Source organism: Malania oleifera, chromosome 6 (genome assembly GCF_029873635.1).
Source record: "Malania oleifera isolate guangnan ecotype guangnan chromosome 6, ASM2987363v1, whole genome shotgun sequence".
Classification (NCBI taxonomy): domain Eukaryota; kingdom Viridiplantae; phylum Streptophyta; class Magnoliopsida; order Santalales; family Ximeniaceae; genus Malania; species Malania oleifera.
This window is the reverse complement of record NC_080422.1, coordinates 35673833-35745921: the sequence shown is the minus strand read 5'-3', so window position 1 is coordinate 35745921 and position 72089 is coordinate 35673833. Positions and strand designations below refer to the sequence as shown.

The window sequence follows — 72089 nt, the reverse complement described above, 5'->3', positions numbered from 1 at the left end:
GTTTTTGTTTCTCACAAGAAAATTATCAGACGTCTGAGCTTATTCTTCAGACGTCTGAAGTAATTCTTTAGTCATCTGAACCTGAAGTGTAGTCATCTGAAGTTGTTACTTCAAGCATCTGATCAGAACTTCAGTCATCTGAACATATTGCTTTTTGAATTTTCTTTTTCAATAATAAAAAAATGGTTTGCTCTCTTTCTTTTATTCTATATAAAACTTATTCCAGGGTTTTTAAGTAGGTCTCTAAGTCCATATGATCTCTTAAAGAGCTTCCAAATATATTTCAATAGATATTTAAACTTTGAAGTACTCACATTTGGATTTCCTAAAACTTTATAAGCTAAGCTTGAGGTCATCTTCATTCTTTTTGCTTTTGAAGTCCCTTGGATGTTTTCTTGAGTTAGCTTTTTCTTCCAATGCTTTGATCAATAATGAACTATTTTAAGCTTCTCTTTGGATCACTTGATAGTTTATTTATCTTGATGGTCCACACTTGATCCTTGTTTTCTTGAAACATCAAAACTTAAACATTCTAAGTTAAAATTTCCTTTGTTTGTTATCATCAAAACTGATTGACAAGCCTAGTCAGGCCAACACTTTCTATTTTCCCAACTACACCTTCTTGTATGGTATTGAGTATTTCAATTGACGATTTATAAATTCTTTCAAAGTAGCGATTGAAGTAGACACATCTCCCCTAATCATGTTTATATATCTTTAGATATTAGGGATGAGGTAATTTAGCATTGATCTGCCATAAAATTTGATTCAAGAATGTGTGTAGTTTAGTGACTCACTCGAAAAATGAGCAGTTCGAAAGCTATCCCAAGTATGGGAGTTCTGTCATGTAATATTAAGCCCAAGGGCTAGATCGTCTCCTTAGGAAATGCATTTAATTTCATATTTTACGTTCTTCCAATCGAAATTAAAAAGGTACTAAACTTAGTTCAGATTCAGGGTTTTGAAGATTGTTCAATTTTACTTCTGATGAATTAAATGGCACATAATTTAAAAACCCTAAAACTAATATTCACTAAATTAAAAAAAAAAAAAGTATGGAAATCCTAGTCTACTTAAGGAAATACTTAAACACGCATTATTAAAGATGACAACTACAAATAAGGAATTAAAACATGCAATGGAAACTCAATCAAACACACACACACACACTAAAAATCAAAACTTTAATATGGATCAATAATTCAAACCAAGAACTCGAACAAAAATGCAAACGCATCAAAAATCTAAACTTTGAATGATACCAAAAAATAAAAATACGAACTTTAACAAAACTGAAAAATACGAACTTTGACGAAACTGACCCTAACTAAATTAATTAAATAACTTGGAACATTAAACTAATCTACGGAAAAAATTTAAACCGAAAGAGAATAAAAAAAATAATTAAACTTCAATAATAATGAAACACCCCAAATAATATTCAAAATCTAAAAATAACAATAAACTCAAATAAAAAGTTAACAATATTCAACTGATTAATTAGTAATAATAAAAGAAAGAGAAAAGATAAGAGAGAGAGAGAGAGAAATTTGCAGGGGATGATGGTGGCTCTTGGGTGTTCTCAGCAGAGGCCACGACTGCTGGTTTGCTATCCTGTGATGGCCCTCAGCTGGTGGCCGTGACTGGAGAGGGTGGAAGCTACTGTTGCTGCGACAAGGGCTGCTTGCGTTAGTGTGCTCAGCCATGGTTGCTACAGAGGGTGTTGTTCTGTGATGGCTCGGTGCTGGTGCGGGGATGGAGGCTTGGGCTGGTTCATGGGACAGCAGCTTGGGGTTTGGTGTGCCACAGGAGAGTTAACCGAGGATATTGCATAGGAAACAGAAGCTGTTGCTGGAGGAGCTGGAGTTGCAGCAAAGGGGTTGAGCAAGATGACAAACCAAAAGAGAAAAAAAAAAAAAAACAGGGGAAGAGAAGGAGAGATTGAGGGAAGAAAAGAGGGATCGAGAGGCTGGTGTCGTGCTGCAAGAAAACAAAGGAGAGTTCAAGGGAGAGAGGGGAAGGTAACTGGGATAGAGAGGAAGAGAGAGTGATAAGAGAAAAACAAAAACCAGAGAAGGAGAAAGTGAGAAAGGAGAGAAGCTAAGGGAAGAGAGATAGCAAAAAGAAGAAGAAGAAGAAGAAGAAGAAGAAAAAGAGGAAGAGAAGGAGAGAATAGGGAGCCCTCGGGCTACCTACGCAGGGGGAGGAAGAGAAGGGAATTTAAAGGATAGGGGGGGAAGCCCTAGACCCGGATCCAGCCAAGATGAATCTGACCCAGCCAGTTTGAAAGGACTTGAATTATTATATTTTTTCATTTTTTTTTGGTTCTCTGTTCATCACAAATCTGACTCTTCTGGACCTCGTTTCTCACAAAACTTAAAAGACAAAAGTTGTATATAATCCTTTCTTCTTTCTCCAAAAATTTGAATCGTCTCGATCGGAGCTCGGACGGAAAAGTTATGTATGAAATACGAACAGGTGTCGGTTTTGGTTTCCAAGATTTTTCCTGCAACAAAAAATTACGAAAACTTCATAAATAGGGCAATAAAGTTCAAGAATGATGATTTTAGCACTTTATTAAAATATTGGACAATTTTAGATATTTAATTAAAAATATAAACCATAAAGCCCTGGTTAAGATACCCAGTTACGCAGTTTTGACGCGTAATCATTTAGCATATTGAGTGATTTTAAAATTTTTTTTTTTTTTTTTACACAAGATGACACACAACTTCTATTTGTAATCAAATTCCTCCTTATACTTAGCAACCCATAATTGTGAGTTAGACTGCACCGTATAGAAGTCTGGGTGTGTTTGAGTATGATAAATTCGTACTGCGACTATCAACTGATCCTTTTAGTCAAAATTCATCCGCTTGCATAACTTTGGTGATTCATCACAACGAATAGGCTGAACAAGGAGCTCAAATTGACATATAAAATCTATGATCTCCATATCAACACTGGAGGTTGATCTATAAACCATCTGTCATCCACATCCTCGCTCATTTGATAAAGGGAGGGTTGTGATTCCAGTTTGCATAATTGCCAAAATCATTCAATCCTTCTACAGTTTCTTGATCCATGTCATCCTCGTCTAGTAAGTCATTATTGTCCATGATGTTCATCCCCTTTATCAATTTGTAATGCTTTAGATTAAATACAAATTAGTAGGAACATCTGTTCCCCGATATTGGCCATCCATGTCATACTCTATCATTCCATAAGATGGCAGTTCAAACGATGTTCCCCTAACTTAGTTCAAATCCATAATAGTTGTTTCAGATACTCACCATATGCTTGTGGAAGAAGAGGTTCCAATTGATTGTCCCTATGTGCTTTTACAAATGGCTACATTGGCACCAATGTCCCTATCATCGAGGTTAGCAACTTTAGGAATAGTACTTTGAGGAATGATTTTCACATAAAGTTCTACAGTGTATATATTAGGGCATAAATTCTGTGGGTCCAAGACAATGTGAAGACCACAATCATCTTTGATGGTAATAGGCTTAAAAACAACCATGTCATTTTGCCCCCTCATAGGATATCTCACAATATAATTTGCTTAACTTCTTCCTCCTTTCAATTTGAATTGCTCTTAACGCCTTAGTACTGTAGTTGAATCCATGCACTCTTGTGATCATACCCTATATATAATAATACAATAATAAGAATACTTCTTGAGCTTCTTGCCATTGGAAAGTAGGCTCTCCAAATGAAAAAAAAAAAAAAAAATTTACAAAAACACATAACCCTAAATTTTAGAAGTTGTAAAATGCAATGATTATTTTATCTAAATATTTATAAGTTGCAACACATGATAATCAATTCTTTTACATATTAAGATAATCATATATACACTATATACATACATGATACTCTAGTTTATCCCTTAAAAGCTTATGAATCCCACCTTAAGCACTATTTTTATCCTCTAGATTGTGCAACTATCCTCAACTACAATGTTCATGACAAGATAATTTTTTGTCTATATAGGCTAAAATTTCTAATTTTTACCTCTTACTAGTGTCACAATCATCACCTGTTGTGGTAGTGTAGCTTAAGTTCATACAAAGTTTAACACCTCAAACTCAACCATTAAGTTCCTAGTTATCATATTACAAATCGTCATTACCTTTTTAGTGGTAACATTTATGTTTATTAACTTCAAATCCTCTAACTCAACTATTATTTTGAGCTTCTAATAAGCATCTCAGGAATCATTTCTACCTTTTTGGAGAATATAGTCATCTAGTCTACATCTAGAAATCATCAAACTTCATCACTTGAACTTCTAATTATTATGTACCTTAGAGAGTGTTGGTGCCCATATAGTAGCTATATTCAACTTAAATGACTTAGTATGGTCCAATTAAACTCCCAATTACTATGTATCTTAGACAATGTTGAAGCTGAAAATTTAAGCTCCTAAATTGAGGGTCAGAGTTTGAAACTTGGATTTATATTGGCATGGATTAAAAATGCAAGAGAAAGGGTTGAGGTTTAGATTTGGTTAGTGGATTGATGGTTTGATTTGACTTCTATGCTAAAAATGGGAATCTATTGTAGTCAAAGACATTTAGTTGGGCATTTTAAGATTTGTTAGACTCAAAATATTGTCAACAAAATGCACTGCTCTAGTGAATGGAAGGAGGTTGGGGTTTGATAATATAAAGATTGGTATTGGCTATTGGTTCAACTAAGTTATGTTGCATTATTATGTATCCCATTTAAAATCTAGAAAGGAAAATTTTAAGGAGATTTTCTTAATTTTTAGGTATTTTTGGAGTTTCCTAATTAAAAAAAATGGAACACCGCAACATAAATTCAATTTTGACAAAGTTCTATTAAGATTTGAAAGCTTGTGCGCATAGGGTTGATATATATACATGTTTATGTAACCCTAATTGTAAGCTTGAATAATCTTATAGTGAAAATCAGCCATTGCTCCCATGGACGTTGGCACATTGCCGAACCACGTAAATCTTGTGTCTTTTGTCTATTATTTTTCAATTACTGTGTGCGTGATTGTGATTCATGCTTGCTTGATCAGTATATTCATCACTGATTGTTTTGCATCAATTGTTCTGAATTGGTTTGAGTTGTGTGTTATTTTGATTCGTGTTCAACTCTAACAATTGGTGTCACAACACTAATTGTCCCAACAATTGGTATCAGAGCTGTTGGTTCACAATGGCTGGGATCTCTTTGGAAAAGTTCGATGTTGGTAAGTTTGATGGAACAAGGAATTTTGGGCTTTGGCAGAGAAGGGTGAAGGACGTGTTGGTGCAACAAGGTATGTAAAGGCACTTTACGAAAAGAAGCCAGACGATATGGATGACGCAAGTTGGAAGGAGTTGGATGCCAAAGTTGTGGCTACTATTAGATTGTGTTTGGCTAATGATGTGATGTATCACATCATGGACGAGGAATCGCCAGTGACAGTTTGGCTGAAACTGGAGAGTCGGTACATGTCCAAGTCTTTATCAAACAAGTTGTATCTTAAGCAATGACTTTATGGGCTTAAGATGGCAGAGGATTCATATTTGAATCAACACATCAACGTTTTCAATCAGATCATCGGCGATCTGAAACAAGTTGATGTGAAATTCGAGGATGAAGACAAAGCGTTGATACTGTTGAATTCCCTGCCTATGTCTCTAATGTATAAGAACCTAGTTACAACTCTGACTTAGGGAAAAGAAACCCTATAGTTGGAGGATATCACAAGTGGCCTGTTGAGTTTCCATCAAAGGAAGAAGGTCAACAGCGATAATAATTAAGGTGAAGGGATCATGGTGAAGGGTAATCAGGATCGTGGGAGAGGCAAATCCTAGGTTGGATCAAACAACCATAGGGCTCTGTCCAAATCCAGGAAGAGGAAGGATGTGCTGTGTTTTAAGTGCGGTAAAAAAGGGCACATAAAACCCGAGTGCCTAGAAAGGATGAAGGGGAATGCTAAAAACAAATAAGGGTAATCAAACACTGCGAATGTAGTAAAAGAAGGAGAGGAGCAGTGTCAAAGTGGAATAGTAATCCCAAGAGGGGGGTGAATTGGGTTATTGAAAAATTTATGGCTCCTTTTAATGATTCTTAGGTTTCTTGTTTTATTAAACATACAACTTTATCAATTCACAAACCAAATCCTAAAACACACCACAAGTTAACAAAAAACTTAACCAAACAATTTAACTTAAAATAAACAATCAATCAACCACAATGTTACAACACTTTGTGCAATTTCAATAGCCCTATAAATGATATGCAAGCCTTGTTTTTGGAATGAATTTATTGTGCTCTCTTAATCAAGATTTCCGTATATTAACCAACATACTCCCTTGTGGGTTTCCTCAAATGGTTAATTGAAACGTACTTTCTTTGTTTTAAGTGTCTTCCATTTAATTTAGCAATGATCCCTGCAGCTTGCATTTAGCATACACACACACAATATAAAAAGTGCTGAAATTTAAAAGAGTAGGGAAAGAAGAACACCATGAATTTATGAGGTTCGGCTTATCCCCAACCTACGTCCTCGCCTTTGGCCAATACTACCAAACAATTCCACTATGGACGCTCCTTTCCTAGCGGAGAAAACCTTTTACAAAAACCTTTTTTTTTTCAAGAAGAGAAACCTCTCCAAGAGATCAACCCACGCTTGGTTCAATGACCCAAATCAGCCTTGAACCGTCAAAGTACAACAAGAAGAGAACAAGAATCTGTGTACAAGAACACTCTCAAAATATAGCAAGTTTGTACAAGTTAGAGCACTAAATATACTTCAATCAAATATTAATATAGAAAGTATGAAGCTCAAGATTAGATATCACCAGAGGTTCTTTAGAAATTGAGCAAACTCAATTGTAGATTAGAACCATAGGCTTATGAATCAGCAACAATTCAGTAGAGTTCTCCCAGCAAGAGTATTTGAAAGAGTGAGCTTTGTGAGAGATTGAAAGTAGGATGCTTGATTGCTTGTTTGTATGCTCGGTGATTTTCTTGGGTTAAAGGAGTATTTATATACTTTTTAGGATGAATTTCCTTGTTTTCCAAGTTACTTGGAGTGTCCACCAAGTTTTTATAATGTTCACTTTTGAAAAACTAATTTTTAGAATTTTCCCGTTAAGGTTCAAAATTTAAATTCCCATAGGGTCAATCGGTTGGACAGGCGACTGGGTAAGTATTTTTACAGGGACAGTCAGCTGGACAGGAAGCTGAGACCTTTCTGTCTGCTAGAAATTAATTCCATTAAATTGTTAGTTAGCAGATTGAACACAGTTCAAAAGTGTTAGTCGGTTGGGTAGTTATTCAACTTGTTATATTTGTCAGTCGGCTAAAAAATTTCAGAGTATTCTGACCTGTCATTTTTTTTCAAAACTTTTTTTTTTTTAAAGATTTTAAACCTTTTTTTATTTGAAAAACTCAAATGTGACTTTTCAAAAACATTTTTCAGGGTTTTAAAAAACTAATCTCTAAGTCTTTGTTGCATCCTAATGAGCTTCATATTTCTAAATAATATTTGTATTGAAATACTTACAAATGACTTTCTAAACATGAACTCATTAAGCACTAAGTCTGCAAGCTCTTTTGTCTATCTTTTGAGGTTCAGCTTGACTTCAAGTCCCAATAACCTTTAAGCTTTGACATGTACTGCTTCTATACTCCCGGAAGCTTTCATTTGTTTGGCTTTAATTGCAAGCTTTCTTTTGTGATAACCATGAGAGCATTTTGATTATTCAATCCTAAAATAAAGTCACTTAACAACTTATGTTAATATATCCTTCATTTGTTATCATCAAAACAAGATTGAAAAGTCTAGTTAGGCCAACAGTCTCCCATTTTTTGATGATAACAAACAAGGAGCAAAGATGAGGTTCCTTTAAGAAGGCTCCCCCTTACTATAAGCATTCTTTCAATATTTTAAGTTTATCAAGCTTATGAACACACATAATCCATTATAATTCAATATAGCATGTAGAGTGCTTCATATGCTCTAATATGTTCAATATGGTCATAGAGTGCTTTAACATGATGAATATACTTCAAAAATATGCAATATATTAAATAAAAAAAAACAGTCACACAAAATCAAAGTATTCAATATACTCAAAATATTGTGCTTAAAAAATATGCAATATATTGTAAAAAAAACAGTCATACAAAGTCAAAGTATTCAATATACTCAAAATATCATCTTTGCTTTCCATAATCTCTCCCCCTTTGGACATCAATCAAAATAAGGGAAAAGTATCACGCTTTAAGAAGTCCTACAAGTACAAGAAAAGCAAGAGAAACACCCAAACTAAGTTATACAAAATATTGAATACATTCAAAAAGTTCCATAGTTTGGATTTGGAGAGTACAAAAGCAGTCTAGCTGGCATCATCATCATCATCTTCTTCTTCTTCTTCTTCTTCTTCTTCTTCATGGTCCTCTTCTTCTTCTTCAACATTTTCTTCTTCTTCTTCTTCTTCTTTCTTCTTCTTCTTCCAAACCATCCTCTTCTTCCATATTTTCCTCGACTTTAGCATCACTATTTTCCTTAGAGTCCTCCTCATCATTGTAATAACTCAGAAAAAAATATTTAAAAAATTAATTAATTTTAAAAATTAAAATTAAGAGTAATTATTGATTAGTTAATTAATTAAACATTATTAAATCAATTAATTAAATAAACAAATAAAAGGAATAAAAAAAAGATTAAATTAAATTAAAATTATTTATCATAAATCAATTAATTAATTAAGTATTGTTAAATTTGATTAATTGAATAAATAATATGATATATATATATATATATATATAATATTATTAGATAAAGTAAGTAAAATAAAAAACAAAGAAAAGAAAAAAAGAAAAGAGATAAGGAAGCCCGAGCTTCCTTATCTCCCTACGCCTCTCTCTGCGTTTCTTAGGCTTCTTCTCTCTCTCCGTCAACTCCTCCGTCTTCGTCTCTCTCTCTCCTCAATTTCATCGGCCTAACGGGGGCTGATCGGGAAACGGAAGGTGTCGTTGGATTTCTAACTCCGCCACCGACATTTCTACTCGGGCGGATTTGTCGTGGGAGTGGCGTAGACATTATTCTTGAGGTAAGGCAACTTTTCTCTAATTTCTCAATTTCTCATTAAATCTGCTGTTAAATCGACGATCAAGCACCACCACTTTGTCCTAGTCACAATCGTTGATGTTTTGGCTGGAGTAAATTTCAAATTAGGGTTTTTTAGGCTCCACTCCAAAGCGAGAGTGAGATTTGGGAAATTTGGCAAAATGGTTATATTTGAAAGTATAACTGTTTATTTAATATTTAAGGACTTAGGAAATATTAAAATAGTAATTTATTTAGGATTAATTTAATGGAATTAGGATTTCTGATTTAGGGTCCAGGTGAGCGCCGCATGTACTTTTCGAGGTCCCTATTGGCGTAGTTCAAGAAATCAGGTAAAGGAAAAAATATATATTAAACCAGAATTTTAAGGAATTTAATTGAAAATAAATTGTGTTATATATATGTGTGTGTGTGTGTGTGTTTCGGTATTAATTTAAAATGCCAACCATTTAAATTATATTTTTTTGAGTTTAGGGCTGTTTATTAGATACGTATATGCAAAAATGAACTGATGAAAGTGGAAAATATTTTTAGGATAATTATGTAAGAAATGAAAGGTATTTTCAGTTTATAAACAGTAAATGTTGGTTGACTTATTTTACAACCAGTGTATGAATTTTATTACTAAATTATGTGGCATGAGTAAATGTAAGTTATGTACAAATATATACTAAATGTATGAGATGCTAATTAAGTGAGTAATACATTGAGAATGAAATATGATATGAACTATGCTGCTTGTGTGTGTTAATACAATCATGTAAACACCTGAAATATGCTTGGTAAAACAGTTGAAAAATGCTGGGTAAAATAGCTGAAAGATGCTAAGTAAAACAGCTGAAAGATGCTGGGTAAAATAGCTTAAGAATGTTGGGTAAATGTGTAATAGTTGAAAAATGTTGGGTAAAATAGTTGAAAGATGTTGGGTAAATGTATGACAGCTGAAAAATGTTCGATAAAACAGCTGAAAGATTTTGGGTAAAATAACTAAAAGATGTTGGGTATGTAATGAAATGAAATGAGAATAGAAAAGAATGAAATGTAAATGAAATGTGAAATGTGAACAATGTAAAATGGGAAAGAGTCATGTAAAGTGAAATGAAATGGAATGTTAAAGTTATGAACATGAACATATATGAATGGTTGAATAATGACAGAAAGAACAATATATTATGATACTAGAAGTATTTATGCTTATAGAACATGTTACGATTGGGTGGGGCGAACTCTTCGCCCGAGGGCTTGCTGAGGAAGGCGAGTGCCCTGATTGTATCAAGTGTAGTAGTAGGCTGCATAACATGTTAGGACAGAGGGAAACTACTTGTATAGGCGGGTAGATTTCCCTATTCTTGAGAGCCTTTGCCGATAAAATTTTGTATGACCTGTGTGAGTACAAGATTAATTTATTACTTGAGAGCTTACTGAGTAAGGTGAGTGCCCTGGTATGCTTTAGCTGTGACCTTTGGGTTGCCTAAGCATCATAACAGAGGGGTGCTACTTGCATGGGCGGGTAATCACCCCTATCCTTAGGTAATCTCGTGGGTTAAATCTTTTGCATGTGTTTGAATAGGATCAGAAAATGATTTCAGAAATTATGTCAACGATTTTCAAATGTAAAATATTATGTTGTTATATAAACTCATGTTGGCTACACACTATTTTAGTATATTGTTTCTTCCTCTACTAAGATGTGTCTCACCCAAATATGAATTTATCTTTTTCAGGATTTCCTTGAGATCGAACTTAGAGAGCTTGAGTTTTTTTTTAGCATTTTTGGGAAATAGAAAGAGAAAAGGATATATTTTTATGACAATTTTGAGATGTATATTTTACGTTTTATGTTTTATGTATTAAAGTCTTCAGATAGATGAATAGTTGTGAATACTGGTATTTGTGGATAATGTTTTGGATATATGTATATATTTGAATATAGGTGGATGATTAATTTATTATGGTTGGTATATAGATTTAGTAAACTCTGGTATTATATAATTGGAGATTATATTTATGTTTTTCGCTGCGTACATGATATTAGAATGCGGATTATCAAGTAAATGAATGGATTAGTAGCACTCCGGCCCACATAGAGGGTCGGGGCATTACAGATGGTATCAGAGCAATGTCCAGCCGGAAGTGTGATTGATTTCACATCGCCTGGATATGGAAATATTAGAGTATTAGGTTGGAGACGATTTATATCAGAATATAGGATTGTGTTGCGATAAGGGTAGGAATGGGTGGATTAAGATATTGTTAGGAATTCTGAGTGTGTTTCGTAAGCTTGGGGGTAGAAATCCCTTGATGATCTTCTGTGTTTTTCTTAAGAAGTAGCTACCTTTAGAAAATCATGGTAAATCCATCGATGGTGATGTTTCCGAGCAGAGAAATAGGAATTTGGAATTTAAACAAAGGTTAGGTTGGTTGATTTAGGGAGAAAAATCTTTGAAAGAAAATGATTTAGGTGTTGTGGTTTAAAAGGTTTGTGGTCAATTATTTGTTTGATATTTAAATTGGAGTATATGAAAATGTGTGGTATGAGGTTGGCTAGTTGATTTCAAAGGTTATGGTATCGAAAGAAAACAGTAAGTACCTCTAGGTAGAGGTGGATTAGGACGAGTGTACTTGTTGATCTTGACTGAGGCAAATATTATCAAGGGGGCAGGTATGAGTTTATAAGTAAGGTAATAATGATTTAATTTGGCTATGAATGATTGATTAGTAAAGAAATTTCAAGGACAAAATTTTTTTAAAGGAGGGAAGAATGTAATAACCCGAAAAAGAAATATTTAAAAATTAATTAAATAAAAAATTTTAAAATTAAGAGTAATTATTGATTAGTTAATTAATTAAACATTATTAAATTAATTAATTAAATAAACAAATAAATGGAATAAAAAAATTAAATTAAATTAAAATTATATATCATAAATCACTTAATTAATTAAGTATTATTAAATTTGATTAATTGAATAAATAATATGATATATATATATATATATAATATTATTAGATAAAGTAAGTAAAAAAAAAAAAACAAAACAAAACAAAGAAAAGAAAAAAAAAGAAAAGAGATAAGGAAGCCTGAGCTTCCTGCGCCTCTCTCTACGTTTCTCAGGCTTCTTCTCTCTCTCCGTCATCTCCTCTGTCTCTGTCTCACTCTCTCCTCAATTTCGTCGGCCTAACGAGTGCCGATCAAGAAACAGAAGGTGTCGCTGGATTCCTAACTCCGCCACCGACATTTCTATTGGGGCAGATTTGTCATGGGAGCAGCGTAAGCACTATTCCTAGGGTAAGGCAACCTTCCCCTAATTTCTCAATTTCTCGTTAAATCTACTGTTAAATTGACGACCAGGCACTACCACATGGTCCTAGTCACGATCGTTGATGTTTTGGCCAGAACAAATTTCCAATTGTGGTTTTCTAGGCCCCACTCCAAAGCGAGAGTGAGATTTGGAAAATTTGACAAATTGGTTATATTTAAGGGTATAATTGTTTATTTGGTATTTAAGGGCCTAGAAAATATTAAAATAGTATTTTATTTAGGATTAATTTAATAAAATTATGATTTTTGATTCAGGGTCCGAGTGAGCACCGCAGGTATTTTCAGGGTCCCTATTGGCGTAGTTCAAGAAACCAGGTAAGGGGAAAAATATATATTAAACTAGAATTTTTATTAATTTAATGGAAAATAAATTGTGTTATATATATGTGTATATGTTTCGGTATTAGTTTAAAATGCCAACCATTTAAATTATGTTTTTCCGAGTTTAGAGTTGTTTATTAGATACGTATATGCAAAAATGAACCGATGAAAGAGGAAAATATTTTCAGAATAATTATGTAAGAAATGAAAGGTATTTTCAGTATATGAACATTAAATGTTGGTTGACTTATTTTACAGGCAGTGTATGAATTTTATTGCTAAATTGTGTGGCATGAGTAAATATAAGTTCTGTGCAAATATATGTTAAATGTATGAGATACATGTTAAGTAATACATTGAGAATCAAATATGATATGAACTATGCTGCTTGTGTGTGTTAATGCAACCACGTAAACAACTAAATTATGCTGGGTAAAATAGCTGAAAATGCTGGGTAAATGTGTAATAGTTGAAAAATGCTAGATAAAACAGCTGAAAGAACCTGGGTAAATGTATGACAGTTGAAAAATGTTAGGTAAAACAACTGAAAGATGTTGGGTAAAACAGTTGAAAGATGCCGGGTATGTAATGAAATGAAATGAGAATGGAAAAGAATAAAATGTGAAATGTGAATAATGTAAAATGGGAAAGAGTCACGTAAAATGAAATGAAATGGAATGTTAAAGTTACGAACATGAACATATGTGAATGGTTGAATAATAACAGAAAGAACAATGTATTATGACACTAGAAGTATTTATGCTTGTAGAACATGTTACGATTGAGCGGGGCGAACTCTTCGCCCGGGGGCTTGTTGAGGAAGGCGAGCACCCTGGTTGTATCAGGTATAGCAGTAGGCTACATAATGTGCTAGGGCAAAGGGAAACTACTTGTATGAGTGTGTAGATTTCCCTATTCTTGAGAGCCTTTGCCAGTAAAATTTTGTATGAACTATGTGTGTATGAGATTAATTTATCACTTGAGGGATTACTGAGTAAGGTGAGTGCCCTGGTATGCTTTACTTATGACCTTTGGGTTGCTTAAGTATATGAACAGAGGGGTGCTACTTGTATGGGCGGGTAATCACCCATATCCTTAGGTAATCTTATGGGTTAAATTTTTTGCATGTGTTTAACAAGGATCAGAAAATGATTTCAGAAATTATGTGAACGATTTTCAAATGTTAAGTATTATGTTGTTATATAAACTCATGTTGGCCACACACTGTTTTATTATATTATTTTTTCCCTTACTGAGATGTGTCTCACCCGAATATGAATTTATCTTTTTCAGGATTTCCTTAAAATCGAGCTTAGAGAGCTCGAGTTTTTTATAGCATTTTTGGGAAATAGAAAGAGAAAAGGGTATATTTTTATGTTAATTTTGAGATGTATATTTTATGTTTTATATTTTATATTTTATGTATTGAAGTCTTCAGATAGATGAATAGTTGTGAATACTAGTATTTGTGGATAATGTTTTGGATATATGTATATATTTGAATACAGGTGGATGATTAATTTATTATGGTTGGTAGATAGATTTAGTAAACTCTGGTATTATATAATTGGAGATTATATTTATGTTTTCTGCTACATACATGATATTAGAATGTGGATTATCAGGTAAATGAATGGATTAGTAGCACTCTGGCCCACGTAGTGGGTTGGGGCGTTACAATCACTCCCATTATTACTTTCTGGAGCAAAACTGATGTCCATGGGATTAGTAGTACGTGAGGAGCTTGCTAAGTGTTTTTGAATATGACTTAGGCATTCATCAAGTGAAGAGTAATTTGCTTGAAGGGAAGATAAGTTGGTTTGAAGGGATTGGCGCCATGTTTGCATGGTGTTACTAAAGGTGGTAAACTACTAATAAAAAGGATTAAACCATGTTGGAGTAGTTGTAATAGGAGGTTGGTGCGCTCGGTCTCCACTTCCCTTTAAAATCCATTCATCCTTATATTTTTCATAACCCATTAGTTTTAGAGTAGTTGAATTGAAAATGTCGTAATGGGTTCGTTTCATAAAGAAATCAGTAGGAGAGGATACTTGCATCTTAGCAAAGAGTTGATTCAGGATTCCTTCATAGGGAAGAGTAACTCGTCTTGCTTCCATACGAGATATAATCCATTTAAGAATTAGACTAGGTAGGTCAAGTTTCTTACCCGTGAGCAAGCACCATAGTATGAAGCAGTCTAAATAGGAGATATACGCATGTGAACCAGCTTGAGGAAGGATGTTATAAGTGATAATTTTCTAAAGAATTTGAGCTTGAAGGTTCATATGTTTATATAAGGGTGGATTGTCAAATGAAGCAGGCTCGGTGTCCAAGATTAAGGGAAGAAATTCTTCTGGAGTAAAGCCTTGTTCTAGGATCCATGAAGTTCCAAAAGGAGGGTATTCGAAATATCCTTTGGTGATTTTGAAAATTTTGGTTAGGGAATCAGAAGTGAGAGAAATAGATTTTCCCATTACCTCAGTAGTAAGCCAGGTTTCTTCCTTAACCAAATTTGCATAGAAAATTTTTACGAGTTTTGAGAAGTGTCCCTTGGCTTGATACAAAATAAAATTTTTCTACCTTAGGGCCTCAAACAATGAAAGGATGTGAGGGAAATCAGATGTGAAAAATGAATTTCAAGAATGTTACTGAGTATTGGATCCCTCGTGCATAAGTGACTTCGGTAGAAACTCTTAGCATGCGAAGCTACTAGCCATTGCTCGATAGAAGAATCCTCAGTAGATTGAGAAGAAGTGGAGGGTTCTTGATTCCAACACTCTTGGGTCGTAGCATTTTTGGACTTTCTTTGAAATCCAAGGAATAAAGGAGAGGGAGAGTACAAGTGAAGCTCAAACCCTAGGTCAGTTGACTGACCGCTCGAAGGACTAGGGTTTTTATAAATGGATTTGGAGATTTTCATCAGTTAGTTGGCTAACCTCGTGGTCAGTTGGCTGACTAGTTGTTGTATCAGAGGACATGGTTCCTTCAGTCAGTCGGCTAGGTCTTTGGTCAGTTGGTTGACTGTAACCTTCTTTGCACACAGTTGTTCAATCAATCGGCTGGGCCTTTAGTCAGTCGGCTAACTGTTGATCTTTCTCAAAATTTGATTCTTTACACAAATTCATTACTATGTAATAGACAAAGTTCTCTTCTAATGGTTATGAATCTATCTTCTGAGAGAGGTTTAGTAAAAATATCAGGCCATTGATCATTTGTATTGATAAATTCAAGTGTTATATCTTCTTTTTGAATATGATCTCTCAAAAAATGATGTCTAATATCAATACAATTTGTTTTAGAGTGTGATATAGGATTTTTAGATATATTTATTGCACTTGTATTATCACACTTGATTGGAATTGTTTGATATTCTAGAACTAAATCTTTTAACTGTTGTTTTATATATAGACTTTGTGCACAACAACTCCCGGCTGCAATATAGTCAGCTTCAGCAGTTGATAAAACTACTGAGTTTTGTTTTTTTGAAAACCATGATACTAAGGAACGTCCTACGAAGTGACATGTGCCACTTGTGCTTTTTCTATCATTCTTGCATCCAGCATAGTCGGCATCCGAATAACTAGTTATTTCAAATTTGATGTCTTTTTGGATACCATAGTCCTAGATTGATTGTTCCTAATAAGTATCTTAGAATTCTTTTTACATCTATTTGATGTGATTCTTTAGGAGCTAATTGAAAACGAGCACATAAGCACACACTAAACATTATATCCGGTCTACTAGCTGTTAAGTATAATAAACTTTCTATCATACCTCAATAGCATTTTATATCTACTGGTTTTCCTTTTTCATCTTTGTCAAGACTTGTTAAGGTACTCATAGGAGTTCCTATTGGTTTACATCCTTCCATATTGAATTTTTTAAGCATTTCTTTTATGTATTTTGATTGATTAATGAATGTTCCATTCTTAGCTTACTTTATTTGTAAACCTAAGAAGTAATTCAATTCTCCTATCTTACTCATTTCAAACTCATTTTACATGCATTTTGCAAATTCTTTACATAATTCTTCATTTGTAGAACCAAATATAATATCATTAATGTAGATTTGAATTATAAGCATATTTTTGTTTTTGGATTTTATGAATAGGGTACTATCTACCTTTCCTCTTAAGAAACCATTATCTAGTAAGAATTTACTTAACCTTTCATACAAAGCTCTAGGAGCTTGTTTTAATCCATACAAAGCTTTGGTTAATCTAAATACATGATTAGGTTGTTTTATGTCTTCAAATATTGGGGGTTGTTCTACGTATACCTCTTCATTTATATATCTATTTAAGAAAACACTTTTAACATCTATTTGGTATAATTTGAATTCTTTGTGGGATGCGTAGGCTAATAGCATTCTTATTGCTTCCATTCTAGCTACGGGGGCAAAAGTTTCGTCATAATCTATTCCTTTTTCTAGATTATACCCTTTTGCTACAAGCCTAACTTTGTTTCTAGCAACTATACCATTTTCATATTTTTTATTTCTAAATACCCATTTAGTTCCAATAATTGAATGATTTTTAGGTTTAGGTACTAATTGTCATACTTTACTTCTTTCAAATTGATTTAATTCTTCTTGCATAGCAATTATTCAAGACTCATCTTTAAAGGCTTCTTCAACATTTTTAGGTTCCTCTTGAGATAGGAATGCATAGTAATTACATAGGTTTTTCAAAGATGATCTTGTAGTTACTCCTTTAGAAGGTTCTCCTATCATTTGGTCTTTGGGATGATTTCTTATGTATTTCCATTCCTTTGGTAATTCAGAATTTTCTATAGGATTATCATGTGGAGTCTCTTCAATGATTTATTCTTTTTCTTCTTTTACTTCTTCAATATTTAAATTCTCTAGTTTTTGTAAGGAGTCATTTTTCCCTTCAATTTCAAATGTTTTAGTATAAGGATTAGCTTCATCAAAAGTTATATGGATTGATTCAATAATAGTGAGTGTTCTCTTATTGTCGATTCTATAAGCTTTGCTATTTGCTGCATATCCTAGGAAGATACCCTCATCTGACTTAGCATCAAATTTCCCTAAATTTTCTTTGTCATTAAGCACAAAACACTTACATCCAAATACATGAAAGTAAGCTATATTTGGTCTTCTTCCTTTCCATAATTCATATAAGGTTTTATTTAAGCTTAATCTTATAGAGACTCTATTTATCACATAACATGCGGTGTTAACCGCTTTAGCCCAAAAGTATTTAGGTAATTTGTTTTCATTTAACATAGTCCTATCCATTTCTTGAAGTGTTCTATTATTTTTTTCTACAACTCCATTTTGTTGTGGAGTTCTTGGTGCTGAAAATTTGTGTCTAATTCCATGTTCATTGCAGAATTTTTCTACATCTTTATTCTTGAATTCTCTTCCTTGATCACTTCTAATGTTTGTAATGCCATAACCTTTTTCATTTTGAAGTCTTTTACATAGGTTTATTAAAATATTGCATGCTTCATCCTTTGAGGTTAAGAAAAGTACCTATATAAACCTGGAGTAGTCATCAACGATGAAAAAAGCATATTGCTTTCCTCCTAGAATTTGTGTCCTAGTTGGTCCAAACAAATCTAGGTGAATAAGCTCTAAGGGCCTGCTAGTGGAGATATGTTTCTTTTTCTTAAAGATGGACTTTGTTTGTTCTCCTAATTGACAAGCATCACATATTTTATCTTTAACAAACTTTGTACTAGGAAGTCCTCTAACTAAATTCTTTTTAGCTAATCTTGACAATAAGTCCATACTAGTGTGTCCTAGTCTTCTATGTCATAACCAACTAGCTTCATTCATAGACACTAAGCATGTAATATTTTGAGAGTTTATCTTTTCAAAGTTTATGAAATATACATTGTTAATTCTTTGAGCAGTGAAGAAAACATTGTATTTTTCCCTATTTTCAACAACACATTTATCTTGTTTAAAGGTTACATCAAATCCTTTGTCACTTAATTGGCCAATGCTTAATAGATTATGTTTTAACCCTTCTACTAATAACACACCATCAATAGTAAGGGAGGGTTCTTTACCTATCTTACCAATCCCAATGATTTTACCCTTAGCTTTGTCTCCAAAAGTGACGTATCCACCATCTTTTTGCTTAAGTGGGGTTAATTTGGATCTATCTCCAGTCATGTGCCTAGTACACCTGCTGTCCAAGTACCATTTGTCTTTTGATGTGATTGTCCTAAGGCAAACCTACAAGAAGGATTCAGTGTGTTACTCTTAGGAATCCAAACTTTCTTAGACTTCTTAGGTTCATTTTTGTTTTCTTTAATTTTTCATACTTTCTTTGCTCTTACACCCTTTCTTTTAAATGGACAATCAAATTTAATGTGTCCCTTTTTCTTACATAGGAAACATGTAGTGTGTTGATAGATATTGTTTGAGGAAGTACTTGCATACTATTTTGACTCTTTGACAAAATATCCCATATAAAGACCCTTTTTCCTTTTGTTCTTTATTCCATTATATCCAATTCCTTCCTTGTCTAATGACATATTTTTTTACCAAGCAACTTTTCAAATTTTTCTCTTCCTTTAGTAAAATTGTATATGATTTTCTCTGTCTTCAATCTTGTCTCTTAGTTCTTTTATTTCTAAGTCTTTCTTACTTTGACCATTCACTTGAAATTTAACTATCTCTTAAGATAAGTCATTTATGTTTTTCATAAGTTCATCAATATGTGAATCTTTTTCTTTTTCAACTGATTTTAGTGTGTCTAGTTGTTTTTTTAATGATTCATTTTGTTCTTTTAAGGCAATATTCCTTTTTTGTGACTTTTACAAATCTATTGTGCAAAGCAAAGAGTTAAGCTTACATTTCTTTGTATGATGGATACTATCACTAGAGTCACTACATGAACTATCACTAGATTCATTGGATGAATAGTAGGAATTTACCTCATCATCATGTGCCAAGAAGCATATGTTGGCCACTTCTTGATCACTTGTTTCGCTTTCCAATTCACTTGAGCTAGTGTCATCCCAAGTAGCTTTCATTGTCTTCTTTTTCTTCTTTTTGGCATCCTTTTTGAGCTGTGGACAATCAAGTTTAATATGTTCTACCTTTTTGCAATTGTAACAAGTGGTTAGTTCTTTCTCGTTTTCCTTTTTACTACCTTCTCCTTTTTCAGTTTTTGATCCTTTAAACTTTCTAGCAAACCTTTTATTCTTCTTAATAATTTTCCAAACTTCTTAGTAATGAATGCTAGTTCTTCATCATCTAGGTCACCTGACTCTTCCTCTTCTTCACTAGAGTTTTCTTTAGCTACCTTAAGGGCTATTGATTTTTTTTATTCTTGTTAGTATTTCTTTCATTCATAGTCATCTCATAGGTGAGAAGAGATCCTATAAGTTCATCTAGAGAAGTATTCTTGAGGTTTCTTCCTTTCGTAATGGCTATGGCTTTAGGTTCCAAATGGGCGGCAACCCTCTAAGAATTTTTCGGATCATTTCATAGGTTGAATAATTCTTTACTAAAACATTTAGGGAGTTTATTATATGTGTGAACCTAGTGAACATATTAGTTATTGTTTCATCCGGATTCATCCTAAAGGCTTCATTTTCACTAGTCAACATATCAATCCTATTGTCTCTAACGTCTACGGTGCCTCTGTATGTTACTTCTAATTTATCCCAATTTTCCTTTGTAGATTTACATGCCATGATTCTATTGAATTCATTAATATCAAGGGCACAATATTATGCATTCATAGCACTTGAATTTACTTGTAGCATCTTATGGTCAGTGTCAGTCATATCTTTTTCTTCTTTGGGTTCTTCTTTCCCATCTACTAGTTTAGTAGGAATTAGGTCACCATGTGTGACAACTTTCCATGCTTTCCAATCTATTGTTTGAAGATAGATTCTCATGCATTGTTTCCAAAATATGTAGTTAAAGTCCACAAAATATGAGTGGTCTAGTTGAGGATTGACCCTCACCAAAGGGAGCTGCTCTTATTTGTGTCATCTAGATCTTTATATAGCTTCTAATTAAGATTGACTATAATGTGGCAGTGATACCAATTGAAAGTGGAATAGTAATCCCAAGAGGGGGGTGAATTGGGTTATTAAAAAATTTATGGTTCCTTTTAATTATTCTTAAGTTTCTTGTTTTATTAAACACACAACTTTATCAATTCACAAACCAAAAACTAAAACACACCACAAGTTAACAAAAAACTTAACCAAACAATTTAACTTAAAATAAACAATCAATCAACTACAATGTTGCAACACTTTGTGCAATTTCAGCAGTCCCTGTAAATGATATGCAAGCCTTGTTTTTGGAATGAATTTATTGCACCCTTTTAATCAAGATTTCTACAAATTAACCAACATACTCCCTTGACGGTTTCCGCAAATGGTTAATTGAAACGTACTTTCTTTGTTTTAAGAGTCTTCTATTTAATTTAGCAATGATCCTTGTAGCCTGCACTTAGCATACACACACACAATATAAAAAGTGCTGAAATTTAAAAGAGTAGGGAAAGAAGAACACCACAATTTTATGAGGTGATGCATCTTTCTAGGGTATTAGAATGGTGTGAAAGGGTTCAAGCTGTGGGATCCAGTGGCAAACAAGGTAGTGATAAGCAAAGAAGTGGTTTTCGATGAGAAATCTATATTGCTATGTACTCAGGAAGAAGAAAAGAAATAGGTGCTAGAAAACTGCAGTAGTAATAGGCATGTGGCTCAAGTGGAGTTGAGGACTCAGGGCAGAAATGCAGGGGGTTCTAGCTCGAGCGATTAGCAGGTAGTGCAGGTGGAGTCAGAAACTCATGATGGAGAAGATGATGATATTCATATCACAGGGAGTTCTAGCTCAGGTGACCGGCAGCCGGTGCATAGTATAGTTGTAGATAGAAATAGACGCATTGTTAGGCCACCCCCCAAGTACGATTTTGACGCTTTGGTGTCTTATGCCTTTTGTCATTAGCAACGAGGATCCTACTACATTTCAAGAGGCTATGCACAGCTAGGAGAAAGGTAGTTGGATGAGCGCTATGGTGGAGTAGATGGAATCATTGCATAAGAACCTGACGTGGGACTTGGTGGAGCTTCGATCTGGGAAGCGGGCAATTGGATGCAAATGGGTGTACAGAAAGAAAAAAACAATTTCATAAAAGGAAAGAGAGAAGTACAAGGCTCATTTGGTAGAGAAAAGATACTCACAGTAGAAGGGGGTTGACTATGATGAGATATTCTCCCCTGTAATCAGACATACTTCCATTAAAGTAGTGTTGAGATTGGTGGCACAACACGATATTCATATGGAGCAGATGGATGTAAAGATAGTGTTCCTCCATGGTGATCTAGAGGAGCTGATTTACATGACACAACCAAGAATGTTTTTCCAACCTAGATAGGAGCACTAAGTTTGTAAACTAAAGAATTCACTTTACGGGCTTAAGCAATCTCCAAGTCAGTGGTACAAACGATTTGATGCCTATATGATCTGTATCAGCTATAGGAGGTATGAGTACTATTATTGCATCTATGTAAGGAGTCTTGAGGATGGGTCTCTCATATTTTTGTTTCTTTATGTAGACGACATGTTGATTGTTGCTAAAGACATGACCAAGGTGAATTGGTTGAAGACTCTATTAGGAAAGGAGTTCGATATGAAAGACTTGGGTGTAGCCAAGAGAATACTTAGCATGGAGATTTGCAGGGATAAAGCTGTAGGGAGACTATGGTTATCTCAAGGTGGCTATGTGGAGAAGGTGCTAGAGCAGTTTAGCATGGCAGATACTAAACCGGTAAGCACATCGTTGGCTAGTCATTTTAGGCTGTATACTGCCTAGTGCCTTAAGACAGATGATGAGGTCCTTGACATGTTAAAGGTCCCTTATGCCAGTGCAGTAGGGTGTCCGATGTATGCCATTGTATGTACGAGGCCAGATCTGACACAGGTTGTCAGGGTGGTGAGCAAGTTCTTTTTGAATCTAAGTCAACAGCATTAGGATGTCGTCAAATGGATTCTCAAGTACTTGATGGGTACGATCGGGTATGACATTATGTTCAGTAGACAATAAAGTGATTCATCAGTGGTAAGGTATATGGATGCAGACTATGCAGAAGACTTGGATGACAGGAGGTCCACCACATTATACATATTCACCCTTGTGGGTGGACCCATTTGTTGGGGGTCTATGGTATAGTCACTAGTTGCCTTATCTAATACCAAGTTAGAGTACATGGCAGTGGCTGAGGCTATCAAGGAAGCGTTGGGGCTTACATGATTAGTCCGGCAGCTGGGTGTCCAGTAAGGTAGAGTTCAGCTATAGTGTGATAGTCAAAGTGTCATTCACTTGGCAAAGAATCAAGTGTATCGTGGGAGCACAAAGCACATTGATATGTGGTTTCACAGGATCAGGGAACTGATTGCTTCAGGTGAATTCTTCTTGAGAAGGTTTATGGATTTGATATGTTGACAAAACTTGTCACAATGGATAGATTTAAGTATTGTTTGGACTTGATCAACGTCTCGAGGTGCTAGATGGGAGATGAGCTCAATTTACAGTCCCAGGTGGAGTAACAGGTATGATTTCAATTATTTGTCTCCTTAGTGGTGAATATTTGCCAAGGTGGAGATTGTTAGAGATGTGACTCATATTTGGGTGGATACATATATCGAGAAAGTATAGTGATGCAAAGAACAAATGGTTTAGCTCGATGGTTTGGCATCAGCAAGAAAACCATCGATGGTTACCCTAAAACCGTCGATGGTTTAGTTCAGTGCAAATATGGAAATTCGAATCGGAGATCAGTAGATTGGGGGGATTTTCCTCCAAGATTTATGTAGGGCCTCTTGTGCGTATATGATTGATATATATATATATATATTATAATCCTAATTGTAAGTTTAAACAATTTTATAGTGAAAATCGGCCGTTGCTCCTTTGGACGTAGGCATATTGCCGAACCACGTAAATCTTATCTCTTTTGTCTATTGTTTTTCAATTACTGTGTGTGTGATTGTGATTCATGCTTGCTTGATCCGTATATTCATCATTGATTGTTTTACATCAATTGTTCTGGATTGATTTGAGTTGTGCGTGATTCTGATGCATGTTCAACTCTAACAATTGGTATCATAGCACCGATTGTCCTAATAGGTTTGATTATATAAAGATCGATATTGGCTGTTGGGTCATTTGTGTATCTGCACATGGGAGGGAGGAGGAAGATTTTAAGTTAGCCAAAACTTATTGGCTGGACAAGCGAGTTTTAAGCAGTCACATCATCTAAAAATCATTAGTCGATCATACATCTTTTAACTAAAATTTAGCGCCTTTTAAGAAGCCATGCAATCGAAACATAGTTGGACCATTAAAAATGCACTGCTTTATCCAATGAACTTTAGTTAAAACATGTTCTCTAGTCCAACAATTATTGGGACACATCAATTTGGGAAAAAAAAATTCAATTTGAATTTTTTAAAATATATTTTTTAATAAAATAATATTAAAATTAGAAAAAACTCGGCTATGATGGAGCATTTTTCATAAAGCTCAAATTTAGTACATCTCGTCCCTGCCAGCTCATCAGGGTCCCATTCCCATGTGGTGACGCGGCAGGACCAGATGGTGCCAACTGCTAATTCGTTCATAATTTTGTGGAATTCATTCTTATTATCGTGGCACAATCCAGTCACCGCCCAGACCCTGGGCTATAACATCGGATGCAAGCGCTTGATGGTCGATGGCACTTCTCGCCGTCGCAAGGAGGCTGCAGCGGACGCACCCTCATCGCTTCCTCCGGTTTGCGCTTCACAACATATTTGACGCACCTTGTAAAACACAAATAAAATGTGATTTCTATTCGACATTTGATCGAACACATCTCGTGTCCTCAGATCGCATCCCGCGGAGCGTAACTATACAATACTTCTCCACGCAAAAGCCCTACGACCCACTTGGCTTCATTGAAGACCCAGATGATGTTCATCAACTACTCGAACCGGGAGTTCTTAAATTGCTCGAAGTTGCCAAAAAATTCCCCTCGGAAGAGGAAGCCATGGCCTTTCTTGACTCGTCTGGTGTCAAACCCAACAGGCATTTGGTTTGTTCGGCGATATGGGCGCTGAGAGATGAGTGGAAAGTGGCGTTTTTGGTATTCAAATGGGGTGAGAAGTGTGAGTCCAGTAGTGAGAAAGCTCGCGGTATGGTGATATGGGTACTGGGCAATCATAGAAAGTTCAGTGTTGCTTGGGGATTGATTCGTGGCTGGCATCATTCTTCGGTGGAAACTCAGCGGGCAATGTTAATCCTGATGGATCGGTGAGATTGGGCATTATATTCTGCTTATGTGCTGTGTTTTTTTTTTCAGTAATTTCCTTTTTGTAGGATAACTACATGATTTATTTTGAGCTTTAACGGAATTGTTTATTGTTTTTCTTTTTTTCCTTTTAGAAATGGTTATTCAAAAAAAATTAAAATTTAATCCTCAGAATTTTTCAACTCTTCAGAGCTTTAAACTCGATCTTTGTTTTTGTGACTGGATGCATGAAGTGAACTTACAACAAGATGGATAGTAGATGATTTCTACTTTTTTTTTCCTGCTTAAATTCACGCCTTTGTTATGGTGCCGAAGTGTTTCAACCATTTTGTAACTTCATTGAATTGCGTTACTTTCATTCTTGCGACTCAATACTTAGTGCAATGAATAATAAAATATTTCCACGTAATTGATTTATTCCATTTTCTCGTATATTATGATATGTTGGTTTTTAAGCATAATATTAGGTGATGCAGGTTTTTTAAATCATGTAATTTTCTATTTTATTTCAATACGAGCACATATGCTTCTTATTCTCTAGTGCTCAATTACCAAACTGTCTTGTGGATTATTCCAATGGTTCCTAATATTTGACTAAGTTTTGAATTGTTTGCAAAGCTCTTCAGTTTTAGAATCATGCACTGTTGCACACATTACTATGAATTGGGTTTCAATTTTTAAACGACATTCCTTTTCCAATTTCCAGTAATTGTATGTGACCTGAAATTCATTTAGGGATGACATGGAATTGTTCCTTTTCCAATTTTCTTAGTATTTAAGCACTGAAATGCTTTTGTAAAAACATATTTGTTTTCCATACCTGCAAAATTATGGTAAATAATACAAGTAGAACAAAAATGGGTTTTTTGTTGAAATCATAGCAGGTGCCTATACGAAGACATTGCTGAGAGAAACAAATTGATTTAGTAAAATATTTTTTGAAGATTAAAAAGACCATAAAAAGTAATGTGAAATGATTTAATTCCATTAGTTACTTGAATAGATCTATGCTGTTTTGAATAGAACAATTCAATTTTGCAGTTGCTTGAATAGTTCTATTTTGTTTTTATTTGAAACTTAGCTGGCCATTTTTTTTCTTTGTTCTTTTTTCTCTCTGCTTCATTGTTTCTTGAACAGTAAATTACTGAAAATTATGAAACTTTTTGCTTGAATTTGGTATTAGCTTTTCTTTCGTTGCTGTTCTAGTTTCAAGGATTTTTTAGGAATGTTGTGTCGAAGGAAAAAGTTATCATTGTCTTCTAATATTTTTCTTTAGTGCTAGGATTCCTATGCAATAAGAAGAGCAGTGCTAATTCATATTTTATATATGTTATTTTTCATAGCCTTCAAAAAATTTATATTTCTGGTTACTAATTCAAATTATGGATGTTCCCCTATCGTTCTGTTCACTACTTATTTTATTTGTAACTTTGATTTGATAGATATGCTGCTGCAAATAATCCTGCTAAAGCAATTAGAACATTCCACATTATGGAGAGACTCAAAGTGTCTCCTGATGTGAAAACATTCTATGTCCTCCTTAATACTCTTTGTAAACATGGGAACATTGAGGAGGCTGAAGACTGCATGCTTTTAAATAAGAAATTTTTTCCATTGGAGACTGAAGGTTTCAACATAATTCTTAATGGTTGGTGTAGTATATCTATTGATATAATTGAAGCTAAGAGGATCTGGAGAGAAATGTCGAAGTGCTGCATCATTCCAAATGCAACTTCTTATACTCACATGATTTCATGCTTCTCAAAGGTTGGGAATCTCTTTGACTCACTGAGGCTCTATGATGAGATGAAGAAAAGAGGATGGGTCCCAGGCCTGGAGGTTTACAATGCTTTGATATATGTTTTAACTCGTGAAAATTGCTTGAAGGAAGCTCTCAAACTCCTGGAAAGAATGAAAGAGATGGGTTTTAAACCAGATTCTGCTACTTATAATTCCCTCATATGTCCGTTATGTGAAGCCAAAAAACAGGAGGAAGCAAGAACTATACTGGCTAGGATGATTGGGGAAAATATCAGTCCAACTATTGACACATACCATGCATTTCTTGAGGGTGCGACTTTGGAAGGAACTTTGGAAGTTCTTAAGCGAATGAGGAGAGCTGGTTGTAGTCCTGAAGGGGAGACCTTTCACCTTATTCTTGCTAATTTCTTCAAATCAAAGCAAGTTGATAATGCTTTGAAGATTTGGGTAGAAATGAAGCAACATGTAGTTGTTAATTCTGGACATTATGCTGCACTGGTCGAAGGACTGGCAATGTGCGGGCAGTTTGACAAGGCTAGGGAATTTCATGCTGAGATGATATCAAAGGGGTTTTTAGATGATCCAAAGTTCAAAACACTCTTGAAGGCACAAGGCTAAAATGGTAGAAGAGATGAGCGTTACTAGATTAAGTCGTAGAAAGGGCTCTGTGATGAAGCGGCAAAAAGGTTGAAGTCAATTGATGCAAAACAGATCTGTTGAAGTCTCAATTGAAACAGAGTAAATGTATTATGCTGTAGTAGGGAAAAATTGACATTGCCAGGCAGGAATTGCCAGTTCTGCAAATACAAATAAAAGCTCCTGGCATACAATGGGTGTTGTTGGAAACCACTGAAAAGAAATATTGTCCCGTAGGTATTGTGTAGAAGCTTTATATCTGTACCAGCCAGCTACCTTGTACACAATGAATTCTTTGAGCAGAACTTCTCTTCATGCTTGAATCCATCACCAGTGGTCTACTTTTTATCCTCAAGCTAGTACAAACAAAATGCTTGAGTTGATTGAGGGATACAACCCAATAAAAGGAATGTAGTCATAAAGGTTGATCTCTTTCCCCTCTTCATAGGTACAAAAACCTTGTCCTTCTCACGCTTCTTCTATGAGTTGGCAAAAGGGTTAATGCTAGGGCTTTTGCCTTTTTGTTGGCATCTGTTTCACCTTTATGTTTTGGTGCCCTTTCCTTTGACATCACCCCCATAAGAGGAGTAAATTTATTTCCGCATTTCAACTATATGAGAGGAAGTTGTTGATTTCAATTTTTCAGTGGGGCGTGTCATTGCAATTCGTTAAATCTAGTCCTAGTTTAAAGGTATGTATACATTCAAATTTCAATCTGCTTTGTATATGACGGTCTCTGTAAAATTAGCTGCAGGGCAATGACTTTGTTAAAACTTTGCAGCATGTGTGGGTGATGACAGCCATGCCCTTTTTTTGGCTAATTATTATGGCTGTCCACTGCTAGTCAGCTGGATGATGAGGTGGGAAAGTGCCAAATTCAAAACTGTCATTCACAAATGTTAAAATCCAACTTTTATTTGTCAGCAGTTTCTTGTTTTGACTCGAATTATAATCTATCTTAAACTTTCATTGGAATGGTGTAGAAAAAACCTCTACACATATGGAAGGCTCCTGATGTTGGACTAATCTGCAACCATGCACGGATCCTGATAAAGAAATCTATTCCATCTCCTACTTTGCTAGAAATGATGCATATTTGCCTAAAATTCAAAAAGTCGAGGGAATGAAGGTTAGAATTTATTTTGAATTGTTTAATTGTGATTAAGAATGCAATTTTAGGGTGTTTTGTTTGAAGGCTGTTTTGATGGTATACATTATTTGCATAACTAGGACAACTATTAGAAATTAGCTGCAGAAAAATAATATTAGAAAACTAAGATAAAGTTGGAGGAAAGAAGAACAAGCAGAAGAGTTCGGGAAGGCACACAATTCTAACCATGCCCAGACACCTACAGTTCTCAATTTAGTAATCAATAATTATAAGAAAGAGATCATAGGCTTTTATATGAAGTCAAAACCTTGGTGACAATTAATCTTAAACCATAAATCCAATTAATCTTAACCGTGAATTAAGCCTTTGTAGAAACCAGTTTCCTGATGTGGTGGCATGAACTGTGGTACCATGATACGGTAACCCTGTAGTAACTTGGCAATATCTTATACTTTAAATAGTAAAACTGATTAATAAATTGGATTTAAAATAAGTAATTACTGGATGTAGATAAATACTGTTGATATCTACATCCAGAAATTGAGGGCGCTGACATTAAAGATTGTTTGGCATTTGACTTCTAAAGTGAGACACAAGCTGAGAAGGGATTGAAATAAATTTGATTGATTATCGATCCCATGCTTATGTTATTCTTAAAAATTGTAGGGACTATGGTAGCATAAAGTAGGAGTTGTGGAGCAGAAGTTCTGCTGAGCTATGGTAGCACCAACCTTGATTGTATGTTTGGTTGGCAGGAATGGAATGGAATGGAATCAAGTAAAATGGAATTAATTTTTTTACTTGGCCATTCAAAATTTCCTTCCATTCCTTTCATACTACTATTCCATCCACAAATCAAACATGATGAAAGAGGTTTAAGTGTTTATTTTATTGGGTTATGCAAAAAGTGTCCAAAATACAAATATTTATAATATTAAATTTAATTTAAGAAGAATGAATGTCAATGCATTTTATAATTCCCAAGTGCACAAGGTTCCCATGCCATCAGGTTTGGGAAGGGTAAGATGTATGCAAGAGCAATGCCTGGAGAGACTATTCAAGGTGTTGACAAAACACTTTTGTGATCAATGTGAATAAAATATATATATATATATATAACTCATTTGGGAATGAAAAATTAAGAAAGGATTTATTATTTGTTCTCTAAAACCTTTCAATGTTGAATAATGCAGTTGAGATGCCCTCTTCTTTTCAACTTGTGGAGGGGGTTTTTGAGAAGGGAGGAGAGTTTTGTTGTACACTAGTAGTAGATGTTCTAAAGAGGGCCTGGAGAGAAGAGTTAGGCAATTTTTAAGAAACTCAAACGTGGATTGTGGTAGGTGAAACTATTTTGATGGCTAAAGCGTTATCCTAGACTAGGTGGGAATCGAAAGTGGAGAGAGAGAGAGGGAGAGAGACAGCAAATTGTCATCTTCTAATAATAGATTGACACGTCACATATTAATTAAATGAAAAAAAAATATTATTTGAGCGAATCCAACATTGATACATGGTTCAAATGAGAAGAAAGAAAAGAAATAAGTGTCATGAATGATACATAAATGCTTGAACATCTTAAGAAAAGGCTAAGGGTTGGAACCAACTTAACAAACCCTGACTCAAGTCTACCAAACCAGCTCTCTTGAACATCCCAAGACCGAGATTGGTAGAGACCCTATCTCGTGTCTCTATGGCCAATCCTAGCATGTATTGTTGGTATTGGCCTCCTACGAAAATGCAAACATGATATAATTAACACCTAATTTAATCAATATGTACATGCATGTTTGATATTGATCAATTTGACAATTTAGGATAAAGTGGTAATTTTATGTATAGCTTATACCATGAACTTTTTGTTTTGAAAAATGACCTCCAAAGTGGTAGCATCATCTGCCATAGGAACTTCTCAAATCCAAGAGATGCCCTTTGTGGCATGTTTACTTGTGGGGATATTTGTATTTGATGCTTCAGCTATTTTGCATTTAATTGATAAGGTTAAATAAGACACTTTTGAAGTTGAAAAATTGTGAATCAAGTAGCTATTCATGCATAGTTATGTAACTAAGTATTATAGGTAAATGTTACATATTATTGTCAAAAAATGAGAAGGGAAAAATGTTGATACATGAGATTTGTTAGTTTGGATCTAGTGATATTCTTGGTACCAACTTTTATTAGTTGTATGTGCTACATAAATTGGTGTTTCCAGTGGTCCCAATACTTAAATAGCTAGGTGAATTATGGAGCTGAAGATGTTATGGATGTTAATAGCTTCAACATTCTTACTGCCTCACCCAAAATGAGATGATTTCTGCAATTGACCTCTACTCATCGTCAATCCCTTACCATTGTTTTAATGATTTGGTTTTGCAGGCACTTTTGAACATGTGTTTATGCTTTTAAAGTGTTAGTATGGCTCAAGGCGTGCTTAAATTCCAACATAATGAAATGAGTGCATGAATCTTTCTTTACCATAGGCTGTTTAGATTTGTCTATGACTATATTATCCATCATATTATATGCCACAATGTTTTTTCTTATGATTGAATCCTCATTCTCGTTGTTCTTGTTCTTGTTTGTCACTCCTTTAACTTCAACCATATGAATTCTTATTCGTGCAAATTTGAAAAGAAAACAAGGATAGGAACATAACTTTAAGAATGATTAGAAAATTCATATGGTTGATTTTTTCAAGAATAATTTGTAACCCTTAATTTGGTTCGAGTCAGGAATAGAGTAGTGACTTAGATCCCATGATCAAATAGTGGGGTTTGTTTTTTCTTTGGCTTGAGTTGCTTTAGTTTTATTCATATCATAATGTTGTTCTTTACATATTTTAAACTATTTTAGGGAAAATTTACTGCATATGTAGTTGATTATTTGATGTGCTTCAAGTAGGTACAAGATATCTAATTGCCATGTCACACAAGCATGGGAGGTGGTGATATGAAGCAGATATGTAGGTTAATACTTGAAATATTAAGAAATGGGAAAATGTGGAATTGTGGAACCTTTAGGCGAAGCTCATGTGATGCAGGACAATAAGATATAGAAACATTGAGAGAGATAGTTGAGGGAAAAGAAGAAAATAAGAAAGAAGGGAGAAGGGGAGAGATTGTTGCTTGACAAAATTGAAAGTTAAAAACAAAATAGAAAGAGAAACATAAAAGGGAGAAGGGAAGAAGGAGAAAGGAGGAAGAAGAAGAAGAAAAGAGGGAGAAACTCCACAAAAGAGCGGGAAACATGTTTTGAGCTATACCAAAATAGTTATACCCTACATCTGACTAAAACATATAATTACACATTAGCCCAATATAACAAAAAATTATACAAAAAATATAATAAATGCATGGTTTCTTAAATCTCCACTTAAAAAATATATGCTAAATAGATGGTCTTAAATTTGTAGATGGTCCTTTGTTATACTCCCTAGGTTGAAAGGAACTCGACTTCAAAGAGCAACTATAACTATGACAAGATCACTCTCATGAACAACATCCTTAGTAAGCTCATTTGAAGTTGAGTGATCTTTCTTGTGATCCAAATACTATCAAACATCACCCTAAAAAGAAATCGCAAACTTATTGCCTGTAATAGACTCCCTTGTGTTCTAGGATTTAGAAATGATAGGAGACTAGCAAATTGTTGACCATGCATGAGTACCAGGAGATAAGTAGGAGGCTCAAAGATGCCTTGATTAGGTGCCACATCATCTAAATGAAAAATTAAATAAATGGCCATATGATTAGGCAAGAATAAAGTAAATAAGCATTAGCTCCAAGTTTCTTGAGAGTGTAGATAGGGCTAACGACACAAAAATATTTTTAAAGGAATTTATGTGGAAGCATTTAGGTCTAATGAACATAGTTGCCAAAGGTGCAAGCGTACCAAGGCACAAAGGATACTTGAAGCCTAGGCATGAGGCAAAGGCACGTCCCTTATGAAACTATGAAGGCGAGGCATGTGCTTTACAAAGATAGCATTCTCATTTATTAAAATTATGTATTTTGCCCTGACTTGGATGGCGACTGGGCGAGTGAATAGGGATGTAAGATTATTGGGTTTCAGAAGTGTTCAATTGAGTTGCCATATACTTTTTGCTTTTCTAGGTGTAGTTAGATCACCTAATTTCTATTAGTTTTTTGTCTTTAAGATAAATCTAGATTCATAAACTAGTAGTCTTGGTCTATGCAACCACATCTAGGGTTTAAGAGTATAGTTATAAGAGGAGCAGACGCCCCTTCACACCCTTTCCATAAATGGTATTTGATTAATTTATGAATTACTTTTTATCTCAATTAAATAAGACTTGATGTTTTCTTGTTTTTTTGTTTCCAACTTTTTAAATATTCAGTAGCCCCACCATTGCAGAGATTATTCTCACCTCTAGAGTCTTGAAAGGATGCCATTACCCCATATTCGAAATCCATCGTCGAATTGGTTATTATATAATAACAATTCACAAGAAGAAAACATGAGAAATCAAGTAAAACATAGATCAATGAAAAGAAGATATAAATAGAGGAGAAATTGTATAAATCATGTAGTAAGTTTCATAAGTTGTCTAATATAATCACCAAGATGATTAAAAGTGATTGAAGTAGACAAAATGTCCCTTAAAGATAAATAAGTGATGTATAAAATACTCCAAATCACTAGCTCCATCACTGAGATTTTTCACATGTAAGCAAAAGATGACAATATAATGTCATGCAAAGATTGATTTAATTTAAAAAAAATTTTTTTTTTTATAAAGACGACAAATAGTAATAAACACTTATGAACACGTTTTTGAGTTTTTTATATAATAATAACATTGATTAAAAAGGGCCATAATAACAACAAAAATGATGACAATAACAATATCAATAATGCATCTTCACACATACGTGCGTACGTAACACAATTATACACATACACTAACACTAACATGCTCATATGCACATAATAATGCATACTCACTGTCCATAGTCAATATTTTTTTTCCAACAAACTCCTAATAACCTAGCTAAAGCATTTGAATTTTGGAAGAAAGAATGGAGACAATAAAAAAGTATTCTGTAGGTGGTTGACCAACTACTAACTGCAAGTGCATGCACAAAGAAGTTGTCTTCAATCTGCGGGCATTCAATGGGTCCCTTGATTGGTCTATGTAGAAACTGAATTTCCATGGCATTGGTTGGCGTACTTTAGCTTGCCATGTGTCCTTGATCACTGACAAGTGTCCTGTAACAGTTAGGATGAGGTAAATTGTTGACTTTTGAATCCGATCCCTATTTTGAAGCTGACAAAACATCAGTATCTTATGTGTGCATTTAGTATGTGAACATGTTTTCATTTTAACACAGACATAAGATACCGAAAAATGGAAGCCACCACGAACTTAAAGCTCACATCAACTAGCGCATTCCATGGAGAAGGGAAGAGCAAAAGAAGAAGAAGACATTTATTTTTATTGTAAATGCATTTAGTATTGAAGTTTTGGTCTGTAATAATGCATTGCATGCATGATATGATTGAAAGCTCAGGATGATCATAGACAGACTTAGGGCACCTAAACTTTAATAAAAAATCCTTTCATAAAAGCTAAAATCAAACAAAGATTTTTGGAAAATATTTAGGGTCAAATTTGGGGCAAAAACAAGACTTCGATGTTGGATTTTTAGGCTTAATTAAAGAGTCTCGGTTGACTGATTAGTTATATGTTATAGCCCTTAGTCGACTGACCACATTCAAAGCCCGAAGTCAAAGCTTGACTTGACTCGGTTGACCGACCTAGTTTTGAACGCAGTGTTCATGGTCGACCGGCCTTTGAAACCTGGACTTTTCACCTTCCTTGGCCGATCGACCACATAGTTCAAATAGGCCTCAGCTGACCGAACTTGTTCTACTCGGCATGCCATCCTAGGCCCCGATCGACCAAACCTACGAAGGTTCGGAAATCGCCCTGACTCGGCCAGCCGACCCACCCTTGCCCTTGGTCAACCAAACCTCTCGGGTTCAAGTTAATTTAAGCGCTTAAAACATGTTTTATTTTAATTAAACAAATCTTAAAATGCTTGATGTGTCCCTAACGGTCATATTTACCCCAGACTCTATATATACCCCCTTATTACTCTATTTAAAAAGAGTGATTAGAGAGAAAATCCTCCCAAAAATATTTTTGATTCTCATTCATTTTTACACTCTCCTACACTTACTATTTGAGAAATTTCTTTTGGAGAGAATTTATTTTGGGCATATAATTATTTCATAGATCTTTTACTCTTACTTTGCTTACATTTTTTAAAATCCTTCTTGAGAGTAAATTTATTGTTTCTCCCATATATTTCATTTGATAAATATCTTTGGGAGCAAACATTGCATAGCTTGTGAATCTTGCACATTTATTGCAAGACTTCAAAAGCTCACATTCTTGATTGCAAGATCTTTTTGAGCTTTTAACCCTAGCTTTCATTAGCAATATTTTTGAATATCATTTTTTAAAAGAAAGCTTTTGGGTCTTTAAGATCTTTGAAAAACATTTATTGCATATTTCTTTTATTAAAATCAAAGATCATGTAATCTTCTTTGTGCAGGCACAACCTTAGGTTCTCCTATACTTTATTTGAAAAATATTTTTGGAGAAAGATTTAATTGGGGTTTAGTCTTTGAAGTGCATTATCATATATATTAGTTTTCAAAGATTATAAAATCACTTTGAGAAAAGCACATACTCACATTGAGCTTATATTTTATATCATATGTGAGTGCATTTTGTGCTTAAATGTGTACGTCATTTGCTTATTGTAGAAACATTATATTTGTACAAAAATATATTGTTATTTGTTGTATTCCTGACGTGTGATCGTTGGAAGAGGATTGCATTGGCATGTAACGTGCACCGGATAGTTCAGACCCGGTTAGGAGAACCTGTTGCACCGTAAGGTGTAGTTGTATAGCTTGGGGTCAGCCCTGTAATGTGACCTGGGGTTTTCCTCACCCAGTAAGGAGAGAAGGTTGTAATGGTGCCGCTCCATCCGTAAGTGAGCAAACTTAGTGGAATTCTCTTGCTTGTTAGCTTGAGACAAGGACGTAGGTAGTATTGGCCGAACCCTGATAACATTTTTCCCTTACGCTATTTAAATTTTCGCACTTGAATGTTTATATCTTGATTGCTGTGAATGATTGAGAAGTATTGAGCCTACTACATCTGTTTTTAATTATCTGCTCAGTTTTATATTGTTGGATAATTTGTATGTACTTAGACTGACCCTAGGTTGTGCAATATTGTCTACTGCTTTAAATTGAACATATTTAACCTAGGAGAAAATTCTTAAATATCCAATTCACCCCCTCTCTTGGGAATACACAAATTCCAACAATTGGTATTAGAGTCTTGTTACAAAAAGCTTAACCTATTATGCAAAAGATCGCAATGACTCTAGTTGTTGTATCCCCATTCGGTGAGGGACGATCATGGTTCAAGCTTCCTGTATTTTATGGTGTTGATCATTGTGTGGAAATTAAAAATGAGTGTATTTATAAAATCTATGAACTAGAGGGTCTGATAGATGATCGTTAATGGAATTTTCGTGCTAGAAAATGAAAACGATATTAGTGCAAATTCTAATGCCATGGATATGTTATATCGTGCTTTAAATTCTAACATTTTTCATGAGGTTATAGCATTTAGATGTGCGAAGGAAATTTTGGATGAGTTAAAAAACAAATATGGAGAGTCCAAAGAAAAGGAAACCACTCCTCTGAATGCTCCAAGATTAAATGATCAGGAGGAGGTAAATCATAAGCTAGTTACATCAATCTACGAAGAGGTATATGATTCCTATCCTACCTCAATTGATGATTCATGTGATAAATACTATGATATATCTTGTGATGAATCATTTGATAGCTCATATGATGTTTTGGCTGACAGTTCATGCATTGATTCATGTAATAATTTGTGCATCAAATCTTGTATTGAATCATGTAATGAGTTTTATGATGAAAGCATGCCATTGAATAGAAAACTAGAAAAAGATTCATTTAAAATACATAAGTTTCTAGTTAGGATGTCCGATCATAAAACTTTTCTAAAAAATGAGTTCAACAAGATGGAAAAACAATTAAACAAATTAAAAGAGTATCATGCCATCCTTGAAAAGATATTGAAAATTTTCTGCTCAAAGGAAGAAGTAGATGATTATTCTAGACTTATACTTAGAGTCGTGAATGAAAAGAATAATCATGTTAAACCTTTAGGATTAAGAAGAAATATTTCTTTAAAAAATGGTCCATCCTTTAAATCTCGTAATCAGTCTCATGCCTTATTGAGTAGGAACTCGTTTAATAAGCAAAATCCTTCACATAAAATCAAAGCCTACCTGTTCAGTGAAAAGAAATGGCACATTCAATATAAGTGTAAATTTAGAGGCGCTAGAGGGATAGACAAGGAAATGATGTAGCTAATCAGGAAAGCAAACCTTTCGGGTCCTAAGGATGATCAAATTCCAATAGGAATTTCATAAATGTTTAAATTCTTCCTTAGATCCTAGAATCAGGTTTATGGGTTGTGATGACTGTAGGCTTAGGAAGTGGTTTAGGCTTAAAATATGAAGACTTAGTATATGCATCTACTTCCAAATGGACATGACATCTTTGTTAGGTAAATGATTCTAAATGCTTAACTCAAACCTAAAAATGAATATCTTAAATTAAGCATCCTTTGTCCATTGCATAGATTTGAGTTTTAGGGATACGTCTCATACTATATATCACTTCACCCTAAGCTAAGTGGAAAACTAAAGCCTTGACCAAATATCAGTCATCACTTTAGACTTGAGCACTAATAATCATAAATCCCTATTCTACTAGGCCAAATTATAAGACATCCTCCTCGTTATCAAAATTAGAGGCATCCACTAAGGGATTCATGTTTTATTGTTAAATCAAATTATTCCCTATGAATTTAAAATATAAATCCTCTGATCTTGATTCACCTATCACCTCCATAGGAAATCTTTACCACACCATGGTCACATCTGGTAAAGTTTTATCCTATTCCTTGACTTGTATCCTTGCTCAAAATTGAAGTCACATCTATAGGATACCTTCTATCAGAGGCAAATCTGAAATGACCAAAGAACATTATTCAAGAAAGATCATATACTTCAAAAATGCTCTATGCCTCAATGTTAGGACATATTAATTAGCATGAAAATATTTTGAAAAATGTCCTGCTACTTCCAAAATACTCTTATGAACTTATTAATGATTTATTTTTCAAAGAGTATTTATTCACATTCCTTTCATAAGCTCTTAAACTTTAATTCAAATCCATTAAAGCTTCATATCCTTAAAGATAAGTTGAATGGCTAAGTTGGTTGCACTGGGTCTTAATCTAGATGAATGCATAAACTTCAAAGAGACCTATGCACATGCAATTTAAATCGAAAGCCATTTTAACTTGAGCCTCTTATGCATTGAAATTCATAAGAAAAGAGATAAGGTAGGCTTATGACCCTAAAGAAGTATTGATTGTGACTTTTTGGTCCTCTAAGCCTAAGAATTCATAACCAAGCTTAAATCATTGAAAAACTAAAGCACTTGGCTAAGTTATGAAAAGATCAATGCATATGATGGAAATAAATAGAGCGAATAACTTAGGGGGAGCATTTCTTTTTCATGTCTATATAATTTAAATGCTCTCTTGATCTTATATCATATTTTATGCTCGTATGCCTTTATGTGGGAACTGAATTGCACATTAGTATCCATAATGCACCGATTGATAAAAATCGTTGGATAATTTTATTTTACATGAATTGTATTTGAGCTACCTGATTGCATGCTTGTATTGAATGCCTTTTGCATGACGGATGCAGTGATGTGAATTGCATGCTAGTAGTGAATTTTAGGTTGTTGCATGCTTTATATGAATACTTTGTTGAAAACAACCAAGTCCAGGTACAGGTTTTATAGGAAAATATCCAATTTACAAACGACATGCTGCCGAAATTTCGCCAGCATTTTCCTAAAAATAAAATCTTGTACAAAGATAATTATGATAAATTAAATGTTAAATTTTTTTTGAAAGAATGAGTGAAAACTAAAATATTTAATTTCATCCTTGCATAATCATTAAATACTTAGGAGAGCTGAGCTCTTTCCCTAGAGAAAGAACACAAAAAAGTCATATGCATTATGTTTAGCTTTTTGAATATTAAGACTCTTCTAAAAACCCTGAACGTCATATACAGTTAAAGCTCTATATATAGATATGGAATGTTCTTAGGGTAATGAACACTATAACAATGTCTTGATATCTATTTTTCTGATGCATTTGTAGTCTTTAGGGAGACTATACTGGTTGGAATTTTAAAATGAATTAATCTTTATCCAGTACAGTTGCTGTAAAAAGAAAGCTTATACAACTTGAAACTATTAGTGAAATTAATCTTTGGTTAGTATAAGCAGTTTATTTCATCTAAACTAGGTTTCAAATTGAAAGGGGGAGCATCTAAAATTAAATCTCGATCTTGTTATGCTCACCAATACCTTTGGCTTAGATTTGCTTTGTTATTCACTGTGGCATGTGCTAAATTTTGATGATTTTATTGAAATATTTTAAATGATAATACATCTTTTTTGTCACATATTCTTTGGATTTGCCATATGATCCTTATTTACTATTTGTTGATATCTTTGGATTTATATGGTTGCATTTTCTGGTTATTCTATGAACTATGCTTAAAGCGCTTAACCAGAAAAATTTCTGCTTGCTTGAACTTTATTGATTAACTTTATTGCAAGCATTGTCCCTTGTACTTAATGGATATGTTTCAAAAGGGATTTTTTTTTTTTTCGTCTGGCAAGGAATATTTTTTAAACTAAAATTTTTTTCTCTTGCCTCAAAAGATTTATGACATGTAATCCTATGTTTTATAAAATTCAAATTCATGTCATGATGTTTGTTTTTATGCCCAAATATTATATCAAAAAGGGGGAGAATTTCTTCTAAGCTAAATGAATTTTTTTTTTTTAGAAAAGGGGAGTGTCGTTTTAAGCTAAGACTTCTTTTAAAATAATCAATTTTTTTTTTTAGCTTAACCCTTTTGTTGATGCCAAAAGGGGGAGAGGGAGAGCAAAATGATATAATTTTGAGCTATATTGCATGCTACATGTATGTGCTTTATTATCAAAACTTGATGCATATGATTTGAAATATCTTCTTTTGTTAATATGCTTGTACTATATTGACTATGCTTTTAAGTTTTACATATTGTAAGGGGGAGCCTTTTCAGGTTTTTTTCATTTTGCTCTTGGGTGTTTGTCATCATAAAAAAGGAGGAGATTGTTGACATTTTGAGTCTGATCCCTATTTTGTTCCTAACAAAGCACCAACATCTTATGTGGGCAGTTAGTATATGAACAAGTTTTTATTTCAGCATAGAGATAAGATACCAGAAAATGGAAGCCAGTAGGAACTTAAAGCTCACATCAACTAGCACATTCCATAGAGAAGGGAAGAACAAAAGAAGAAGCCGTTGTTTATTTTTATTGTAAATGCATTTAGTATTTAAGATTTGGTTTATAATAATGCATTGCACGCATGATATGATTGAAAGTTAAAATCCTTTCATCAAAGTTAAAATCAAATAAGGATTTTTGGAAAATCTTTAGGGTCAAATTTGGGGCCAAAACAGGACTTCGGTCGACATTCAGTTGACCGACATTGGATTTTTAGGCTTAGTTAAAAAGGCTCGGTCGATCGACCAGTTATGTGTTATAGCCCTTAGTTAGCCGATCAGTTATGTGTTATAGCCCTTAGTCGGCTGACCACACTTAAAGCTCGAAGTCAAAGCCTGACTTGACTTGGTCGACCGATCGATTTTGAACTAAGTTTTCACAGTCAAATGACCACACCGTAAGCTTGAAGTCAAAGTTTGACTAAGGCTCGGTCGATCGACTGACCACATAGTTCAAATAGGCCTTGGCTGACCAAACTTGTTCTACTCAGCATACCGTCCTAAGCCTTGGTCGACCGAACCTACGAAGGTTCGGATCGCCCTAGCTCGGCCGACCGAACCTTGTCCTCGGTCGACCGAACCTCTCGGGTTCAAGTTATTTTAAGGGCTTAAAACATGTTTTATTTTAATTAAACAAATCTTAAAATGCCTGATATGTCCCTAACGGTCATATTTACCTTAGACTCTATATATGCCCCCTCATTACTCCATTTTTAAGAAGAGAGATTAGAGAGAAAATCCTCCCAAAAATATTTTTGATTCTTATTCATTTTTTTACTCTCCTACACTTACTATTTGAGAAATTTCTTTTGGAGAGAATTTATTTTGGGCATATAGTTATTTCATAAATCTTTTACTCTCACTTTGCTTACATTTTTTAAAATCCTTCTTGAGAGTAAATTTATTATTTCTCCCATATATTTCATTTGATAAATATCTTTGGGAGCAAACTTTGCATAGCTTGTGAATCTTGCACATTTATTGCAAGACTTCAAAATGTCACATTCTTGATTGCAAAATCTTTTTGAGCACTTAACCCTAACTTTCATTAACAATATTTTTGAATATACTGCATATTTCTTTTGTTAAAATCAAAGATCATATAATCTTCTTTGTGCAAGCACAACCCTAAGTTCTCCTATACTTTATTTGAAAAATATTTTTGGGGAAAGATTTAATTGGGGTTTAATCTTTGAAGTGCATTATCATATATATCAGTTTTCAAAGATTATAAAATCACTTTGAGAAAACCACGTACTTACATTGAGCTTATATTTCATATCATACGTGAGTGCATTTTGTGCTTAAATGTGTACATCATCTGCATTTTGTTGAAGCATTGTATTTGTACAAAAATATATTGTTATTTGTTGTATTCTTGACGTGTGATCATTGGAAGAGGATTGCACTGACCTGTAATGTGCACCGGATAGTTCAGACTTGGTTAGGAGAACCTGTTGCATCGTAAGGTGTAGTTGTATAGGTTGGGGTCAACCCTATAATATGACTAGGGGTTTTTCTCGCCCAATAAGGAGAGGAGGTAGTAACGGTGCCGCTTCACCCATAAGAGAGCAAATTTAGTGGAATCCTCTTACTTGTTAGCTTGAGACGGGGACGTAGGTAGTATTGACCGAACCCCAATAACATATACTGTGTCACTCTTTCCTTTATGCTATTTAAATTTTCGCACTTGAATGTTTATATCTTAATTGTTGTGAATGATTGAGAAGTACTGAGCTTGCTACATTTGTTTCTAATTATCTGCTCAGTTTTATATTGTTGGATAATCTGTATGTGCTTAGACTGATCCTAGGTTGTGCAATATTGTCTACTGCTTTAGATTGAACATATTTAACCTAGGAGAAAATTCTTAAATATCTAATTCACCGCCCCCCCTCTTGAGAATACGTCAATTCCAACATAAATTACCTTGTTCTCCACAATAGTTTATCTTGTTTGAAACTTGAATAGGAAGTTATTTTTTCTCTACAACCCCTTCTCCCAATGTCATGAGCCAAACTTGTTTAGGGCATATTATGCCTTCTTGTGATTTTTTTATCTTGTGTGCATGAGATAGGTTACTATTATGTAAATACTAGTATAGGTTTTATGCTTTGAGTAGGTGTAAGATTTAGTATAAAGAGGGAGTATGATTCCTTGGACAATTTGATGTTTCCTAGTACTAGATTTAAAATAGCATACAAAGTTCTTTAGGGAAGGCGAATGCTCATTAGTCTTGTTAAACTCACTAGCATTTGTTAACTATGTTTAGCCTACTTGCCGCCCTCCCTAAATACATATTGATTGTAGAGGTGGTATTAATGAATTGTATTGCTTCAATGTTTATTGCTTGCTTGCCATTTGCTTCCATGATTTGTGCACTGCTTTTGTTTACTTTTGATTCAACTATTGTGAATGTGTTTCTATATTAAGCCACAGTAATCTTTGGTTGACTAGTTAAGTAAGAGTCCTTTAGCTTGTACTACACGGCCCTTCAAACGGTGTGAAATATTCGGCTCGTGATAATTCGTATCAAATCTTGGTTAATTGCTACATGAATTCAGTTGCCTTCGTTGTGAGATATTAAGCATTGGTAAGGGCACATGTCAACTAATACCGAGATAATTAAAGTGATAAAGGTGCAGGATAATACAACCAACGATGTGGCTATGGAGATGGTTAAGCTTGCTGAACATATTGATGCTTTGGAGGGATCAAACAAACATCAATAAAATTCTATGGTGGAAATGTTAGAAGATCTCCACTGTACAGTAGAAACTTTATAGGCTCAGATAGTGGAGATGATTGCCAAAACAAACTTGATGGTTTTTGTTATAGGAAAGTCCAATGCTGTAGAATATAGAGAAACCAAGGTGTCAGAACCCAATAACATTGGAGGTGCCTGTGGTGCTAAGGGGTTGGAGAACTTCTTATTTGATATGGAGCAGTACTTTTGCATGATGAGGACAAACTCAAAATAGGTGAAAGTAATAACAACAATAATGTACTTGGTTAGAGGAGAGGAATCAAGGTGCTAGCATTTAGAACTTTTTTTTTGGGGGGGGGGGGGGGATGATGCTTGGATTTAAAGAACTTCTTATTTGATATGGAGCGGTACTTTCACACAATGAAGAACTCAAGATAGGTGAAAGTAACAACAACAAAAATATACTTGGTTAGTGATGCTAAGTTGTGGTGGCGTACCAAGTACGAAGAAATTGAGAATGGACGTTGCGTAGTTGATTTTTTAGCAGACTATAAGAGAGAGCTAAAGTCAAATTCTTTCCTGAGAATGTTAAGTATGACATTAGACATAAGCTGAGATATCTTAAGTATAATAGTTCAATCAGGGAATATGCGATACATTTTTTTTACTTTGATGTTGGATATTCAAGACAAGTCTGAGAAAGGCAAGTTCTTTTTTTTTTATTTTATTTTATAAGGATTTGAAATTGTGGGCAAATATGGAACTTCATCAACAAATAGTTCAAGACTTGCCTACCGCACAAGCTACTGCAGAATGTTTGATTGACTATGCTGAAAAGAGTTCCACAATGTTTGAAGAGAGTAGTGAAATGGAAATAGAGGAAAGTCTTTCAACAAGAGAAAAACCTAAAGTTGAGGAGCCAACACAAAGACATCAAATTCAAAGGAAGCTTTGTCATCTTGATCATTCAACACACACAATGGTAAGGGTAAGATGACATGTTTTTTATGTCGAGGCCCTTACAAAGTTGTTGAGTGCCCTTATAACTCAATTTCTTACAAGTTTCCATAATAGAGGGGCTACTACAAGATGATGATGATGTGAAAGAAACCCCAAGGATGAGTGTAACGTGGTTAGTTAACATGTTAGAGAGGCAAACAAAAGAGACAAAAGTTACTCAAGCTAAAGGGTTAATGCTTGTAGATTTTTGGAATCAGCAGGAAAAGCACCTATGCTATGGTTGATACTAGGTCTAAGCACAAAGAATCAACTTATCCTTAGAAATGTACTAAGGATGCATGAAAGCAATTAACTCCATAGCTTAACCTACTTTGGGAGAAGCCAAGTAAATGATTGTGAAGCTTGGGTAGTGGGTAGGACATGCAAGTTACATAGTTTATCCATTGGATAATTTTCAAGTAATTTTTGGAATGGAATCCTTGAGGGAGAGTAAGGTGATATCTCGATGTCATTTTCTGGTTCCCTTTGTTTGATAGGAGACCGCCCTTGCCTGGTGCAAGCCATTGCAAAGACAGAAAATGATAAAAAGTTTTTTGTTTTTCATACAGCTCAAGAAAGGATTGAATAGGGGTAAATAAACATATTTTGCCACGTTGGTGGTAAATAAGAAGTAGGCCAAGAGCACTTGCCTACAATTATCCAAGTTGGGTAATTGAGTATAAAGTTTTGATGTTAGATAAGTTACCTCACAACTTGCCTCCATGATAGTGTGTGAAGCATGAGATCAAGTTGTTATCAAGAGTAAAGTTGTTTGCTAAAGGGCCATATTAGATGCTGCCTCCAGAGTTAGTAGAATTGATGAAACTACTTGATGAGATATTGGAAGTGGGTTATATATGTCCTTCCAAAGCACCGTTGGAAGCACCATTATTATTTCAAGGAAAACATGATAGGAGCATTCAGATGTGTGTGGACTACCATACGCTCAACAAGGTGACCGTGCATACAAGTATCCTATTCCATTGATTGCTAATTTGTTGGATAAACAAAGTCATGCAAAGTAATTCACCACACTTGACTTGAGGTAAGGTTGTAATGAAGTGAAGATAGTAGATAGGTATGTATTGAAGATGACTTGTATGATACAATATATTGCATATAAGTTTTTAGTGGTACCATTTGGGTTGATGAATGCACCACCAACATTTTTCACCTTGATGAGCCATGTATGTTATAAGTAGCTTTACAAGTTTATTGTGGTATACCTCAATGACATAGTTGCCTTTAGTTCCATTTTGGAGGAACATAAATAGCATCTAGGGAAGGTGTTTGACAAGGTGAAGGAGAACAATCAGTACATGAAGAAAGAGAAGTTCTCTCTGGCTTAGAGGAGCATCAAATTTTTTGTTTATGTAATCAAGCAAGATCATATTCAAATGGATATGGAGAAGGTAAGAGTTGTTCAAGACTAGAAGATCCCAATGACAGTGAAGGAGTTGTATTCCTTTCTTGGACTTGCCAACTTTTATAAAAAGTTTGTGGAAGGGTATTTGAGGAGAATCGCTTCTTTGATAGAACTTTTGAAGAAGGGTTTAGGAACTGGATAGAAAAGGGTCAAGGAGCCTTTGACAACTTGAAGGATGCCATGAAGAGAAATTAGTACTTGTTCTTCCAGACATTATGAAACCCTTCAAAGTACAGATTGATACATCATATCACGTCCTTTGGGGTATCTTGTTATAGGATGTACAAATAGATGCATCAAATTATGTCCTTGGGGGAGTCTTGTTACATATGAAATTCATAAGCTTTGTGAAGCCAAATGAAGGTACACAACTTTAAAGTAATAGGTGCTAGCAGTGATACACTGGCTTCATGCGTAGTGACATTACCTACTTGGTTCAAAATTTATGGTAAAAATAGATGAATCAGCTAGTAGTCACTTCTTTACATAGCCAAAGTTATCACCCTAGTAAGTCCCTTGGCAAGAATTCCTAGTGGAGTTTGATTTCGTATTTAAGCACAAGGCGGGGTGGATGAACCAAATCGTAGATGATTTAAACAAGAAGGCCAAGCTTGCAGCTTTATAAATGGTAACTCACTTGATAGTAAGTAATGTTACCACGATAATGCAGGAGCACATTAAGGATAACCTTGCCAAAGATCCAATTGCCTTAAAACCTCATAAAGTTGATAGAAGAGGGCAAAATGTGCCAATTCTAGTTATAAGATGGATTGCTAATGACACGTGTAAACCGACTCTTTGTACCTCGATTTAGAGATTTAATCGAGACAATGTTGAGAGAATATCTTGCCACCATATGGGTAGGTCATCCAAGGTGGCATCACACTTTGCCATGGTTGAAGCAGATGTATTATTATACACAAATGCATAATGAGGTGGTTGAATATATACAAATTTGTCTCACTTCCCAACAAGACAAGGTAGATAGGTTTTCAAAGTACGAAATTTTCATATCTATGTATGCATCTAATTTTTCAAGCCTAATTTGAGCCCTCAAAGACACATTTTAGGGTATATTACCCCTTTTAAGGGGTTGATGCGCTCTATTTCTTTAAATAAGGTCTCTCAGCCATTTTCATTGCATTTTCTTTGAATTTTCACATTGTATTCTTTTCTAGTAGAGTAGTTTCTTTATGTTTGAATTAAAAACTTTCAAAAACTCTTTTATTTGTTTCGTTCCAGTCTTAAGAGATTAGAAAACCAAATAATGTTCTCCCTAGAGTACCAAAGTACGAAAAAATTTCCTTCTTCCCTTCTAACTTCCCATGTTTCCCTTTGTTTTAGTGACTTCTTAGCTTTTTTTAAAGCCTTTCCATACTCAATTTCCCTCAAAACTTCATTCTTTTCACTTATCCTCCCATTTCTCCCATTTTGCCAAAAGTAAAAAATAAAGGGGTGTAGTTCTCCACTGTGTGCACGTGCTATGCCTTTGCCTTCTCAAATGTCATTCACACAACTCAAAACATCCATTTCTAGTTAAACTCCATAAAATCAACACAAAATTAATCAACTCCATCTTCACGATATCTTCACTCATTCAACATGCACAAAATCGTCAAATTTCAATCACAAAACCTCACAAAAAGCACAAAACATGGGACATTCACACAAACATCAAACTCAAACTTCAAATGTTCAAATTGAGACTCAATTAAGTTCTAAATTTCAAATTCCAACCTAATTGAAACTCAATTTTCAAAACTAGGGCTCAATTGATTAGTTGCAAAATTAGGGTCAAATTGAACCCCAACTTCAAAAATTAAGGCACATTTGAACTTTAAATTTTCAAATTAAGCTTGATTGAACCTTGAATCCCAAAAATCAAACTCTGAACCAAATTTGCATTCAAGCTCAATTTGACACAAAACTCGCACATTGAATGCAAATAAACACCATATTCGTCAAATTGAAAACCAAGTCACACATTTTTCACACACTACACACTCACAATTAACAAAATTTCACATAATTTCGCATAAAAATTCATATGCTATCCTTAATTTCAATCAATTTCATTTTTAGAACATTTAATCACTGGAATGTTCTTAAAATCCTTAACCTCACATTTCACTAATTAATCATGCACACATGCACTAAAGTGCACATGCAAACACCCAAATTTTCCCTTGAGCTCACACCCAAGCTCTCATACACTCACCCACACCATATCCCTCCCTTTTAACCATAGTATATATTGTCTAAATTCTTGCCATATGTCACCATCTCATTTTTTCTATCTTAAAATAAAATTGAAATAATTGAGAAATAGTTGCAATTTGGAGAATCTCTCCAACCAATTTTTGAAAAAAATTGGGTCCATTTAAGAGTCAATAGGGGGCAAATTGAAGAGCTCATTTTGGAATTCAAGGAAGCTACATAAAGGATTCAACGCCTCTCTCTCTCTCTCTCTCTCTCTCTCCCCCCCCCCTCCCCCCTTTTTTTTTTCTCTCTAAGGAGAAGGAGAAGGAGAGGGAGAAGGCAAAATCAAGTGTGTTAAACGTCCCATCTGAGAGTATATAGAGTCATTGGGGGGGGGGGGGGGTAAAGTGACTCTTTTCGCAAAATACGTATTTTCTCTATAAAATAAAGTACTTGGCAAGAATGCAAAAGATTATATCACAATGAAATTAAATCAAACACAAGACAAGTAAATTAAAGAGTGAAGGGAGAGAAGAATCAACATCGGTATTTTTACGTGGTTCGACACTTAGCCTATGTCCACGCCTTAGCACCAAGCCAAGGATTCCACAATCCACTATAACACTCCTTCACTAGCGGATCAAGCCTTACAACTCGGGTACCAAACCCTACACTAGGGAACAAATCCCTACCGCGCTCGCCAAGAGCCTTTGGTTCACAAAGAACCTTTACAAGAAGATGATTGAGTACAGAGAGATGCTCCTTTAATTTTAACTAGTAACAAATACAAATCAAACCTCTCACTTCTCTCTCTAGAATTGAATCAAACACAAATAAAGAGCAAGAGAGATGAACACTTGTGAATGTGAACTAAATGCAAAGTGTTAGGTTTTGGATTCAAATATGTTTCTCACTAAAATGCTTGTATTAATAATCAAAATCATGTTAAGCAAGTCTATGGACTTGTTTTGTTAGCCAAAAAGCTCTTATAGCCATTGACTAGCCGTTAGGAGCAACTCCCAAACAAAACTAGTCGTTTTCTAATCGTTTTAGTGCTGGGCACGAGGCCACTGGTTGACCATTCGCTTTCTTTGGTCAACCATTCACCCATTGGTCGACCATTGCCATGCACTGATCGACTAGTCACCTGCTTTGTGAGGAAAAAATAGCTACTGGAAAAGTTGGTCAACCATTCCCCTGTTCGAGTCAACTAGAGCCTTAAATCAGAAAAAGTCTTCAACATAAAAGTTGTGAGATTTTTTCTTAACTTTCCATAGACACCAAGATCGTCCTTTTTGGACTCTTTTAGAAAAAGTTGTGTCCGAAATACCGAAGGGTGCTCAGGACTCAAGGTTGCACTACGTTAGTTGACGATTGCTCTGTTTTTTCTTTGACAAAAAGAAAAAGAAGAAAACTTTTAATGATTTAAGACATTCTTGGGCAAAATTATATGAAATATATTAAGTCTAATGAAGATTAAAACTTGTCCAAGAGAGTTTCCCTTTGAATATAAGATATCTTGTTAATAAAAACACATTTGAAAAACCATTTTGATATCTTATATACTTGCATGTCCTTTATTGAAAATATACTTTACTTTCTTTGAACCCTAAGGACATAAAACTCGTTTTGATAAAATTAGGACTAAGTGTGTAAATGTTTGTAAAATCAAGATGTTTAAAATTTGTCCCTTTGAAAAACATATTTGAGTTTAGGATTCTTTTAACACCCTATAGTATATAGAATCAGGGGGGTGAATTGACTCTTTTCGTGGAATATGTATTTTCTCTACAAAATAAAATACTTGACAAGAATGCAAACGATTTTATCACAATAAAATTAAATCAAGCACAAGACAAGTAAATTTAAGAGTGAGGGAGAGAAGAATCAATACCGGTATTTTTACGTAGTTCAGCACCAAGCCAACATCCACGCCTTAGCACCAAGCCAAAGATTCCACATTCCACTATAACTCTCCTTCACCGGCGGAGCAAGCCTTACAACTCAAGTACCAAACCCTACACTCGGGAACAAATCCCTACTGCGCTCACCATAAGCCTTTGGTTCACAAAGAACCTTTACAAGAAGATGATTGAGTACAAAGAGATTTTCTATAATTTGAGCTGATAACAAATACAAATCAAACTTCTCACTTCTCTCTTTAGAATTGAATCAAACACAATTAAACAAGAGAGATGAACACTTGTGAATATGAGCTAAATGCAAAGTGTTAGGTTTTGGATTCAAATATGTTTTTCACTAAAATACTTGTATTAATAATCAAAACTGTACTAAACAAGTCTATGAACTTTTAGCACTATTTTCCCCCTTTAATATTCTGCAACAATTCTCAATTACAATGTCATCGCAAGACAGTATATATATATTTTCTTATCTATATGAGACTGAAACTTTTAATTTTGACCTCAAACCAACATTGTTATCAATTGCTCTAGTATTGTAACTTAAGTCCGCACAAAGTTTAACACTTCAAATTGAACCATTAAGCTCGTAGTCATCATTAGATAGAAGTAAATATCAGTCAACTTCACCAATTAAACTCTCAATTACAATGTAATTAACACAGTATTCTTACCCATACACTGTCTATCTTTAACTAAAATGTGGTACCATAGTCAAATTAAAACTCCTAATGACTATGTATGTTAGAGAGCATTGAAGCTATAAATTCAACCTCCTCCTAAATATATTTGACACCAACAATAGGACCTTGTGTTTCTTTGTTAATTTTTGGGCATGGCAAAGGGCTTGGCTATCCCTTCAACTTCTAGCAATGCAGATGATGATGCCAGTCTTACTTAATTTTTCATTGTTATATGTTTTTCATATTCCTATTCTATATTGTTTCATGTTCTTGAGCTCATTTATAATGATATAATAATTCAACTAATGAATCAAGTTGTGCTCACTTCTATTGGTATATATATGTGTAATGCCCACCTCCCATGAGTTGATTGACACACTTACCTGATGTATAGCTCAGATGAGGTCGAAGTGGTAGACCGCAATGGTACTATGATGACAGAAGACGTTACCCTCCGAGACACGGGGGTATGAGGGTAGCCTCGGTTGGTGAATAACGGCCACCAATGTGAACGACATCCATGCTAGGTGAGTCATCCAAGTTATCTTACAACAAACCAGAGGCTATAAATAAGACCCCCCCCCCCCAACAGGAGCAAAGAACACATCAACTGCAAGTTGTGTCCTCTTCTGTTTTTCTATTTGTTGTCATTTCGCCATTGAAGCGCATCTAGTGAGTGCGTGGTTGGACAAATTGTGTAATCTAATTGTTGTAATAAAACTTTGTTTTATCTCTTCAATCGTTTCTTTTAAGAAGATCTTGGTGTTGTTTTTTTACAACTTTAGCATAGCTTACTAAAAAAAAAAAAAGTGTATTTATGCTCTCATCAAAATTTTTATTTTGTAATTCTTATGTAAGTTCCAAGATTTGCATTGTGAATTTTAATGTGTCATATGAATTTTTAATTTTTATGTAAGTTCCAAACTTTATTCTGTAAATATTTAATGATGTGTAAAATTAAATTGTTGTTTATTAATTTGGTGTATTTTAAAAATATTTTTCTCACTTTTCATGATAATCAAATATAAAAATGTAGGCTTTTAAAGTATTTTCTTTCTGTTTTTTAAATTCTAAATGAAATAAGAATTATATATGAGAGATCCGAAAAACTAATAAAATCTTTCTTGGAAGCCTAAAAGCACATAAATATCTTATAAAATCTGTTAAGTTAAAGGAAAATTATAAGACATCTACACTTTTCATTAGAGTTTGTGATATACGCTAATATTTTATTACGTTAATGTTTATATATTTTGATACAATTTTGATGTTTTATTAGTTGATTTTATAAAAAAACTTACTATGTAATTATTAGTTTTTAGTTGGTTCGATATTTTATTTTTCATTTTTTACACAGGTCTAATTTTTACTTTTATAATTTACAATTCATTATCAAACATGAATAAAAGAGCAAAATCATAAATTTTATTGTTTAACTATGCTAGATGGTTATGGTGCTAACTTTTCATATAAAGTATGTGGATGCCTACATATTTTAAAAAGACAAAATATGCAGTGCCTAGGGGGAGGACGCTGATCCGTAGATTTGGTGCCGCACCAAGAGGTTCGAAGGTGTTAAAGCTCAATCCATTTAATTGTGGGGCAAGTAACCTTCAAGTAAGAAGGTGTTAAAGTTCAATTCATTTATTAAATGAAAATATTACAATTATTCTCTAATCACACAAATTATCAAATTATTTCAATGTCGCAATAAAAGCATATGACTCCAAAATTAAAACTAAATTTAAGAATCATGCAAATTGAAATAAAATTTACACATTCATAATTTATGCATTCAAATTAACATAAGACGAAATAAAACCCTAACCTAAAAAATTTACACATTAATTGATTAAACATTCAAATAATTATGAAATTAAATAAAATTTCTAACATAAAAAATTTCCAATACAAAGCATATTACTTCAAAATTAAAACTAATTTTAACAATAATGCAAAATGATAATAATATTTACACATTCATCATCTATATATTCAAATAAACATCTATATATTCAAATAAACATAAGATGAAATGAAACTCTAACCTAAAAAAATTACAATTTAAATCTTATGACTTTAAAATTATAACTAAAAGCCTCGTAGTCCATCCTTCTTTCCTCCTCTCATGTTCATGCATCTACAAAAAGAGAAGAAGAAGACAAGTTTAAAGCAGCGAAAAAAACGTTGATTTATCTCACATTTTTTTATTTATTAAAATAGCAATTTTTTTTTTATTAAAGTAACAATAACTAAAAAATGCTACATCATCCGGTATTTTTTAATTGGTCGTGTACTAAAAAATGCTACTTCGTCTGGTATTTTTTAATCGACCACATAACAATCCCAAGTTAAAAAATATTGGTCAATCAAACTTCTTTTATTTAATATTGGATCAATGATATTTTAGATGCATCAATTTAGAAAAAAAAAAAGTTTACTTTGAACTACTTTAAAATAATTTTTATTAAAAAAAATATTAAACTAGGGAAAAAAAAACTCATATTTAGTTCTCAAAAAAAAATCTCATATGTAGTTCTCAAGTATATACATTGATTGAGTTTTTTACGGAAATATTTAGAAAGAAAAATTAAAAATACAAATATGAAGAAAATGGAAAAAATTTACATAAATGTACCCAGAAAGTCGGTTGGGGTTTAAAATAATAATAAAAATGTCAGTTACCAACTCTTGTCAGTCAGAATTTTTTTTTTTAAAAAAAGGAGAACCGACTTTTCGGTTCTTCACCTGCACAAACCCACCCTCTCCAACCCAAAAAGCTATTATCTTCACGACGTCGGTACTTCCCGGATCACCACTCGTCCAATGCTGATCATCACCGATCACTTCACGTGCGAATCCTTGACCGTCGCTTACGGATTTTGAATAAATAGGAAAATTTTAATTTATAAAATTATAAAATTTGACATGTGTTTATTTATTTATTTAAATAAATTTAAAGCTACTAATAAAAAATTAAAAGAAAATTTATTTATTACAAATTTTAAATAAAAAATAACTAATTTTATATTAAAAATAATAATAATTAAATTAATTAATTATTAGAATTTAATTCATATTTTATGCATGCAAAAAAAAAAGATTATGCACATTTACTTTAAATCAAGCATATATATACATATATAGAGTAGGGAAATATAAAAAAAAAAAAAAAAAAGAAGGTTGCATGCATGCAAAAATATGAATTAAATTCTAATAATGAATTAATTTAATAATTATTATTATTATTTTTAAATATAAAATTAGTTATTTTTTTATTTGAAAATTTGCAAAAATACATGCAAAAAAAAAAAGATTATGCACATTTACTTCAAATCAAACCTATATATATAGCAGGAGAATATAAAAAAAAAAAAGTTGCATGCATGCAAAAATATGAATTAAATTTTAATAATTAATTAATTTAATTATTATTTTTAATATAAAATTAATTATTTTTTTATTTGAAAATTTTAATAAATAAATTTTATTTTAATTTTTTATTAGTAGCTTTAAATTTATTTAAAAAATAAATAAACACATGTCAAATTTTATAATTATAAATTTAGAATTTATAAATTAAAATTTTCCTATTTATTCAAAATCCATAAGCAGCGATCGATGATTCGTACGGAAAGTGATCGGTGATGATCAGCATTGGATGAGTGATGATTTGGGAAGTACCAGTGTCGTGAAGATAGTAATCATATTTATATTTTTTGTAACCAAACTCATAGGGTTTAGGGCGCTGGTGCATGCTGCTTGTACACTAGTGCATTCAACCAGGACCAAATGTAATCTCATTCTCGGCCCTCCCAAAACTCTCATCTCGCTCGTCACCAGCATCAGCTCATTTCATGAATGCATGCAAGTTGTAATCAAATTTCAATTTGATCTCTATTTATTTTTAAAAAAATAATTTTATAGAATTATAAAATTATCGTTCAATATTTAAAAGATAATTTATGTATTGTTGGAGTTTGATTAAAAAGATAATTAATTTTGTATAAAAAATAATAACAGTAATTAAATTTATTAATTATTAAAATTTAATTCATATTTTTAAAAATATTTAAAATATATGTTAAATATTTTTTTATGTAATTAGGATGTAAGAAGTCATTTTTTGTCTTAATATTTTGAAATTAAAAATTAATTTACTTTTTTTAATTCATTCCAAAAATAAATAAAAAGTAGAAAATAATTTTTATATTAAATGACACTTAAAAAAATATTTTTTATTTACAAATTTCTATTTAAATTTTAAAATTTGAAAAATAATATATATTTTATTATTCCATTATATTTAGGGGGTCTTAAAGAGAGGGACGCAAGCAGGGCAGCAGCTTTTTGGGGGCATTTGTGCGTGTGTGGGTGCAGGTGAAGAACCGACTTTTCTTCTTTTATTTATTTATTTTAATTCTGACTGATAATTTTATTATTATTTTAAAGTTCAAATTGACTTTTAGATAGTCGATTAGGTACATTTGTATAATTTTTTTTTCATTTTCTTCATATTTATGTTTTTTGATTTTTTTCTTAATATTTCTGTAAAAAACTTTACATCGATTGCAACCGCAGTCAAATGTCGTATGATGATCTGCCAGGTCAAACGTAGTAAAAAATAAAAATAAAAAATAAAAATTAAAAGGAGTTATCCACCCATCTCCACCCCAGCCCTCTGTCCCCCACCATCCAGCCGCAGCCACAGGTAGGAGAGGCCAGGAAAGCAAAGTGGGAAAGAAAGAGAAGAGCCGAGAAGAGATGTTGTCAAGTGGTACTTCTGCTTCAACTCCAGCTCACCATGAACCCTTCTTCTTCTACTACTGCTACCTGTTGCTTATCATCTCCATCTCCATCTTCCCTGCTGCGGCCACCGACCACATTGTGGGAGCCAACAAAGGCTGGAACTCCGGCATCAACTACACTCTCTGGGCCAACAACAACACCTTCTATGTTGGCGACCTCATCTGTACTCAGATCTCACCCCCTCCTTTAATTTCTTCTTTATTTTTCGTAGAATCGTCTTAATTAACTTCATCATAGAATGGGATCTGTATGTGTTCGGATGTTCCCCTGTTTTTGGGCACACATATAATAGTTGAAGTTTTGAATTTAGATTTGGGCAAATCTCACAAAGAAAACGAAACTTCTTGATTTGTGAACCAGCTTAAAAGGTTGAACATTAATTCCATCGATCTCACCATGCATTTATCTCTTCTCTTGGGTTCAGCAATTCAATTTCTTCCCCTGTTTCATACTGCATTCAGCATTCAGGTATCAGAAGACGCAGTACAACGTGTTCGAAGTGAACCAAACAGGGTACGACAACTGCACCACGGAAGGAGCCACCGGCAACTGGAGCAGCGGAAAGGACTTCATCCCCCTCAACAAACCCAAGCGCTACTTCTTCATTTGCGGCAATGGCGGTTGCTTCAGCGGCATGAAGGTCTCCGTCCTCGTCCACCCTCTCCCTCCGCCGCCCTCCTCCGCCTCCCCCACAAATCTCTCTTTCCCATCGTCGGCTGCCGCGCCCCTTCTCCGCCACGGACTGGGATCCTCAGCTTTTAAGATCACTACTCTTCTTTTGATCTGGGTATGCTCCGGTTGGATCTAGCTACGTTGCGTACCAAGGGATGCGCCTAATTGCTCAATTAACTTGTTCGATCGAATCTATTTTGATTTTAATTATGGGTGTTTGAGATTTGTTTGTGTCCACTGTTTTTGGGATGCTTGCTTCGGTAAGCGTAAAATTAAAGCTGGTGTCAAATTAGGGAATAGCTGGAGGAGCATGTGGATTTCCCTTCCTGTTGTCTGCAGGGGCAGGGGCATAGGCGTGGCCTGCTCCAAGATTTTTTGAACTTTTTTTTGCATTTACTATTTAGTGCCCTTCTCTCAATAATGGGAGGAGGGGTCCATGCCATGTGACCGTTGGGGCAGGGCAAGGTTGCGCCCATTCGCCATTAATCATTATTTCTCTCTCTCTCTCTCTCTCTCTCTCAACCATCTTATAGGATAAATAATTTAAATGTTTATTTGTTTATAAAAATATTTCTATTGACACTAAAATATCTAGATGTATTAAAATGTTATTTTTTATTTTTGGCCTTTTGAGTACTTAATCTTTAGTCTCAAATTATTAAAATTATAATTTTATCTCTATGGAAAAGAAAATGTAAAGAAAGAATTTGTTATTTATATGAGTATATTTTAATTAGAATATACAACTTGAAAGGTATAGTTGGATTCTTTTAATAAGTAAAATGTGAGTAAAATGTGCAAGGGTAATATATCAAACTCAAAGGGATACCAAAAAAATGAAGAGAGCGAGTGCACAAAACTGAAAAATGATATCTAGTTTGTTTTACAATCTTGAAAACAATTTCATCCCTTTCAACGATAAAATTATCAAACAACATTTTTTTTTTAAGAAACCGTATGTGTGATAAATACTACAAGTAAAATAATACAATACAAATTATTAAGAGGGTTAGAATTCAAATTGCAGAGTCTTTAGGTTAGATATCTTCAAAATTGTTGAAGCCTCCTTATAGGTTAATCTTGCAAACTAGCAAGTAGAGAACACATAATCTCTTGTTTCTTTCTCTTTCTAATAAGTAAAGATAATCCGTAGCAATATATATTTTTTTCCCCTCTATAACCAAATCATGTTTTTAACCAAAGAATAAAAAGATGTGTTAGCTTTAGTGACTGCATGATCCTAATTATTGTATTTTGATAATAAGAACTCATTAGTGGTTCTAGGTGAACTAGCCTTTGCATACCAAGCTATGATAGGTACAAGTGGCGAAATCATACAAATACATGTTTAAATGCAAAGATAGAGTGGTCGCTCAATAGGAAAAGATCAAAGTGGATAGTCACTTGGGAGATCTCAAGCACATCCAAAGAGCAAACGTAAAATCATATGTAATGGAAAGTGTTTAAGGTAAAATTGTTGCAACTCTTGTAGTACCGTTTCACACAAGTTTATTGAGTAAGAGTTGAGTAATTTGCATATGCATACTAGTTCATAGAGTATATAGGATATCACTAAATCATAAATTTTTTACTTAAGACTTTTCAAAAAAAAAAAACCCATGAGTTTTATGAAAAGATCTTATACTCTACTTTGTTTATTATGAGACAAAGGTTAAATGGTCTAAGTGTTGTACATTTTAATATACTTGGTCCTGGTTGGGTTAAGACCATTTTTATTTACTTAAAAATACAAGAAAATCAAGTTTTTAAAGTAACAGGGAAAATCGTCACCACTTTTCCATAGGTACATCGACGGTTTTAGGCAAAAGCAAAATTGGATTTTGGCTTGAAGCAAATTGTCCACAATTTGAGGGAAAGCGTCCATAAATTTTTGAATCCGTTGACAATTTTTGTCAAGATTCAAAACCCAATTGATATAAAAGGGCTAGTTTTCAAAATATTAAATTGTTAAATTTATTCAACGACCATAAGACATCTAGAATTCAAGTTAGCCAATAAATACAAGGTTGAAGACTTGTTCTAGCATGCTTCTAAGCATTTGATCATTAGTGAAAATCATTTCCAAGTACTTTGTAGTTTAGTTCATCATTTAAGTGCTCACTTTCTATCTTGATCTTTAAATTTGTATGTGATTCATTACTTGAGAGATTAGTGTGAGGATTTCCTTGTAATTTATATCAGCTCATTCAAGGAGCATTGTTTGCTGCTACACTTTGTTCATCATCTTCAACTTGTAAGGTTTCTTTGTGAACCAAGTGATAAGGGATTTGTTCCCTTGTAAAGTCTCTTTGCGAGCAAAAGGGATTTGTTCTCATGTAAAGGCTCTTTGTGAGCGTGAAGGGATTTGTTCCCTTGGAGGGGCTCTTTGTGAGCAAGAAAGGATTTGTTTCCTTAGTGGTATAAAGGCTTCTCTGTCCTTAAAGGAATTTGCATAGTGGGTTTGGAATCCTTGAGTGTGTCTCAAGGCATGGACGTAAGGAAGGGGTTGAATCATGTTAATATCATTTGTTAAACTTTTCTTCCCTATACTCTTTCATTCACATTGTGTGCATAGTTTATAGTATATATATATATTTTGTGATATAATCATTTTTATTTTAGCAAGATTTTTATTTTGTAGAAAAAAGAATAAATACGCAAAAGAGTCTATTCACCCCCCTCCCTCTAGACTCGACTCTAGGGTCAACAAGATGTCTTAGGACAAAGCCTTTAAACTAGATGAATTTGGATCAAGCAACAATCACTCTTTACCCTTATAATTTCCCGAGTAACAATAATGTTTTGTGAGAATAACATTTTCGCCAAAACAAGCTTGGAGAACACCATAAATATTACATTTTTGAATATGTTCAAAGATATTGTTGAACGCAATGCCTCTGAACATATATAATCAGTGTTTTTCTATAAAATAAAATAAAAAAGAAAAAAAAAGTATTGCATTTGAAATGTGAAACAGAACTATTGTAGCTATATTTCGCTGGACCATTTTGATGAACAAAACAATAACCTAATGCCTAGTATGCTAGAATGGAATCAATTAGCAATAAAATGAAATTAAAAATTATATATAGAGCAAATACATAAAAAGTAAAAAGACTAATTCTATTTCATTCAATCCAATTTTTGTGTACCAAACAAATTGGTTTGGCCCATACAATAGCCACACTTAACTGAATAGAACTGATTATATATTTAAATATATAGTATGCTATTATATGTTATAAATATTTTAGAATTTTAAATTTAAAATATTATTTTTAATAACAATTTAAAGCTTGAGTTGGTTAATTTTATGTTTTTTTTTTTAGAACTAGAGTTGGATTACGTATTTTGTTTATGTTCAATTCATGGGTGGATGTTTTTAAGTTTGTATAGGATGTTAATTTAAATTCAAAAATTTAGGTCATCATATTGATTGTTGCAATGTCCCGGGAGCAAGGTGCCCCGGGGAGGTGAGGGTAAGATAAATAAGATGTTTATTTTCGGGAAAAATTGGAAGTTGGAGTTGCCACTAACTTATTTTTACTTAGTGTGGTTAGAACACCTGATTACTACTCAATTAAAAATAGTGTCAGTCTGGGTATACCAGGATTGGGATCAAGAGTTCAATTATGTTAGGGGAAGGTGTGATTTTTGGTGTAATCCCAAAAGGGCGGGGTTAAAAATTCTAGGTCAAATGTTCTAACACAGTATATCACAACCTAGGGTTTGTCTAAACAAGTATTAATTCAGCATATATATGAGAAATTAAATAATTTGTACAAGTACAACAGTTCCAGTATTTCCCAATCAAACACAAATTAATACTCAAATATACAAGAAGTAATATCAACAGGTAAAATAAGCAAGCAAATGCAGGAAAGTAAAAGTGTAAGGAAAGAGTGACACAGGGTTTTTATTGAGGTTCGGCCAACATTGCCTATGTCCTTGCTTCAAGCTCACCAATAAGAGGATTCACTAAATGCTCACTTAACAGACAAAGTGACACTGATTACAACTTCTCCTTACGAGGCGGAGACTCCCCAACTCAAATTTCGGGGTTGTGCCACAACCTACAACTACACCTTATAGGACGGTGCTCCTAACTCTCCTAACCGGATTTTAAGCCAATCTGGTGCACTTTACAGGACAATGCAATCCTCTTCCGATTACATGTTGGGAATACAACAATAATCAAAGTTTTGTGTACAAGTAGAATGCTTCTACAATAAGCTAATTATGTACACCAATAAGCACAACACACTCTAGGATGATGGGAGATTAAGCTCAATAGAAATTTTGTAGATTATATGTCAACTCTCAGAGTATGTGTATGTGTGTGTGTGTGTGTGTGTGTGTGTGTGTGTTTATATATATATATATATATATATATGTGCGTGTGTGTGTGTGTGTGTGTGTGAGAGTAAGATCTTTGATTCAAGATAAAATGTTCACTGAATATATTATCAAAAGATCTTTAAAAACTTAAGCTAATATCAATGTTCTTAAAAAATGAAGCATAGGAGATATTAGGGTTTTAGCTTACCAAAAGGTGTTTATCAAAAGCAAAATGCAAGCCTTTGAATCTTGCAATGAGAATGCAATGATTCACAAGCAATAGAGAGTTTTCCCGAGACATATTTATGAATCAAATACAATGGGAAAAACTCAAGCTTACTATCTAAAAATCGATTTTCAACAAGCAAGAATGAGTTGAGAGTATAAGCTTTGAAGTAAATATGTAATGCTCACAATAATGAATACTTAACCTAACTTCAAATTGCAATCAGTGTGCAAAAGAAGAAGATGAGTATTATACTCTCTTTCTAAATGAATATGTAACAAATGTGTGAAAGAGAGTGAAATATAAGCTTGTATGTGAGTGTTTTGGTGAGAATAGCACAAAAATTTAAGAGAGTTTCTTTGCTAATCAAAAGTACTAATCACGTTTTGGAATGGAGTATATATGGACTCCCCAAAAATTATAACCGTTAGGGACATGGTGGGAATTTTAGAAATGTTTAATGACAAAAATAATCTTGTTTGGCGTTGGAAAAATTCGGCAACACGAGAGGGTCAGTCGACTGACGAAGGCATCGGTCGGCTAACCATATAAAAATGTAAGCCATTCACAGAGGGTCGGTCGGCTGACCAAAGTGTTGTCGACTAACTCGTGTAAATTCCAAATTTTTAGTGATGCTCGGTCGGCTGAGCAAAGTGTCGGTCGATCGAGCTGTGTAAATTTCAAAATTTTAGTGAGGCTTGGTTGGCTGAGCAAAGTGTCAGTCGACTGAGCCAAAGGCAATTTTCGAGCCTTCGTGAGTTCGATCGATTGAGGCTCAATTCAGTTCATTTTGGTTGATCGACTGTGCATTAAAATTTGCTAAGAGTTCATGCCCAGTTGACTGATCATTTCAAGAGTAAATCAGTATGGTCGACTGAGCCTAGAAAAGATTACAAATTTGCCTTTAAGTTAAGGTTGGTCGATTGAGCTGATTTGATTGACTGAGTTGGGTGAAAGCCAAAGATTTGTCCTTAAAACATGCGCCCATATATGTATGAGCATGACGTTTTAGTTAGGGGATTTTTCATGAAAGGTTTGGAGACCTAAGGTCAGTCCATGGTCTTTCTTTGAGCTGCTAATACCATCATGCAAGAATGCATTATTACAGACCCAAAATCAAATACAATTACAATACAACATAGAAAATGTCTCCATTCTCTTTTTGCTATCTTGATTGCCATGTGATATGCTAGTTTGAAGTGAACGTTTAGCTCCTCATGGCTTTGATTGCACCTTGACTTTACTTACCTGCGAATAAGAAATTTGTTCACGCACTAGATGCATAGGTGAGATACTTTGGATTTGTCATAATCAAAACAAGATATGACTCATAAAGTTAACATAAGGTATTCGCACCCCCTACGCACCCATTCTACGAACGGTACCTAATTAACTAAGATTTATCCCCAAATTGAATTTAAAATTCATTTAATTAACTCATTTTCAAATAAACAAATGAATTAAGGAATAAATGTACAAAATTAATAATAGATAATAAAAACTGGGTGTGATTTAGGAATGTCTAATAAGACCCCTAAAAGAATGGATCTTGTTAGAAAAACCCCCATCAGAGCTAATATAGGTGAGACCTGAAATGTCCTTTGCCCTTTTTAAAATGGTAGGACACACCCACACAAAAATATATAATAATATAATATAAACATAATAATGAACATAATAATATAATTAATATAATAATAAACTAAGACACTGGACATAATAATTGAAATCTGAAAATACCACAATACGTAGTACTAAAATACAAAAAATGCATAATAATAATAATAATAATAATAATAATAATAATAATAATAATAAAATATCTATGCCATAATAAGTGTTACTAAATATACTAAGATGAGTAAAACTATAATACACAATAAACTACCATAATAATCAAACTATCATAATATAAATTACCATAATACACATAATAATTATACCATAATAATAAACTACATAATAATGATACCATAATATATTAATAATATAACACATACCTTAATAATATACTACAATAATAATAATAATAATAATAATAAATATTAATAATAATAGTAAACTATAATAATAATACACTACCATATAATAAAACATTAATACCCTAAGAATCACAAATGAGTTGAAATTATCAAAACATAATAATTTAACTAATCTTTGTACATCTAGTTTAGTACAGGAGCAACGTGATGATACTGGAGCAAGCATGAAATTAGGTGAACTCTAATGAAGCATGATCAAAGCTTACTCAAGAAGTACCCAAGCACAACCAACCGAAACCTATGTAAAGTCACATATGTATTATGGGATGTATTTGAGGTAGGAATATTTTGTAACTCTTGTAGTTAGGATTTTAGCAAGAATATTTAGTAAGAGTTGAGCAATTGCATTTGCATGCTAGTTTATAGGATATCAACAACAAACTTAATTAACAAGTTTTCAAATGCATTTTATACAAGATATCCTATGATACCTTGTGGAAAGAAAGACTTAAAAAGGATTAGATGTTACTACCCATATCAACAAGGTGCACATTTCTTTTCGAAAACCTTCCCATAAGAACTCCACGGTTAAGCATGCTTGGCTTGGAGTAATCTTGGGATAAGTGATCTTTTGGGAAGTTTTCTCAGGAAGTGTGTGAGTAAGGACAAAACACACTGAAAAGAACACATGTTAGTTTATGGGGCCAGTCATTAGTTCGATAAGGTCCGCCCCTTGTTCTTTGGTCCAGGTGGAGGAGGAGAGATGCATCGCTCCTTGGTAGACCTAGGTTGGGGCGTTACAAATGGTATTAGAGCAATTACCCAACTAGAAGTGTGACGAGATTCAAATCGCCTAGGTTTGAAAATGTGGGTTCGCAACGAGGACGTTGCATTCTGTAAGTGGGGGAGAATGTGATCCCCCATGAAAAGAAATGTTTAAAAAAGATTACATGTTACTACCCATATCAATAAGGTACACATTTCTTTTCGGGAGCCTTCCCATAAGAACTTCATGGTTAAGCGTGCTTAGCTTGAAGTAATCTTGGGATGGGTGGCCTTCTGGGAAGTTTTCTCAAGAATTGTGTGAGTGAGGACAAAACACACTAAAAAGGACACATGTTGGTCTGTAGGGTCAGTCATTAGTGCGACAAGGCCCGCCCCCTATTGTTTGGTCCAAGTGGAGGAGAAGCGATGCAGTGCTCCCTGGCAAACCCACGTTGGTGTGTTACATATCCTATAATCGAATAAATTTTCTTAAGGACAATTTTTAAAGAAGATTAGTATTATAATATCTCATAAACTTGATCCCAATTTATTTTAAACAATGATTAAGCACCCAAAGGAATAAAACAAAATAAGTGTTTCGACGGTTTCAACAAAAGGCCAAAAATAAGTCTAGCCTACAGGAAACCGTTGATGATTTTATAAAAACTATCAGCGGGTTGGTATGGTGACAGAATGCTCAACGGGCAAAAAATGACTAGTTTTCAAAATAGTTTTCAATAAAATCCCCCAACGGCCATATAACGACTAGTTTGCCCCTTTGCTTATAAATACAAGCTACTGGCATTTATTACACATCTTGATGAGTGATTAATTGATTGTTGTAAGCATTCTAGTTCATCATTTGTTCAAATCTCTCTTACTTTTTATTGTTGTGAAGAATTATTTACTCAAGAGAGTAGTGTGAGGTTTTGTATTGTAAATCAGTTTAAGAAGGAGCATCATTTGTATCAACTATCTTCTTTATACTTTGGTGGATTGTAAAAGGGTTCTTCGTGAATCAGAGGCCATATTGAAGGAGGTTCTTGGTGAACTTTGTGAGTTAGATCTTAGTGAGCATCAAGGATATGTTACCGGTTTGTAAAGGCTTCTCCATTTTGAAAGGAGATTGAATAGTGCATTTTGCAATCCTTGAGTTGGTCTTAAGGCATGAACATCGGCTGGGTGCCGAATCACGTTAAAATCACGGTATCAAGCTCTTCTCTCTCTCTCATCTACTTTATTTACTTGTGTTATTTATTTTTTAAATAATTGTGATATAAATCACTTGTATCTTGCCAAGTTTGATTGTTTTGCAGAAAAAATATATTATTCGCAAAAATAGTCTATTCACCCCACCTCTAGACACAGTCTTGGGCCGACAAATATAATAATAACAACTTGGAAATGATCAAAATCCTAAAATTGATACACTATATATATATATGGAAACAATTAAACCCTAAAAATAATATGCAACATAATAATATGGAAACAAATCAAACCCTAAAATAAATATATAATAGATACAACAATAATCTTGGAAATAATTAAAACATTACCATTAATATACAATAATAATGTAGAGACCTGGGAATATAATAAATGAAAATGATAAAGGAAAAAAGGAAAAGGAAAGGAAAGAGAAAGAAACTTTAAAAGGGGCATCAGTAGGGACTCGTCGACAAACCCATTGTTTTTGTTGACGAACGTCCTTCTTGGTTTCGTCGATGAGTACACATGTCTCGTCGATGAGAAGATATCGAGAGCAAAAAAATTCAGGCCTTTAAGGGTTCGTTGACGAACCCATTATCTTTGTCGACGAACGGCCTTCTGTGACTCGTCTACGAATCCATTCTTCGTCAACGAGGCCACGTGGACTGTTGTCTATATAAGGGTTCAATATCATTTTTCAGCGAGAATTCTGCCCTCTCTTCACTTTCTCTCTCTAAACTTCGGCTTTCCCTCCTTCTCTCTTCAGATCCGGCTTCGTTTCACCCCGTTTAGATGATTAGAAGCTACCATGATGATCCCGAGGTGTTTCTCTACAAGATAACCGGAGGAGTGAACCCATGAAATGTGTTAGATGGTAATATACTGGGGTTTGAGTTGATTGAACTAGGGATAATGTGATTTCAGGGTTTGGAGTTCTGGATGGCATGGGCGTGGTTTAGGGTTTTAGCAGGCTTTACAGAAATCAAGTAAGGAGATAAATTAAGTTAGGTATTTTCAAAAATTTAATCATTTAATATACAATATTTGATTCATAAATTTATTTGTAAATTAATGTAGTTTTGGAAATACTGGTGTTTGATCCGATAAAACCCTAGAAACATGTTAAATACTATTTTTTAGCAGAAATACACTTTTCGTGACAGATAGTATAATATAGTAGTACTCACTTGTGTGGCATGAATATAGATAATTATACTATATACACACTTTTAGCAAGTCGGAATATGTTATGATTTCACAAAATAAGCATGATTTGACAATAGTTTTAGAAAGATGATAAACATAACATAAATTATGATATTTTCAGTATATTATGATATTCAACCAGTGCAAATGCTGTGATAATACAGTCGGTGCAGATGTCGTGATCAGTTTTAATATGACAATTTATTCAAAAATTATGAAATAACAAGTTTTTAAATAGAAATATTATGTGAAATGTATTGTATAGTAACAAAACCCGGATGTATTGTGTATGTTATAAGCACTGTACTATAGCTAGTTAGCCAGAGTCTTGTGTGTTGACCCGAGAAGTGTTGTGGAGAGTAGGATGGGTGGACCAAATAGCCAGATCATACAAAGTAACCCTTGTGTACCGACTCGAGATGCACAGCGAAGAGTAGGACAGGCGGATCAGGTTGGTGTATAGCCAACGGTGCAACCACACTATTCAAGAAGTGTGGGTCGGAGGCCGATTAGCTCAAAATATAGCAGAGAGTAGGATACCCACTGTGCACCGACCCGAAAAGTGTTACAGAGAGTAGGATGGGCGGATCAGGTTGGGTGGGCAATCATGCTTAGTTATATTATGTTATGTTTGACTTAGTCTGGTTGGCTAGCTAGAGTTAAGTCCAACTTACATGCAACGACCGGAAATTTATGCTATTATTATTTTTTTCACATAATAATTATCATAATAACTTAGATATCATGACATACTAACAAAGTCAAAGTCAACCCGAACCCATAGGTACTAGGGATATATCCGTTTATACATACAGGTCGTCTATGCAGCAGAAACTATAATGTACACAACCATATATATACAATACTAGAGTTCTACTAAGTCCATAAATACACATATAGTTATCCCAAAAAAAACACATAATATCCTAGGGTCATAACCCTAAAAATCCATCCTGAACACAACCCCACAACTTACCCTTCAGACAGGGTAGTATAAAATAGCCTCCTCTACCTTGGAGCTCAGTCTGCTCTTCTATTTGGGTTTCCTGAAATGTCTGTAATGCTTGGTGAGACACCTCTTGGTAAGGAAGATAAACTAATATCATTGTGTGGCAACGTGAGTATTATTGTATTATAAACATGTACTGAACATTGTATATTATATCTGTTAAATAAGGAAAACTTGTAAATAATTCAACTGCATTTGATAAATCTGATAAAACCATTATGTAAAAATCTAAATAAATCATATTTCATATAACATATTATGACAAACTAAATTTCTGTATGCATAAAAATCATCTACTATATCTGTATAATACTGAAATCACACCCTGGATGGATAGCTAGCTGTTGTCATGTATTACCCCCACATGACTGGGTTATGTAGCCCTTAGGCGGGACCTAACAATGGCTGGCCTACCATGCTAAGTCAAACTTGTAAGTCTATAAGTACGATTGGCTTGCCCAGCCTAGTTTGGACTGCCAAGGGGAACCTACTCCTACACTGATGCACAATTGACTATCCCACTCCCACACTTTATCTGCGATGTGTGGTAGCACTTCCTGAACTGATAGCTACAGTACCGTGCTTTGAATCTAAACTAAGTCATCCGAGTTCTGCTATCATATAGTATATTTCATAATACTGTTATATAGTTGTTTCATAATTCTGTGTAACATCTGTAATGATAATATTTCTAAATAACTGATATAACATGTTTAATCACGGCATCTGTGCCGGCTAAATATCTTGGTATCTGCACGGGCTGAATATCACAATATACTGAGAATATAATTACTGTACTATTTATAGCTTTTCTGAAAATTGTCGTTAAATCATGCTTATTCTATGTTTTTATGAAATATTCTAACATGCTATTAATTGCAGTAAAAATTTATACTTAAGCCACACATAAGTGAGTACTATACTATAACATATTATCTAACCTGAAAAACATATATTTTTCTGAAAAAATAATAATAAATCTGTTTTCTCTGCTCAACATCAGTATTCCCAAGAACTACACTAAACCATACAGAATTTTCAAATTAAATACCGTATATTTATTAAGTACATTTCCTTGAAAATACTAACTTAATTTATCCCCTTATCTGTTTCCTAGGAAACCTACTAAAATCCTAAACCATGTGTACAACGTCCTAAAACTCCAAACCTTGAAACAACATCAACCCCAGTTTAAACAACTCAAACTCCTGTATATTAACATCTAATACATTTTCTGGGTCCAAAAATACCTAATACTCATGAAAACCATAAAATAACCCACTTACCATAATTTTGGGACAGTGCCTAAGAATTCCAAACCAACAATCTACTCTGGCTAAGTTGTAGGAAATTTCCCCAAGATCAACGTGGTAACTTCTAATTGTCAAAATGAGGAAAAACGAAGCCAAATCTAAAGAGAGAAGGTAGGAATACCCAAATTTAGAGAGAGAAACAGAGAAGAACTTGAAACCCTCGTTGAAACTGTGATTTTTGTATATATATAGACGGCTGGCCACGTGGCTTCGTCGACGAGACAAGTGTACTCATCGACGAACCGCAAAAGGGTGTTCGTCAACGACGATAATGAATTCGTCGATGAACCCTTAATAGCCTGAATTTCTTGCTCTCGGTATTTTTTTGTCGATGAGACACGTGTCCTCATCGACAAGCCCAAGAAGATAGTTCGTCGACGAGATCAGGGCACTCGTCGATGAAACCCTGTAGGTTCACCCTTTAAAATTCTTTTTTTTTTCCTTATTTTCTCCTTTCTTTTCTTCCCTTTACTCATTTCCTTAATTCATTTCAAAATTTATATTTTCTGGGTTGTTAGCTTTACTATAATCCAAAGACGGGGGTGAATTGGTATTTTAAAAATTAATTCCTTAGGTCAATCAACTAGCAGCAGTATTACACAAACCTAAGGTCAATCTAGTGTTGATAAAATAAATCAATGTATGTTCAGAGGAAATTAAACTGCGCAAGTAATCTAATTAAGCATGCATAATAAAGTAGTAAGGAGACTTGACACCAGATATGTTATCGAGGTTCGACAAACTGCCTACGTCCCCGCCTTGGCTCACAAACACAAGGGTTACACTAAGGCTCAGTTAAAAGGTGGAGTGGCACCTAAATACAACTAGGTCAATTAGCACAGGGCTGACCTCAACCTTTACAACCAATCCTTTCAGACTAGATTAACGCTTCCTCAGGTCACACTTGGAATACAATAAAATCACAATACAATTTGTTGACAAATATTATGCTTCTTAATCAAGCAAATTTGCACCAGTAATAATCAAAGCACTCCGATAATGTAAGAACAATAAGCTCAATGGTGTATATGTGCAAACAACACTCAAAGTAATGACTATCTCAATTCAAGCACAAAAGTGCATCAACAAGCTAATCTTTGAAATTATGAAAAGATGAAAATCTCAATCATAGTTTAAGATTTCAAAGATTTGTACCAAGTGTAATTAGAATATTTAAAAATATTTTCTCAATATCAATGCACAAAGAGATACTAAAAAATATGTTTGAAAAAATATTTTTGCACACATAAAAATACAAACTCAATGAGTCTTGTAATAATAATGCAAAGACTCACTTGGTTATAAGATTTTTCCCACTCACAGATTTATTAAATAAAATTGGGGGAAAAACCTAGCTAAACCCTCAATCCGAAAATAAAATATGCAATAAACAAGAGAGGGTTTTTAGCACACTAGAACAATAAATAAACACTCACAAGGCTTGATTTCTCAAAAGAATGATAGTATATGCGTGTATAGGGTTTGTATGAAGAAATAGGGCTTAGGAAATTTTAGAAGATTTTTTTCTTAATCAATATGCTAATTAGGTGCTAATCCAAGCAAATGAGCCCCTATATATGGACTTGGCTAATTTTATAACCGTTGGGGATGCATAGGGTATTATTAAATTGGTTTTAAAAATGTTTAGGAAAATTAACCATATTTAACATGGTAAAAATTAGGACAACTCGAGAATGTCAGGCACTTAACCCTTGGTTCGATCTCCCAAACAGACACAACTGAAAAAAATGACTTTTCAACGTTCGGGTGCCTAAAACAGGGTTCAGTTTGTTGACCTAAGCAATTTTCCATTATGTCTGAGGTTCAGTCGCCTGGTCTCAAGTTCGGTCTGCCAAAATTGAACATTCTGTCACCCAAGGGTATTTTTATTGTGTAGTTCGGGCTGCTGAGTTGGTGGAAAAAGTAAGGACTTGAGTTCGATCACCCGTGGACACTCAGTTCATTATGAGTTTGGTCGCCCGAAGTCAGGTAAACTTTTTGACCATTCAACGGTTCGGTCGACCGAGGTGTTTTGAACACCATAGTTTGGTCGCCCGAAGCCTTACTGTTTTAACCCTTTGAGTCCTGTTTTAATTCAATCAGTTCCCCTAATAGCATATGTGATTGGGGACTAACTTAAGTGTAAGTACAGAGACCTAAAGTCTTTCTAAGGTCTTTGAGTTTATTAGTTTCTACATGCATGATGTGCATTTAATTATTACAAAACTTTCTTATTTTACTATTACAGATTCAAATTGAATATAATATAAATTACAATGAATGAATCTTCTGGGTCTTTATTCTTCAAGTCTTCATATGCCATCAAAAGATCTTACTAATATGAACGTACACACAGACTTGATAGACATTAAATACCTAAGTATTTGTCATAATCAAAATCGGGTATGACCTATTAGGTCAACACGAGTCTCTACACTATGGGCCGCACAAACTGAATCATGCGGGGTTAATCCATGATATACAGTTATCCATTTAGGGAAAAATATCAGTGATATACAGATATAACAGATGATTTACATGTTAGAGAAATTTATTATGATATAGTATGCTTATGTACAAAAGAACAGATTTCCATGAGTTATCAGTTACAACTTAATATATTATAGTTATATTACTTGCAGTATATGTTTATAATATGATAATACTTATGTTGCCATACACCGATATTAGTCTATCTCCCTTACTAAGATTTGTCTCACCCCAGCAATATAAATATTTCAGCAAACCCCAACAGACAAGTGGAGTGAGCTCTAAGATAAAGGAGTTCGTCGGTACTACCCCAGTTGCAGGGTAAGTAGTTGAGTCGGGATCAAGATGGGTTTTTGGGTATGACCCTAGGATTTATGGTCTTTTTGGGATAAATACGTGTATATATAGAAACAGTAAAACTCTGGTATTATGTATAAGTTTAAGTATTTTATGGTTTCCACTATTTAGTTGGCATGTATGTATAAACAAGTGGATCCCCGGTACCAATGGGTCCGAGTTGATTTTGACTATGTTTTATGGTATCAGAGTATTAGTAATATTATTATTATTAAAAAAAAAGGAAGCAGAATTTCGGGATCGTTACAAATAATATAGAAACAAATTAAACCCTAAAATTAATATGCAAATATACAATAATAATCATGGAAATAATTAAAATCTTGCCATTAATATACAATAATAATATGGAAACAAATAAAATCTTAAAATTAATATGTAAATACACAATAATAATCATAGAAATAATTAAAACCTTAACATTAATGTGCAATAATAATATGGAAACAAATCAAACCCTAAAATAAATGTGCAATATATACAATACTAAAAATATCATGCAATAATCAAAACCTTAAAAATACCATGCAATAATTAAAACACTAAAAATCTCATGTGATAATCAAAACCCTAAAAATACCATGCAATAATCAAGAATCTAAGAATCCCATGCAATAATCAAAACCCTAAAAATACCATATAATAATCAAGACCCTTAGAATCCCATACAATAATCAAAACCCTAAAAATATAATGCTATAATCAAAACCCTAAAAATACCATGCAATAATAAAAATCCTAAAAATCCCAAGCAATAATCAAAACCCTAAACAAATATACATGATAATATGACAAAGATGAGAGTTATGGTGTATTCCCAAGAGGGCGTGTGAATTGGGTATTTAAAATTTTTTTCCTAAGTCAATTTATCCATATTTTAATTCCATAATCAGTATAACACAACGTAGGGACTTTCTAAACAAGCATGAATCCCACAAATTATAATGTATGCAAATATTTAAAATAATTATAATATACAGCACAAACTGAACATAAACATGCAAGTGTGGAAAGTAAAGTGCGGAAATTAAATAGAGTAGGGAAAAGGGAGCACAAACACAAAGTTTTTAACAAGGTTTGGCAACTCCCGCCTACGTCCTCGCCTTGGGAAAACCATCCAAGGATTCCACTATCCACTCCTTAAAACTAGGATAAAGCTTCCCGTTATAATCCACTTCTTACTAGGGCGAAGCTTCCCTTTACAATCTATTGCTTACACGAGACGTAGCTACCTCTTTACAATCCGTTGCTTACACGAGGCGTAGCTACCTCTTCCCGATTCACAACCCAAACCATGAATACAAATGATATGAAATTTTGCGTACAAGTAAAATGCTTCTGAAATAAGCTGATTTGTATACATAAAATTCTTAATGCACTGTCAAATGATATATGAAATTTTGCGTACAAGTAAAATGCTTCTGAAATAAGCTGATTTGTATACATAAAATTCTTAATGCACTCTCAAATGATTTTCAAATGAAGCTCGGTAGAGTATGATAAAACCTCTCAAAAATATTTTGCAATTATTTGAGTGAGAGAATGGAAAATGAATTTCTTTTCAAATAACCTTTGATAAATCAAGAAGCCTCTCAAGAAATTAATATATGAGTTAAAACATGCTTAAGGCTTTTTGTAGTACTCAACAAAAATTTTTCTCCAAAAATGATATTTCAAAGAAAGAGTAGGAGAGTGAATTTTTTCAAGACT

The 72089-nt window shown here is 33.8% G+C and overlaps 2 protein-coding genes across 6 annotated transcripts; both read left to right on the top strand.

The window, feature by feature from the left end:
• Positions 1 to 24383: 24383 nt before the first annotated feature.
• On the top strand, positions 24384 to 50755 carry LOC131158365 (pentatricopeptide repeat-containing protein At1g80880, mitochondrial). 5 transcript variants are annotated; one of them, XR_009137470.1, is made up of 6 exons: positions 24384 to 25045; positions 26486 to 27888; positions 28087 to 28131; positions 28222 to 28300; positions 28424 to 28569; positions 50395 to 50755. XR_009137470.1 is itself a non-coding variant. In XM_058113193.1 (3 exons), the coding sequence occupies exons 1-3, from the start codon at positions 24448 to 24450 to the stop codon at positions 27420 to 27422; spliced, it is 1224 nt and encodes a 407-aa protein (XP_057969176.1). In that variant the 5' UTR covers positions 24403 to 24447; the 3' UTR covers positions 27423 to 28078. The 5 variants fall into 5 exon arrangements, 4 of the variants coding, with proteins under 4 accessions (XP_057969175.1, XP_057969173.1, XP_057969176.1 ...); XM_058113193.1 differs by lacking the exons at positions 28087 to 28131; positions 28222 to 28300; positions 28424 to 28569; positions 50395 to 50755 and having other exon boundaries at positions 24403 to 24526; positions 24622 to 25045; positions 26702 to 28078; XM_058113191.1 differs by lacking the exons at positions 28087 to 28131; positions 28222 to 28300; positions 28424 to 28569; positions 50395 to 50755 and having other exon boundaries at positions 24403 to 24526; positions 24622 to 25045; positions 26486 to 28078.
• Positions 50756 to 54659: 3904 nt separating this feature from the next.
• On the top strand, positions 54660 to 55981 carry LOC131158050 (early nodulin-like protein 19). Its single transcript, XM_058112607.1, has 2 exons — positions 54660 to 54972; positions 55271 to 55981. Exons 1-2 carry the CDS (start codon positions 54765 to 54767, stop codon positions 55615 to 55617), a joined length of 555 nt encoding a protein of 184 aa, XP_057968590.1. The 5' UTR covers positions 54660 to 54764; the 3' UTR covers positions 55618 to 55981.
• Positions 55982 to 72089: the final 16108 nt, after the last annotated feature.

Bases quoted from the DNA above. Each gene is read 5' to 3' on its own strand.
- LOC131158365 (XM_058113190.1), top strand. From the start codon at position 24,468: ATGGCACTTCTCGCCGTCGCAAGGAGGCTGCAGCGGACGCACCCTCAT. The intron at 25,046-26,485 runs GTGAGATTGGGC...TTGATTTGATAG, and splicing joins ATGTTAATCCTGATGGATCG to ATATGCTGCTGCAAATAATC.
- LOC131158050 (XM_058112607.1), top strand. From the start codon at position 54,765: ATGTTGTCAAGTGGTACTTCTGCTTCAACTCCAGCTCACCATGAACCC. The intron at 54,973-55,270 runs GTACTCAGATCT...TACTGCATTCAG, and splicing joins CTATGTTGGCGACCTCATCT to CATTCAGGTATCAGAAGACG.